The sequence below is a fragment of the Pistacia vera genome, unplaced genomic scaffold (genome assembly GCF_008641045.1).
Source record: "Pistacia vera cultivar Batoury unplaced genomic scaffold, PisVer_v2 Contig1424, whole genome shotgun sequence".
NCBI lineage: Eukaryota > Viridiplantae > Streptophyta > Magnoliopsida > Sapindales > Anacardiaceae > Pistacia > Pistacia vera.
The window spans coordinates 38,451-110,539 of NW_022195494.1; the positions used below are offsets into that span (position 1 = coordinate 38,451).

Genomic DNA, 72,089 nt, shown 5'->3' on the forward strand with positions numbered 1-72,089 from the left:
TACTTAAGGCCAATAAGAAATTTGAATGGACTCTAGAGTGTGAGCAAGCTTTTCAGAGCATAAAAGAGCATCTCGAAAAGCCACATATTCTATGCAAGCCACTTCCTAAGGAAATTTTGTTTCTCTACCTGTCCATTTCTCAGTATGCAGTCAACACAGCTCTCATTCAGGAAGAAGGTAGAATTTAGTGGTCTATGTATTATACTAGCAAATGATTTCATGGATGTTGAGTAAAGGTATCCAAAGATTGAGCGATTAGCCTTTGCCTTTCTAATCACCTCTAGGAAGCTGCAACCTTATACCCATGCCCGTACCATCCATGTCCTAACCAATTATCCACTCAGATAGGTCCTTCAGAAACTAGAGGCCTCGGGTAGATTGCTTAAATGAGCTCTGGAATTAATTCAGTTCAATCTACATTACAGACCAAAAGCAGTAATCAAAAGGCAAGTTGTGGCTAACTTTATATCAAAGTTCTCTTATCAACTAGATCGGGAACCTGACTAGCTAGCCAATGAAGTCGTCCAAGAAATTGTTTGAAATCTGTAGACATGGAGCCTCTATGTTGATGTGTCTTCTAACAGAAGAAGAGCCGGGGCTAGACTTCTACTCATCAGCCCCAAGGTACTCACATTTATGGAGCCCTTAGATTTGGATTCAAAGCCACAAATAATGAGGCCGAGTGTGAAGCGTTATTTTCTAGTCTACGACTAGCAAGAGAGATAGGGTTAGAGATGATCGACATCAATAGCGACTCCCAACTGGTAATCAACCAGATATTAGGAGAATATCAAGCAAAAGAAGAGAATATGATCAGTTACTTGAAGAAAGTCAATGCTGCACTCGAGCCTTTCGAGCACTATACGATCAAACAAATCCCAAGAGATAACAACTCTATTGCAGATGCTTTGGCGAAGATAGCTTTTTCGCTGGACTTCAATGTGTCGGATAACATCTCAGTCAAATACATCGAAGTTCCCAACATCAACTCACCCGACCAAACAATGGCTATAACTGAATCTATGTCTTGGATGACTCTAATAATTCAGTATCTCAAAGAAGGGGTTCTTCCTAACAGCAAGACTGAGACAAGATTCCTACAGACTAGAGCTGCTCGTTACACCCTAATTGGAGATTAGTTGTAGAAATGAGGATTCAACACTTCACTTCTCCGATGTGTGATAGATGAAGATGTAGACTACATCATGAGAGAGATACATACAGTGATATGTGGTAATCACACTGTCGCACGATCTCTCACCAATAAAATTATCCGTCAGGGATATTATTGGCCCTTACTTCACGAAGACACCTACAACTTTTTGAAGAAGTGTGACAAATGCTAGAGATTCGTGAACATCCTGTGAGCTCCTTCCCACTAATTAACAACGATGATCAGTCCTTGGGCATTCGCTATATGGGGAATTAATCTCATTAGTCCCATGCCAACCAGTAAGGGTGGCGTCAAATATGTTGTGGTCGCAGTGGATTATTTCACTAAATGGGTCGAGATAGAACCTTTAGCCGTGATCGCCACAAAGAAGGTCAATGACTTTGTCTTCAAGAATATAGTGTGCCGCTACGAAATTCTTCATACACTTATCTTGGATAATAGGAAACAGTTCGACAATGAGGAGTTTAAACAATTTTGCGAAGAATTGAGGATTTATAAGAAATTCACCTCAGTAGCAAGACCGCAAGCTAATAGATAAGTTGAAGCCGTCAATAAAAGCATTAAGCATACTTTGAAGGCCAAGCTTAGCACAGCAAAAGGAAATTTGGCTGACGATCTCCTAGAGGTTCTATGGGTATATAGAACAACTCTGAGAACTTCCACTTCAAAAACACCATTCTGTAAGGCAATGGTCCTAGTTGAATTAGGGACTAGTTCCCTTTGGGGAGAATTTACAATGAGACAGACAATGAAGCACTTATGCGTGCAAGTCTAGACTTAGCTGAAGAACACTACAACAAAGCTCGGTTAAGGATAACTTCTTATCAACAATAAGTTAAAAGGTTCTTCAACTCTAAAGTCAAGAGAAGAGACTTCTAGGTTGGTGACTTGGTCCTCAAAGAAGTCTTTCTCAGTACAAGAGAACCAAGCGTAGGGGTATTGGGGTTTAATTGCAAAGGTTCTTATCGAGTCGCTAAGGTGATACGACCTGAGACGCATCATCTCAAAAGACTTAATGGTTCTGAAGTATCATGAGCTTGGAATGTTGAACACTTGTGACCTTATTATCAATAAATTCTGAGATCTTGACAATTTTTATGATCTCTTCTACTTGTAAATTTCATCAATAAATTATTCTAATTCTCCCTAAGAATTACTTGTGTCATAATCTTACGTTTTTTATAATCTTGTTATTTACAATGTTTTACAAGTTATGCGATCAGAAAAATTGTACTCATTTAGTGAAGTGCTTAAATAATAAAAGTGACATCACAAATGGCAAAAAGTCTTGTATATATATTCAAAATGTATGTACATGGATGATCCACGACTACATCAAAAGTCAAAGAGAAAAAGAGATTCTTCGAGAACGAGCAGAAGGGAGGACGATCACTTCTCTTGAACTTCAGGATCCCTAACTTTAGTTACAATGACCTCAGGGTCAACAACTTGGTCTTTGGGATTTTCTATTTCTTGGTGATCCCCTTCTTGGATAGTCTCTAGGCCTTCTTATTCTTCAGTCGACTGCATCGATGCGAGAGCTATCTTATATTTTTCAAGAAGGCCAGAAAGATCCATGTTTGGGTTGTTCACTCGCAAGCTATGAATAACTTGTAGCGACCACTGCCCAACCTTCTTTTCCACTTCAACATTAAGTTGTCGCATCTGCTCGGTCAGTGAAATGACGTGCCCACAAGACACCTCGAGCTTTGTATCTTTTGCTCTCATTTTCTTCTTTGTGTTCACCCATAGAGTAGCTCGAGATTCCTTCATCTCTTTCTCATGGCTTAAGCTTTCTCTCTCTTTCTTGAAGCTCATGCTCTCGCGAGCTAAGATCTTTAGTGAGCCTCGCCACTATTGTCTAAAGCTCTCTGACCTGGTCGTCCTTTTTTTGAAGCTCTTGCTTCTAGAACTCTATTGCTCATAGAGTATAGTTTTTTTCAGCCAGAAGCATGCTTGCCTGAAGTTGTGCTTCACTTGCGGCTTTGTTGGAATTTGTAACGGCTTGCCCTAATTTGATGATCTTCTCTTTCATTTCATGGAGTATTTCTCCGAAATTGATCTTCATCTTGTTATGCGCAATATTCAGGGCGAGGACGAACTACAAAGAAGATGAATGAGAGTTAGTTTTTTTTTTTTTTTTTTTTTTTTTTTTTTATGAAAACTAAGAAACCCGATCAGTATTCAAAGAGATCGTAGAGAGAGATTTGCTTTACCTGGTTCTACAGTTGGAGCGCAGTGACCAGAAGGTTGAAAGGCCTAGATGCCATATACCTTTCGAAGGTCGACTCTAGTTGGCACTCAAGCCTGGTAAAAATCACCAGCCTCAAGTGATTGAGAAGCTTTTCGAAGAGGTCTAAGACGGACTTGTCCCAACCTCTTATATCGGGAATTTCCTTAGTCTACTCTTGGCCAGCTTCTCCTTCTTTCCCTTGAGTGGCCTCGCCTTCTTTCCTTTTGCTTGCCTCTGACACATCCTTCCCAGGGGCCTTCAAAGTAGGAGCGATTTGGGTAGGCTGCAGCCTGGCGGGAAGCACTCCAAAGTCGTCTAATTTATATTCAAACCCTTGTATTGTTGTCGTCTTCTTTTTCTTCGTGCCCATGGTGTTTTTTCTTCATTGGAGTGCCGTCATAGGCTGGGGAGCTTCTTCACGTCGCTCCGTAACTGGGCGCTTTTCAACACTAGTTTGGGTCCTCGTTATAGGGACATTGGTTGGAGTTGCTCCAATTTTAGATTCTTGGAACAGCCTGCGGAACTTGATTCCAGAAGATTGTTTTGTTCTCTTCGACTGTAGGGCATTCAAAAATGGTCAGCGAACAGAGTCTAATATATAAAAGACTTGGGTTTTTGGTTAAAAGAAAAAACTTATGAGTTGAACCGTCCAAATATGCGTCTGGGGGGAGAATCCGCACTTTCGGAGATTCTCTGTTATCATGAGTAACTTTGCGTCACAACCTCTATCCAAAAGTTGACCAAAACTTGAATGCGGTTGCGATCTATCAATAGCTACAATCTATTCATTTTGTTTTCTGCATAAAAAAAGAGTTCATTAGTCTATATTTTGAAAAAGGAACAAGTAAAAAGGGGAAAGGACTTGAAAATGATGGGAAAAAACCTACTCGGTTCATGAAATTTACAGACCCTGTTGTACTTAAAGAAAAATATTTGGTTTCGTATGGTCCTACATTACTTGGATAACCAAATATTTCTCCCTCGATCATTGATTGGTTGGAGAGGTAATACGAATCTTTATCTTTGCTCTTCTTAAAAACATATGCGCATGCGAGCTCCAACGTCTTTGGCTCTTCGAGGTCGTGCTTGCAGAACGACATATACATAGCAATTGTTATCATATATGCGTTCGGTGTCAGCTAGAATGGTGCTACCTAGAAGTGGTTGAGAATCGACCTGATGTAAGGGTGGAAGGGAATTCTCACTCCATATTTGAAAATTGCTTCGGAGATTGTAGCCATTCCCTCGGAAGGATCTTTAGCCATGTATTGGCGCTTTTAGAATACCTTTACCAAAATCTTGTATTGGTCCAATGCCTTCTATATTTCCTCCAGCGTGGCAATTGACCTTATCAACTTCCCAAGTCCTATAGAAGTACCCGGTTGGTGTGAGCTTTCACCGCCGGCTTTTCTCATTTCAAGGATCTTCATTGGCTCTAATGTCTGTAAAGGTACGACATTCCAGGGGGACTCAAACCTGGAAAAATCTACTTCATACGATGACTCAGAAGAAGTAGAGGAAAGCTCTACGGTTTTTGCCATGGCCGTTTGGTTTCTACCCCTAAAAACTCTTAATAATGGTCCTCTAGGACTTTTACCTTAAGTTTTTAAACCTTTAAGTGTTTTTCTCAAACGCTACCCAGAAGTGCCCTTTCCTAACCTACCAGATACCTATAACCACCATGACTATAAAAAATTGTAGAAATGTAAAAACGAGTAAATGAAAGAAACTTATTTACCTCATAGTCATCGGAAATGGGTGCCCGGACGTAGTGTTGGGTTCTCATGAATTGGTGAAGGGAGAAAGAGTTTTTTAGAGCAAGAAAATGGTGTTTTCTCTCTGAAAAAATTTGAGTTCTCTAAAAAATTAGGGCAAAGTTAGGGTTTTGTGTGAAGAAGGTGACGCTACAACTTCTTTATAAGCAAATTTTGGGCGGGAGTTCATTCTTGTCTGTAGATCGCGACCACGTGTCATCAATCTGGGAAGAGCAACTTCCACGCCAAACAGAAACCAATCGACGTTAACTTGTATCAGGAACGTCAACCGCCAACATAATTATCTCTTCCGCAATTAATGCACCATCATCTGCATTTAATGTGCCAAAAGAGAATGTCATATTAGTATGACTTGAATTTAATGTTCACGATTGACACTTAATGCGCACAGTGACACATCTGTTAGATAAAGATTAGTTTATTGACTGAGCCAACTATCAAATGCGACAAATAACATTTGAAGAGGTTATTCAAAAGAGACATTTATTCAACATGTCAAACACGAACACCAAACAAGATGATTAAAAATTTTCAGCCATGGGAAAATTAAGCTTTTCAAGTCATGAGTGACAATTAGAGTTCAAAACGTCCTCTAATGTCTCAAGGCAAGGTCAAGCTCAAGTCGATAGATCTTAGTGAATGATCACATGTAACGGACCGCCTGGCTCTGACACCCTGACTGGTCCGGCCACGGAGTTCACACAGCTCCCTACGTGGCAGGTACTGTCCCCCGCCCCTTCCTTAAGGGATTTCTTCGCCTCCCCCATGGCTCGAACCCATGCCCAAGGGGCTATAGGCAAATGAGAAGCACCATGATACCATCATGCTAGCTTTTTTATGTAACGGCCCCACACAGGTGGCCGGCCATGATCACACAGCATGGTAGGATATCTCTCCCCCATTTAAGGAGATTTCTTTCGCCTCCCTCACCACTCGAACCCAAGACCAATGGGCTATAGTCAATTTGGGCCTGATGGTACTCACCATCAGGCCCAAATTGACTATAGCCCATTGGTCTTGGGTTCGAGTGGTGAGGGAGGCGAAAGAAATCTCCTTAAAAGGGGGGGGGGGGGGGGGGGAGAGAGATATCCTGCCATGCTGTGTGATCATGGCCGGCCACCTGTGTGGGGCCGTTATATCACATCAGGTCGCATGCCTTACTCTCAAGTCATAGTTTACGACCTACAGCCATATCGCAAGTCAAGCCAAAATTTCAGAAGTTAGATTAAGCACCCAACTTCAGGTCACCTGCAATGATGTGATTGCTTCTCAACTCTTAGCTCGAGCGAGCATCTCGAAGTCAAGTCAAGTCGCAGCATAAGCATGAACTTCTCAAGATCCAATTCCTTGAATCTCAAGAACTAGGGAGCTTCTTTTATGCCTAAAAAATCAAGGTTGACATAACCTGATGTTAGTAAGCACCAATCAAAGTTCAGGAAGGCTTTGCGTCGTCAGAATCTAGCACGTTGCCCAAGACAAGAAGAATCTAGTTGTCAACAACCTAGCCGACTCAAGTTTTGTTTATGAATGAATTTGGTTCGCATACTTGTCCAAGCCCCATTTAATTTAAGGATATTTCCTAAGTTATCAACCAATGAGGTGCTAGAAAGGATTTGCACGACACCTACCCACTTGCAAATATGTAATCATTACCTTGAGCTCAGCGAGTATAAATAGGCAGCTCCCGCTCACAAAATTGAGATCAAACACTCAGAATTTAACATAGAAAATAGCAAAGACACCCTATGGGAAAGAGACCGACTTAATGTTCTCTTAGAATACCAAGCACTTGTAACTCAGATCGCAGTTCGCGATCTCTTTTAAACTTAGCTTATCTCCGAGAATACTCATATAAAAGAAAACAGTGAATGTAGGAATCTCTTTAAGCATCTGAACCACTGTAAAATTCTCATCATCTCATTTACTCAAAGTCTTTGTATGCTACTATGATAACAGTACCCCCATAGTCATTTCACGTGTAATTTCTAGGATGTCTCTTAGCACTTTACACATGCGAAGTTGTTGGTGTCAAGATTAAGCATCAACAATATACACATGCGAAGTTGTTGGTGTCAAGATTAAGCATCAACAATATATATATATATATATTTTTTTTTTTTTAATTTATCCTTCTTGAAAAGAAAATTCTGGTTTCTCCCATGTGTTTAACAACAACCAGATTATCCCTCTTTTCGAGGCCGATAATGAATCCTTTGCCAATGGAACCTCTACAGTAAGATGGATCAAAAAGAAATATATAGATGATATTTTCCATAACAAGAGACGAGGCGACACCTAAACTAAGTATATGATGGAATTCATATTTATTTCTAAGGTAGCTTCCTTATACAAATGTATGTTGCAGCAAAATCCTTAAGTTCGCAATAATCCCTTAACTGTATGTAGTACAATCAGCTTTGGGAATCAAACCTTTGACTTAAATGTCATTAATGAAATCTTTTACTTCAAAAAATTTTCCTTTGTTAAGAACCCAATAATCAAGCTATTATAAATCATCTCGCCTGGACTAACTCCTTGGTCCATCATTTCACCATATAATGTCATTGCCTTATGAAGATCTCGATGCTATGCATAATAGTGAATGAGTGCATTGAACACAGGTAGATTAAGAGGCAAATTAGTTTGTAACATTTCTCTAAAGAGTTTCTCTAATACTACAGTTGCCTCTTTGGGGTTCCCCTAATTAGATAGGATGATAAGTATTTAGAGTTATTGTTATGAAAACTCACAACAACCAGAGATATCCATCGACCATGGCGAGACTGGGTAGGATGTGTATGTGATTATAAATAACTAGCTAGGAACGGATTGGTGAATCCATAATGCAAGAACATAAGAGACTTTTAAAGTAGTTCAGTGGGTTATAACCAAGCTTACGTCCATTGCTACATTATTGCTTATTTTTGTTATGTACACAAAGTGATTACGTGGGGGGAAAAACATGTAATAACAAGCTAAGACTCTCTCTTAGTGATTTCCTATGCTTGTATGAATAATAATTGGTCGATCCCCCAAAGTGGAGATGGTGCCCTTCCTTTTATACACATAGTCTGACTTAATGAAATTAAATTGAGATTTTGAAAAGCATGGGAAATATGTTACATTTGAGAAAAGATGTTTTCATAGATTATATCAACATGTAATGTTTAATTTGTAAATTAATTTTAGAAAAATTTGCATATAGAAATGTGTTTCACTGATGTCAATGTCAAGCAATCATATAATATATATGTTCAATAACCTAAACTTTTGACTTAAATGAGAACTCTAATTGTTAGTCATAGATTTCGAACAATGACATGGTTTAATAGTTTATATGTAAATCAATCACATATAACATATAGCTCGTTCAATAAAATACATGAGGAGTAATTATTGTCTGCATTCAATAAATGGTCTTAAATGTAATTATATATATATATATATATATATATATATATATATGTGTGTGTGTGTGTGTGTGTGTGGTATGAGAAAATGAGTGAGATGCAAGATGCAACTCAGGCTGGGGAAAGTGCAAGAAGTGAAGCTGAAATTTGTGAGGAAGTGCTTGGTAAAGCTTCTGGCTTCAACCAGAATTTTGCTTTTTGTGTGACTCAGCAGCATGATATAGTAGAAGCAACTGAGTTAAGGTGCATAGTTGAACAACAACAAAATAGTATTAAAGATTTAAAGGAGTAGCTCACACAATTTGATCAACAGAAGGAGAAAATCAAAATGTTTGAAGAACAATAAGCTCGTATGTTGGAGATCCAGACTCACATGACTATAGTAGCTGCACACGTGCAACCTGCTACTGCTCCAACTCAACTGCCATCTCCATCTCCAACTGATGAGGAATCTTCCTCATCTGTTACAACTGCTTCTAGAACCTTAATTGGTAACGTTTGAGATGCTAACATTGAGGGTTAGTTTTTTGTTGTATATCCATCTCCAACTGATGAGGAATCTTCCTCATCTGTTACAACTACTTCTAGAACCTTAATTGGTAACGTTTGAGATGCTAACATTGAGGGTTAGTTTTTTGTTGTATATCCATCTCCAACTGATGAGGAATCTTCCTCATCTGTTACAACTGCTTCTAGAACCTTAATTGGTAACGTTTGAGATGCTAACATTGAGGGTTAGTTTTTTGTTGTATATCCATCTCCAACTGATGAGGAATCTTCCTCATCTGTTACAACTACTTCTAGAACCTTAATTGGTAACGTTTGAGATGCTAACATTGAGGGTTAGTTTTTTGTTGTATAGGCAATAGATATTTTGACATGGGGGTAGGCTAATCTTTTTGGACTTTTTGGGATTGCTTGCACATATCCTTAGATGGTGTATATGAGGTGGGCATTTTGTTTGTTGGAGTTATGCATTAGATAGATAGGTACTGATAAAAATGTGGGGTGCATGCTTTCTTTTTTGGTTATGCACACATGATAGTGCATTTTGGAGTTTTATTGCTCATCATGTATAAAACTTCATGTATGCACTATATATATATATATGAAATGAAGATATTTTATGTTATTGATCCATATTTTATTATTATGTCACTCTTATTTTGTTGAGGTTGAATGTATGGATATTAAAAATTAGATCCATTAAAAATGTTTCCAAATAGTCAATTTTAGATAGTGAATGTTGACTATCTGCATCTAAATTACATGCATTATCTCCCATAACCCGGATCTAAGTCAGTCTCGCCCGTGCTTAAGTTTGAACACTCATACTTAGCTCTGATGAGCTTGTTTGTGAAGTCGTCTCTTATGGGAGCGACATGTGGGACAATACTGACCGCTAGATCTTGGTATAGTTTGTAGACAGTTGGCACAAATATGGCCGTCAGAAAATCATGCTAAACAAGAGTCACATTAACACATAAATAAGTCAATAATTAAGTTGCTATGAGTTGGAATAGAGAAAACATATACCTGTTTAATTCCCATATTCCAAGATTTTTAATGCAACATATGGAGTAATTGTTTAATACAAATCCAAATACTTGTTTTCCTTACCTGAAACTCAAACGTTGATAACGGGATACTAACTGAAGTCAGTTGTTCAAAAGAATTGTATTTCCTTCTCCTCTTCGCCATAACTGAATATTGTTACCTGTATATTTCATTTTGTGTGATGAATCCGTAAAATAGAAAGATTATCATCTAAATTTGTTCCCATTGGTGCATTTTACACCTCTCAGTTTCTCCTATATATAACACTTTCCTTCTCTCATGTCATCAATATGAAAATACATTTGACTGGTAGTTTATTTTTCTGGTCTATTAGTTACAACCAATTGATCTACGACTACTTACAGGTTAAGTTTCTTCACCAACTATTTTTTATGTCATCCATCATGTATATATGTCAACTTTAAAGTTTAAACCTGTCTACAAAAACTACAAGGGATCACAATTAAGAAGCTGTAACATGTGGCATATTGTAGTGTTGATACTGCACTTGTCATCAACTTGGGTTGATGGAGTTCAACAAGTTCCTTGTTACTTCATTTTTGGAGATTCTTTATTCGACATTGGGAATAATAATGACCTTCAAACCGAGGCTAAGGCTAATTTTCCTCCATATGGGATCGACTTTCCAGGAGGGGCTACGGGAAGATTTACGAATGGTCGAAACATGGCAGATATTTTAGGTTCTCTTCTAATGAATTTCTCCACATATAATTACTGTAGTTTCACTTTGAGAAATTAGTATCAAAATGATTAATTGAAGTGTTGTTCTTGCAGCTGAACTTCTAGGATTTGACGGTTATATACCATCTTTTGCAAGTACCGAAAAAGGTCAACAAGACATTTTCAAAGGTCTAAATTATGCATCTGGAGGATCTGGAATTCTTAATGAAACTTCCAAAAACCACCTTGTAATACAAACACTCACTGCCCTTTTCCATTTGAAGTACTTTTAAATTATTTTCTTTCAATAAATTTTTACACATATTTTATGCATTGCAGGGAGAAGTGATTAGCTTGGACCAGCAGTTACAGAATCACGGGAAAATTGTCTCAGAAATTATGAGAATAAAAGGAGACAAAAAATCAGCAAAAGATCATCTAGGACAATGCATATATACAATTGGAACGGGCAGTAACGATTACATTAACAATTACTTCTTGCCTGTCTTTTATCGTACAAAGAACCAATATACATCAGAGCGATATGCCACCGTTCTTATTCAACAATTTTCACAACCATTAAAGGTGTGTTCGTCGTCATTTCTTTAATGTTAATTCTGTGATTTTGATATTGCTTATTCTAAAACAATTTCAAAACTAAAATACTCAGTTTATAAATGTGCTAGGACTTATACAACTATGGAGCGAGGAAGATAGCAATATTCGGATTAGGTTTACTTGGTTGTACTCCAGCAATTCTTGCAATGGATGGCACAGATGAAATCATATGCGTAGACTCCATGAACTTGGCAGTCAAGCAATTTAATAATAAACTCATACGCCTAGTGGATAAACTCAACAACAATCTTCCGGGTGCTAAGTTTAGCCATGTCAACGTCTCTGGGATTTCTTCTACCCCTATACCTGGTACTATATATGAACATAATTTTATGATTTTTTCTTTATTATTTTCTTTTCTGGTATCCGCCCTTGGGCTCCATGATTGTATGTTTTTATATCTTATTAGTGTTGATTATTTCAGGAGTTACGGTGATGAAGACTCCATGCTGTGAAGTAGGAAATTTGACAGTGAATAACGAGGCGTTAACATGCACTCAATTTGGTAATTCATGTCCTGATAGAGCTAAGTACACATTTTGGGATGGAGTGCATCCAACCCAAATTACCCAAGTCTTTATCGGAAAAAGAGCATACAAAGCTCAGTTTTCTCTTGATACTTGCCCATTTGATATTCATCACCCGGCTCAACTTTAATATATAAAATGACTAAAGTTTGAACCACTCAATTTTATTTATTTATTTATTTTTATCTTATGTAACAGTGTATTATTTATTTTATGAAAAATATCTCTTATATTATTTCAATTTTCTAATTCTTATATATATATATATATAATTGTCAAAATTACTGTCAATGAAAAAATACAAATACTTTCAATGCAAATTCTTGTTTTTCAAAACGCGTATCTTATTTTTAAAAGTGGATTAAAGACAATACATATACCATTAATTTGAATTCATTATAATCTTGTTGAGAAGAGAAGCAAATTTAATTTCAATTTAAGAATTTAAAATATAAAAGAAGAAGGGTGTTAGAAAAAAGAGCACAAAACGATATATATAGAATAAATTCTAACTAAATTTTTGAGAAATTACATAACTAAGAGGTATTCTTTTAAAAAAAATAAATCAAACAATCTTGAATTATAATAAATTTTAAATTTGGATTTAAACTATAATAACTATTAACAAAACTGTATTACCTAACTTTCCCGCTTCTTTCATTTTGTCCTTCTTCCGCAACATTTCAGTAATGGATTTTTGTCATTAAGGATTATATAATCGTGCTATAATTTTTTACTTCTAATAAAACCGTAATCTCTAAACCCAATTGCCCCAACAACAATAAATAAAGTATGTATCCGACACCTGGAGGCCCGCCGTCGCCTAACTTGGGGACTGGCTACGCCATGTTCGGCCCTGTTGGCCACACAACCACTACACTCCGTCACACTTAGCCGCACAACCACCACACTCGACCACGCTCTGCCACTGCACTATCTGCCACCTAACAACCAATCAGGTAACCTTTAACTCCATTCGCGGCTGCCTAGACAGCAGGCGTGGTGGCCCTATTTTTGGGTTCAGATTTTTTTTTTCCTTCTCTTGGAATCTATTTATTTTCATTTTTATGTTTTTTTTCAGGAGATGAGTTCTTATAAGGATATTACTGGAAGCTTTCATATTTATGGAGTTTTGATATTTTTCTTCCTCTTTTGCTGTCACTGGAACTATCCACTGATGTTTCTGCATGCAAGCTATTGTGACTGAATTTTGAATATGTGATATGGATGTGTTAATGCTTGAACTCTTTCATTTAAATTTTCATTTTACTTTGCTACTAATTTAAAATAGTGTTCTTGAGTCTTGACTAAGGTGGATATAACAGAGACATGGAAGACAATTTTTCCCCCCAGACCAAACACTTTTGCATAAATTTGGATTACTCTAATAATTCTGTAAGTCATCAATACTCCTTTTTGGAATCTTGACATAGAATTACTTTAAAATTAAATTGAAGTCAAGGCTTGATCGAAGTAATGCCACACATATTTGATAAAAGGCATCCAAGTTGTTAAAACTTCTCTTAGAAAGACTCGGCGAAATTTCTCTTACTATGACTCAGTCAAACCATGGAAACCTGGATGTATCAATCTGATCTATAAAAATGAGGATGTTATAACAAGCTTAGATGCTGAATTCTTACCTCCTAATTTGTTTGTGAATAGATACTATATGATCAATTAATCATGGCATTGCAATACGTATTCCGAAAAATTTCCTTTCCATTGCTGGGCATGGTTTCAGTTTATGCAAATCTATTACTGCCCAATTGTCCAAATCAGTCTGGCAATGTCACAATCTCTTATCCTTTTGGAATTGGATCTGGTTGCTATCAAGAGGAGTGGTTTTCTATAATAATACAATAGAATCTCTCTATAATGATACTCTATAACTTCTATGTAATCATAAAAAATTATGGTCTCAACTTAGATCGATTATAAATAAGAATAAATTTCACATTATAATAATTTATAATTTTTCTAAGTCTCATCTTAAGAAACTTGCCTCTATATAGTAATAATTATATGTATATTGCAAAAAATATATGCTATGTTACATTTAAAGTTTAAGATGAAATAAAATATTTATCTAAAGTTGTTTAAAATAATGATTTATGCTTTAAAGCAGTTACCATGTCTTTTATCTTGCAAGTATGAAATAAGTTGCAATTATAGAAACATTCTTGTTGAAACCAAAATATTTCTAATTCTCAAGCATGTTTAAAGCTTCTTGGCATAAAATTTTTGGTATTTTTATACTATCATCTCAAGATTATCTTCTTCATCTTCTTGTCTAATTCAAATAATAATCTTTTCTTCAATTAAAATATACACGACTTGTTGCTCATTTAGATGATAGAGGAAGACATTAATATTTATTTGATTAGTGTAGTGAAGTTGTCGAATCTGATCACTCAATTTTACTATAACTCTTTGATATCCAGTTCCGTACTATATCCTAATACTATTGAAACAATGAATTGAAATTTTAATACTACTAAAATATGAATTATAAAATAAGAAATTAAAACAATAATTCTAGTAAATATAGAGCTGGGCATTTGGGACCGGGCCCAAGAGCTCAGCCCTAAAACCCGGTCCTAGGACCGAGAGGACCGGTCCTTTTGGGACCAGGCCTAAGGAGGAGGGCCCGGGCCCTCCATTGGGCCCTACTCCAAGGCTCGGGCCTGGGCCCAATTTTTTTGTATTAAATTTATCATTTTAATCCCCTGTAAAATTACATTAAACCCCTTATTAATTTTAAATAAGTATAAATTACAAGGGCTAAATGAAATTTTACAAAATTTATTAAAAAAAAAAAGTATTTTAACTTTTTATAACCATTGGCTGCTGCCAACGGTTATAATTATATTATTAATTATAAGATTCCCCCCCCNTGCCAACTGGAGAGAATTATGAGAAGGAAAATACAAACCAAGACCAGGAGCTTGCTTGATATATCTAACGATTTTCAAGGCAACAACCATATGAGAGTTCTTAGGAGACTGCATGAATTGGCTGAGAAGATTTACTGAGTAACTAATGTCTGGCCGAGTTTGACAAAGATAAACAAGCTTACCCACAAGCCTTTGATAAGAAGTAGTAGGATCAGATAAGAGAGTATCATTTGAGAGATTAAACAACCTGTCATACTGTGCAAAAGTGAATTTCATATTTTGATCTAGAGGAACAAGGGCAGGCTTGGATCCAGATAACCCTGAAGATGCAATCAACTCAAGTGCATATTTTCTTTGACAAAGAGTGATACCTCTATGTGATCGAGCCACCTCAAACCCCAAGAAATATTTTAAAGACCCTAGGTCTTTGATTTTGAAATGTGTATGCAGTAGAGACTTAGTATTAGAGATAAGTGACATATCATTACCAGTGATAACGATATCATCAACATAGACAAGCAAAATAACAAGCTTGGAATGATCTCTCTTAATAAACAGAGAATGATTTGAGTGAGATTGACTAAAACCACCAGAAAGCAAGGCTGAAGTAAGCTTGTAATTCCAAGCCCGAGAGGCTTGCTTTAAACCATAAAGTGATTTATGAAGTTTGCAAACCAAATGTTGCTTACCTGTTTGAGAAAACCCTTGTGGAAATTTCATGTAAATTTCCTCTTGTAAATCTCCTTGCAAGAAAGCATTATCCACATCCATTTGAAATAAAGGCAAGTCATACATTGAAGCTAAAGTTAGAACAATCCAAACAGTAACCATTTTAACCACAGGAGAAAAAGTTTCATCATAATCCACCCCTGCTTGTTGAGTGTATCCCTTGGCCACTAGCTTGGCTTTATACCTTTCTAAAGTGCCATCAGATTTGTATGTGAGTTTATACACCCATTTACACCCTATAGGGGTCTTGCTAGGAGGTAAAGGAACTAAAGACCAAGTAACATTATGCTCTAAGGCTTGAATCTCCTTTTGCATGGCATCTACCCAATTAGGATCTTTTGAGGCTTGATTGAAAGTGGAAGGTTCAGTGAGTGAGGAAAACTAAGATAAGTAAGCTTGATAGGTAGGTGCAAGATGGGAATAGGATAAAAAGGTATTAATAGGATACTTGACATGAGTAACTAAATTTGTTTTGGATAGTGTGGGACAAATAAAATCTATCATCCAGATATGAGGTTTTGATATCCTAGTAGATTTTCTAATGGAAGGGTTTATATGTGATGATTATGTGGAAGAAAATTGAGGAACAACCTGTGATGATTGTGAGGAATTAGGTTGAGTGGATTCTGGAAGGGAAGAATCAAGGAAAGGGATAATAGAGGTTGGTTCTGTTGTCTGAACTGATGAAACATCTCTAGATAATGTAGACTGATCTATGATAGATGAGGAATGTGAAACAAAGTCTAATTCCAAGAATGGTTCTGATAAAAACATAGGTTGTGATGATTTTGACAAAGCAAATGGAAAAACTGTTTCATAAAAGACCACATCTCAATTAACTTGAACAGAATGTGTTTTTAAATCATACAACTAATAACCTTTCTGTGTAGGTGAGTAGCCTAAGAAAACACATGGAGTGGACCTTGGAGAGAACTTGTCCTCAGGAGATAAGGCAGTAGCATAAGCAAGGGAGCCAAAAACTTTCAAGTGATCAAGGTTAGGTTTTTTACGGAAAAAAATTTCATATGGTGATTGCCCTTGAAGAACTTTAGTAGGTAACATATTTATAATGTAGATTGTTGTCTTTACACAATACCCCCAAAAATTATGTGGAACATGTGAATGAAATTTCAAGGCTCTGGCTACTTCCAATATATATATGTGCTTCCTCTCAACAATACCATTTTGTTGAGGGGAATATGCACAAGTACTTTGGTGGTCTATACCTTTGTCATGCAACAATTCAAAACAATTTTTATTAAAGAATTCTAATCCATTATCAGTCCGGATATAGTTAGAAGTCTTGTCAAATTGATTTTGTACCATGGACAAAAAACATTTAAATGTTTGAAAAACATCAGATTTGAATTGCATGAGGAAAAGCCAAGTTATCCTAGAATGATCATCCACAATGGTTAGAAATATCTTGCATTTCCATGAGTGGGTATCTTATATGGACCCCAAACATCCATATGCAATAGATCAAAGGTACTAGCAGTAGTAGATTGACTCAAGGGAAATGGAATCCTAGTTTGTTTAGCTAGTGGACATATAGAACAGTGGGGTGTATGTGTCAAATTAGCATGTATCAATTTTAAGATGTGATATGGAACATGCCCTAACCTATAATGCCAAATTTCTGGATTATTATTCAAAGAAGATACAGATGATGACAAAGAGATACAATCTTTATTAGTTTGTAAACCAAAAGATACATTTTGCATACAATAGGAAGTTTTGTGGGCATTGTCACTTATTGTTTATAAATTGGTTACATTGGTATTTAGCTTTGAAAGAGGCATGAAATAGTATAGCCCTTGCTTATGTTTACCAATCCCCTTCAACTTGCCACTTCAAAGGTCCTGAATCAAACAAAAATCAGGATAAAATGTAATTGAACAATTGTTTAAAGTAGTTAACTTGGACACTGAAAGCAAGTTGTACTTAAAATCTGGTAAATGAAGCACATTATCTAAAGAAATCCCTTCATCCAAACTGACGGAACCAATATGTTGTATGTTAGTTTTGGTACCATTTGGAAGTCCTACCAATGTGTTATGGGATGTGCCTATATCAATAGGAGATTCTAGGCCTAAATAGTCATATGTCATATGGTATGTCGCTCTTGAATCTATAATCCAATTACTGGCAGTATGACATGAATACAGAGAAACAAGATTACCTGCAAGGTTGGCTACTGGAGCTGATACATTCTCTTTCCCAAGCAGTTGCAAGAGCTGATTATATTGCTCAATTGTAAGAATGGTTCCAAGATTTGTGCCAGACTTAGAATCACTGGTCAGTTGTGAAGATTGCACCTGATTGGCCTTAGCTTTTGCTCCATTTTTTTCCTTTTGTGAACTGATAATCTGCAGGGTAGCCATGTATCTTGTAACAGGTATCCTTTCTATGTCCTGGAAGATGACAGTGCTCACACTCAAAATATGGCTTCTTTCCTTTGTACTTCGGATTCTGGTTTTGTGATTTTTTATTATTCTGTGCATAAAGTGCAATTAAAACTGTTAAAGTAGATGCCCTAGAGCCAATCAATTATTGTATATTCACTCTTTGTAATAATATTCATTAATCAATAAAAGGCATTTTGTTCTATATTGCGTAAATCATTATTATTACAATATGTATTGATATATGTTCTTAGAATGGTAGAACCGTGACGAGGGTATCAAGTGTTTCAAATCTTGATAGTGAGAACCCTATGAGCACATATGGTGGCTATTCTAGAAACGTCCGTAGCCTCAGTATTATTCTGAAGTAAGGGCACAGATAATACGGTAAGGCTATCATAGTGTTGAACGACCCTGTCGAAAGGTAGTGACTGATCTCACTTGGCAAGGTTGTTTGGTGACAACCTGGTGCAATACATGGGTGCTTGTTGTAGGCGGATATACCACAGCAAGTTCACTGGACTGACCCACCAGAGGATTCCATATGGATGGTAACCCCAGTGTCTATGGAACAAATCCTCTAACGAATGGTGGTACATGTGATCCTTAGACTTGAGATCACCGGAGCGCCTTGTGCACCAATTGGTGCAGTTTGACACTAGCCTAACGGAGTTCTATTCAGAGTTGTCAATACGGTGGTGATTGGCTGCATCAAGGAGTGTATCAAGACTATGATAGATTGACAGAGGATTCATCAATCTTGGGTACGGGAGAAGTTATCTCACGGCGCAATTCAGTATGTGGCAATGACACTAAAACTGTGGCCACAGTGAGATTGAGTTGTTGCTCTATCCGGATTATAATACAGGTCATTGGTCCAGAAACTGAATACATAATATCGAGAGTAACCGGAGGTTGACACTATTTATATGCCTCCGTCTCATCGAGATACAGTATGATAAAAGGATCGAATTGTACGGTAACCATATCGTTGACAGGTAGCTACTTTACTGAATCTGAATCTATCGGGTGGCGGCCATGATGCCTTGTTAGGGGCCAATCTTGGTTTGTGTATTAGTGAGACTATTAATTGGTGTTAATCGCGATACTATACACTGCCGATATGATGAGAAGCCTATGGGTCACACACATAGAAGATAATTTAAGAGCCAGAAAGAAAGAAGGGCGTTTTCGTCTTTTTAGGTGAAAGGGTATTTTGGTAATTTCACAGTGCAATTAAATTTGCTGAGGTCGTAGCCTTTTTTTAATTTATTAGAAAAATTAAATAAGTGAAATTACGTTTAAATATGTGTTCGCATATATTTAATTAAATCATCATTATTGTTAAATGTTAATATATAGATTAAATATATATTAATTGATTTTAATTGAAGATAATGATTAAATAAAATAAATATCTAATTGGGAGTGTTTGGTAGCATGGGGTGTTTGGGTTGGAGCCCAAGCCTATTCCCTATGGGAATAGGACAATTGAAATTTGACTATAAAAGAAAAGGTTTTAGTTGGAAAATGAGATAGACTTTTCATTCATTCATTCATTCATTCAAAAGGAGAATACACAGCCCCAAAACACTCTCACTCTCACGCCACTTTTGCTTTTGCAAAGAATCAAAGTTCTTCTTTGATTTTTCTTCTTGTTTCTTAAGGCTAAGGAGGATCTAGCAAATCCCTCCGTAGTTCCTTGCGATTATCTTCGTGTGGACTACGTCGGTTCGATCCTACACATGGGTCGGTAGAAAAAACGTTCAAGGACAAAGTTGGAGGAGCCTCCAAACATGCGTAAGATTATTGAACCTTGAATCTGATTTTTTGCAGATTTAATTTATATATTGTATAAACTGTGATATTATACACGGATCTTGGTTCTAAGGAACGATTCATGTCATTTATGCTCTTTGTTTTCCGCTGCGTAAGTGGGTCGTTCACTAACAGAAACCTTTGAATTGGTGTTGATTCCAACAAGTATCTTCTTACTTTCATCCTGATTCACAATTGAGTATGTCTGTTTCACCGACGGCAGTGGTGACATTAATAGTATTTGGCTACGCACCATTGAGTAGGAATCATTAAGTCCCATCAAGAATTGCAATAATTTTTGTTGGTTTAAATGTTCATGACAAGACTTTGCTATAGCACTATCAGGAGGTGGCAAGCTTACTAAAGCATTCAATTCATCCCATAGAGATTTTAGTTTGTTAAAATACACTACCACAGAGTTTGTACCTTGGACAAGATTCACAACTTCTCTGTGAATTCCAAAAATTCTTGTACCATTCACCTTGTGATATTGCTCCTGAAGATCTTCCCAGACTTGAGACGCATTTGTAGAGTAAACAATTCCACTTAAAATATCTTTGGATACTGTGTTGAAAATCCAGGCCAATACCAAAGAATTGCACCTTTCCCATTGTGCATGTAAAAGAGTATCAAATGTCGATTTCTTGCAAGTTCCATCCATAAACCCTAACTTCTTTTTAGCACGCAATGATACTGTCATAGCTCTACTCCAAATTCCATAATTTTCAGTCCCAATAAGTTGTTCTGAGACTAAGACCGAACCTGGAGTATCTGATGGATGTATATAAAAAGGCGAACTTGGATCTCCATTGACACTTGCCATTATTGCTTTCAATTTCTGAAATCTCTTCTTTCACTACTCCAAAAAGAAACGAAGGATTGATTTAGAGTCGAAGGATTGATTTGGAGTACTTAGATCAAATCAAGTTGCAGAAGCATCGCTCTGATACAATGAAATGAAATGAAGAAATGAGAGTTTTCATGAAGAAAGAATTTTCTCTCATGTATTGCTCTGTTTTTCGTTACAAACTATATACAAGTTTAACTACAACTTTTGCTAGTAACCAACATTTACTAATCATAGTTACTGAATTTATTAACTATAGTTACACAGCTAGATGCAACCAACACTCAAGAAACTCTAAGTTTCTAATTAAACAATAATCACAACAATCAATTATGAAAAATAACAAGAGCATAAAAGAAAGTAAAGAACACACAAATTTATAGTGATTCAGTAATCAATGTGATTATCTACTTCCACTCTTCAAGGCAGTAAGAAATATGCACTATAACATAAAACCTTACAGAGTTTTGTAGCTCCCTATTTACAAGAAGAATCCCAGGATAAACCCCTTTGCAAATCACCTAAAGACCCCATGTGCCTCACCTCTTATACATACAAAATACAATGAATTAACAGACAATTTATACACAAGAAAAAGAATAAAATTGTAACAACCGCTCTCACCATCACCGTTTGATTTCATCTTGCGATCTTCAAAGCTCCACCTCAATCTCCTTTGCAACAACATTTCTCTATTTGTAACCAAGAGAGAATAATCGAGAAGGAAAGAAAATGTCGACCTGAAGCAGATTAGGTTGACTAACAAAAGTTCCAATTAGAGAATTCCAATAATGCCCCTCTCTTCTTTAAATTGCGTTTGACCAACAGTGGACTCCATATAAGAAGAGAGGTGTAAAAAACTGATGCCACATGATCACAGTATCGTATAAAATTATTATAATTTCAATTTATATTATTATGTTGAAAATTTTAAAGTATATCACCTGTGAATTTCGCCCTCACCCCCTCCACTTGAATTTCTAGCTCCGCCACTGGATTTACTGCATTGGGTTGTGGTGTTCAGGCCACAATTAGTGAAACTAATGAACTTTTTGGAGGCTGCATATCTATTTGCAACGACAAGACAATCAACTAGACTTTATGGTGCTGATTGTTATAGAATCAACTGTTGCCAGACCATAATTCCTCATGGACTAATTAGGAACTTCACTTTGAGTGTCAGTGCGATGAGAAAGATAGTAGCTATAAGGCCTGAACATTTGCCTTCTTGGTAGATAAGGATTGGAAAATGTTTGTAAATGAGAAATGGGGGATTTTTGGCCCCAATGCCATTGGCTCAAATATCAATGTCAGACTAAGACATGGGGAATTTTTTATTCTTGCTCCTACACCAAAGGCTTCAAGGGGAAACCATATCTTCCACAAGGATGCACAGGTAAATGCTACTAAAAAATTAATAATATTCTTTGGAATTAAGGATTGAAAGTATAATTACAGCCAGAATGATTAACTTACGTTTTTGTTTAACTTGTCGTTGTTTATAGACGTTGATGAATGTGCGGATCTGGGCTTGAATGATTGTGTCAAAAATTGCATCAATATAAAAGGAAACTACACATGTTCTTGCCCTTTAGGATACAATGGTGATGGCCGTAAAGGTGGAATTAATTGGTTGTGTTGAAGACAAACCGTAGATGACTCCAGCCATAGTAGGTAAAGCCCTGTATTTTAATTCAACATTCTGAGTAATAAAGTAAGGTATTGATCTTTATAATTTAAAAATATAATTTGTAGGTACTAGTGCAGGCTTAGGACTTTTGCTTATAGTTCTTGGAGCTTTATGCTCTTACAAAGTTCTGCAAAGAAGATAAATAATTCAACTGAAAGAGAAATTCTTTAAACGAAATGGTGGTTTGTTACTTTGTTGTAGAAGCAAAAACTGGTTTCAAATAGTGAAAGTAGTATGGACAAAACTAAACTTTTCACTTCAACAGAATTAGAAATTTCTACTGACAGATCGATCGGGGAGGGCAAGACACAGTGTATAAAAGAATGTTATCAGATGGTAGAATTGTTGCGGCCAAAATGTCCAAAGTAATTGATGAAGCATAACTTGAGCAATTTATAAATGAGGTGCTTATCCTTTCAGAAATTGAGCATAAAAATGTTGTTAAGTTTTTAGGTGGTTGTTTATATTTTAACAGATGTTCCTCCACTCGTTTTTGTGGTCATTCCAAATGGAACTTTTTCCCATGTCCATGATCAAATAGTGGAATTTCCTATGTCTTTTACCCAGTCTTTTGGAATGTTGACTTAGAACTATTAAAAAATTATCCACTCCTATAAGCGATGAAGAAGTTGAAATTTCTCTTACTTAGACTCAAAGTAATTCCATGGAAATTTTTATCTGTATATCCTTGCAAGGTCTTTGAAATTTCTCTTGCAATGACTCGGTCATACCGTGACAACCTGGCTATTTCAATCTCTATAAATTGACGATTTGTTATTGTTGGCTGATATGCTGAATTCCTACCTGATCCTTTCTTGTTCAGTAGTTACTATAAGATCAATCATGGCATTGCAATACATAATATTCCAACAATTTTCCTTGTTCTTGTTGGGCACAGTTTCAGTTTATGCAAATTTTGGTTATCCAGCACTGCCCAATTGTCCAAATCAATGCGGCAATGTCACAATCTCTTACCCTTTTGGTATTGGATCAGGTTGCTCTAAAGATGAGTCGTTCTCTATTATATGTAGCACTTCATTCAACCCTCCTAAACCTTTATTGACAAATCCTCAGGCTGAGATTTTGGAAATAAATCTCCCAGGAGGTTCCATGCGCGTCAATAGTGAGATTTATTCTTCATGTTCCGGACTTGTGAATATAAGCAAGAACTTGGGAGACAATCCCTATTTATTCTACCCAGAAAATGGTAACAGGTTTACGGCATTGGGTTGTGGTGTCCAGGCCACAATCAGTGAAAATAATGAACTCATTGGAGGTTGCATGTCTATTTGCAACGATGAGAGCCATGCCTCATCCTCTAGTTCAGGTGCTAGTTGTTATGGAATCACCTGTTGCCAGGCTATGATTCCTTATGGACTAAAGAACTTCACTTTGAGTGTCAGTGGGACAAACAAAGATGGTAGTTACGAGACCTGCAAGTATGCCTTCCTGGTTGACCAAGATTGGTTTCTTAACCAAACATTTTCTTACCCTTTTTATTATATGCCTTCGGACCTCTTTCCTGTAGTGCTTGATTGGAAGTTCTCTGCAAATGAGACATGCAAAATTTGTGGCCCCAATGCTATTTGTTCAGTGAATCAAAGCTTTGTTTCTTGCTCATGTGCCAAAGGCTTTGCGGGGAACCCGTATCTTCCACAAGGATGCACAGGTAAATGCTACTAATTAAACTATCTTCACTGCTCAAAATTAATGATTAAAAATATTGTTTAACTTGTCATTATTTTTATAGATGTTGATGAATGTGAGGATGTGGGCCTGAATGATTGTGTCAAAATCTGCGTCAACACCCTAGGGAACTACCAATGTTGTTGTCCTTCAGGTTACAGTGGTGATGGCCGTAGAGGTGGAATTGGTTGCGTTGAAAACAAACAGTGGGTTAGAACAGCTATAATAGGTAAATTCCTGTAGCGTAATTAAACACATTTTGTTTAGTAACGTAAGATACTGACCTTTATAATTTAAATATATAAATATATATCTGCAGGTGCTAGTGCAGGCTTAGGACTTTTGCTTGTAATTCTTGGAGCTTTATGGTCTCACAAAGTACTGCAAAAAAGAAAAAGCATTGAACTCAAAAGAGAAATTCTTCAAACGAAATGGTGGTTTATTGTTGCAGCAAAAATTATCTTCAAATGAAGGTAGTGTCGAGAAAACTAAACTTTTTACTTCAACAGAATTAGAAATTGCTACTAATATGTATAATCAGAATAGAATCATCGGTCAAGGAGGGCAAGGCACAGTGTACAAAGGAATGTTATCTGATGGGAGAAATGTTGCAGTCAAAATGTCCAAAGTAATTGATAAGGCACAACTTGAGCAGTTTATAAATGAGGTCGTTATCCTTTCACAGATTAATCATAGAAATGTTGTTGAGTTGTTAGGTTGTTGCTTAGAGACTGAAGTTCCTCTACTTGTTTATGAGTTCATTCCAAATGGAACTCTTTACCATGCTATCCAATATCAAACAGAGGGATTTCCTTTTTCTTGGGAAATTCGATTGCGCGTAGCCACAGAAGTTGCCAGTGCAATTGCATACTTGCATGCTTCAGCTTCTGTTCTCATCTATCATAGAGATGTCCAGTCTTCTAACATCCTATTAGATGAAAAATTGTCAGCTAAATTGTCAGATTTTGGAACCTCAAAGTCAGTTTCTCTTGATATAACGCACTTAACTACACAAGTGAAAGGTACTTTTGGCTACTTGGATCCTGAATATTTTCGCTCTAACCAAGTCACAAAAAAAAGTGATGTTTATAGTTTTGAAGTGGTTATGGTCAAGCTTATGACAAGGCAGAAGCCAATTTTTTTGACTGAAGAAGAGGAAAATATAAGTTTAGTTGCATATTTCATTTCATCATTGGATCAAAACAACTTAATTGGTATTCTCGATGCTCAGGTAATGAAGGAAGATAGGAAGGAAGAGCTAATGGCAGTTGCTTACATTGCAAAAAGATGTCTATACTTAAATGGGAGGGATAGGCCATCAATGAGAGAAGTTGCAATGGAATTGGAGGGGATTATGATCTCAAAAGGGTATTTATCTACTGACCAAAAACAAGATATAACCAATGCGAAAATGCTGACTGAGATTGGGGAATGTAGTTCAATCTCAACCGGAACATACTCATTGATGTGCAGTGAATCTTCAAAAGATGTCCACTCACTTAAGTTACATACAATCTGACGACTGAGAGATTGGTAGCTGTTTGTAGTACACTTATTATGTAGCAATGTCAACTTAATCTTTATGTTTTCCTTAACAATTTTAAATTTGTTACCAATATCTTGCTACTTCATGTAGTAATTTTTAATTAAATCGTATTCATCAAATGCTGATCATGTAAAGCGTATGAGAATTAAATAAATAATTTGTTGCACCAAATTAATTAAGCTCAAACAGAAGTAAAAAGTTATGTGATAAATAATTGAGTAAGACTTCTTATAAGAGATATTAAAAGCTTATATGTTTCAACCTGTTAATGCACATAATCTGAAACTGCCACTCCCAGGTAATTGTTAAGCTTCATATTAAATACTTGAAAAAAATTTACTCAATATAACCCACTAGTAGGACTTCACTATTTTTATGAACCAACATGGTATCTTATATCATACTATATATATCAAACAATTATAAATATATTAAATAAAATGTTATAAAATAAATATTAAAGTTCCTAGATCCCGGTCACTAATCTTACCATAACTTTATGTATTCATCTTCACAAGTTTGTCTAAAAAGATATAAATTCATTGGTAATATAAAAAGATATAAAGTATTTATTTATATAACAACATAGTTTGTTACCATCCACTAGATAGAAGTGTGTTTATTTATATCACATACAAAAAAACATAATTTTGTTACTATTCTCTGGGTAGAACTCACCCTTAAAACGGACTTATAAGGAGAGTCAATGCCAGCGTCGGCCCTCCCAGGCTATGAGAGCTAGTTCTGATACCAATTGTATGAATGCGTTGGGTAAAACCGGTTTGTATGGAGAGGGAGCCTAAAGATTAATAAACCACCCACTAATCTTATACTTAATAGATGTAGGATCCTAACATAATTCAATTGATAAAATCCTGAGATCTTTTCCTCACTTTTACTTTCAATCCATTTTTCATCCTTAGTGTCATAGATAAAACATACTCGGGAGACTTGTTCTTATCCTGTACATCAACAATAAACCTTTCAATCACAGATGCTACAATTGACTTCATTTGAATGTAAGCCATATCTTTCCCAATACACATTCTTGGCCCGGCATGGAACACCGGGAATCTATAAGCATTCTCTTGCCGAAACATCCCATTTTCAAGCCACCTTTCAGGCAAAAATTCATGGCAATTCTTGCCCCATATGCCCTCCATGCGCCCCATTGCATATGCATGGTATGATATAATCCATCCCTTGCCGACAAATGTACCATCCGGTAATTTATCGTCGTTGCAACATACTTTTGAATCAAGCGGTACCGGTGGATACAATCGCAACGATTCCGATAATGCCGCATGGAGATAATGCATTTCTCTTAACTCATCGAACTCATAAGACTGGCCTATTATTTTTTGGTTTTTTGTCCGAATGGATTCAAGCTCTTTCAATATGTTTTCTTCGACGTCCGGATGAGACGATAATAGCCAAAAGAACCAACTTAGAGCTGACGATGTTGAGTCATGTCCTGCAAGAATAAAATTTATCACCATATCTCGATAAAGCTCAGGTGAGTTCATACAAGGATTATAATTACTTCCAATAAAATGAGATAGTAAATCCTGATCGTTTTCATTTTCCTTTTTTGCTTCCAATCTTGATCTTATAATATCAGTAGAAAATTCATTGACTATTGCAATCGATTTTTTCAGTTCTCTCTCTGATCCTATATTGTAGAACTTCTTCAACCTCCATAGAAATTCAAAAGCATACCTAAATCTCCCACAGCTTCGGTTGCTTGCATCTTCAAACGCACGCATAAACTCGGCACCAACACCGGCTCCATCGCCGCCGAGACAGCCGGGATCGACATTAAACACCACCTTGCAAATGTTATCAAAAGCAAACTTCTCCAAAACACCCTGCAAATCCAGAACTTCTTCTCTTTCCGAAGCTTTTGTCAGCATGGGCACCAACCTCGCACAAGTCTCAAACTTCACATTCTCCACAACAAAACTTCGAAGCGACTTTGTGTTAAACTGATGGCTAGCCGTTTTGCGCTGAACTTTCCAGAGCTCCCCATCGGAGTTAAAGATTCCTCGGCCGAGCAAATCTTCAAGAGGGGCGATGAACACGTCGCCTTTCTGGTAGTTTTCGAAGTTAGTCTTGAGGATGTACTCAACGTTGGAAGGATTTGCAGTGAGGACGCCGTGGACTGTGCCGGGATTGTAAATTACAGCAGTGTTTGTGGGGTAGTTTTTGAGCTTTTGGGTTGTCCATTCAAGGAGGCGGTGGTCGTTTATAATGAAGCCTGGTAAGCATCCGAATAAAGGGTAACGTTTGAAGCCATTAAGGGTTTGTTTTGGTGAAGCGAAGAAGTAGAAAAAAAGAGAGAGGAGGGAGAAGAAAAGGAGGGATTGAAGAGAGAAGAGTTCCATGGATGAAGTGAATACATAATGCACAAATTTAGGTTGACTTATACAGAGACGAAAGAGTAATGCCATAATCTCAAAGTCTGGAAAAATCAAGAATGCCATCCGAATACGGCATCGTCATTGCCAACCATCAATAATTTATGTTATCTTAGTCAAAATTTTCTATCTTGATTGATACTTATTAAATATAATAATAACTATATGTTTTCATCATTGGATCAAAACAACTTAATTGGTATTCTCGATGCTCAAGTAATGAAGGAAGATAGAAAGGAAGAGCTAATGGCAGTTGCTTACATTGCAAAAAGATGTCTACACTAAAATGGGAGGGATAGGCCATCAATGAGAGAAGTTGCAGTGGAATTGGAGGGGATTATGTTCTCAAAAGGGTATTTATCTACTGACCAAAAACAAGATATAAGCGATGCGAAAATGTTGACTGAGATTGGGGAATGTAGTTCAATCTCATTTGGAACATACTCATTGATGTGCATTGAATCTTCAAAAGATGTCCAGTCACTTAAGTTACATACAATCTGACGACTGAGAGATTGGTAGCTGTTTGTAGTACACTTATTATGTAGCAATGTCAACTTAATCTTTATGTTTTCCTTAACAATTTTAAATTTGTTACCAATATCTGGCTACTTCATGTAGCAATTTTTAATTAAATCGTATTCATCAAATGCTGATCATGTAAAGCGTATGAGAATTAAATAAATAATTTGTTGCACCAAATTAATTAAGCTCAAACAGAAGTAAAAAGTTATGTGATAAATAATTGAGTAAGACTTCTTATAAGAGATATTAAAAGCTTATATGTTTCAACCTGTTAATGCACATAATCTGAAACTGCCACTCCCAGGTAATTGTTAAGCTTCATATTAAATACTTGAAAAAAATTTACTCAATATAACCCACTAGTAGGACTTCACTATTTTTATGAACCAACATGGTATCTTATATCATACTATATATATCAAACAATTATAAATATATTAAATAAAATGTTATAAAATAAATATTAAAGTTCCTAGATCCCGGTCACTAATCTTACCATAACTTTATGTATTCATCTTCACAAGTTTGTCTAAAAAGATATAAATTCATTGGTAATATAAAAAGATATAAAGTATTTATTTATATAACAACATAGTTTGTTACCATCCACTAGATAGAAGTGTGTTTATTTATATCACATACAAAAAAACATAATTTTGTTACTATTCTCTGGGTAGAACTCACCCTTAAAACGGACTTATAAGGAGAGTCAATGCCAGCGTCGGCCCTCCCAGGCTATGAGAGCTAGTTCTGATACCAATTGTATGAATGCGTTGGGTAAAACCGGTTTGTATGGAGAGGGAGCCTAAAGATTAATAAACCACCCACTAATCTTATACTTAATAGATGTAGGATCCTAACATAATTCAATTGATAAAATCCTGAGATCTTTTCCTCACTTTTACTTTCAATCCATTTTTCATCCTTAGTGTCATAGATAAAACATACTCGGGAGACTTGTTCTTATCCTGTACATCAACAATAAACCTTTCAATCACAGATGCTACAATTGACTTCATTTGAATGTAAGCCATATCTTTCCCAATACACATTCTTGGCCCGGCATGGAACACCGGGAATCTATAAGCATTCTCTTGCCGAAACATCCCATTTTCAAGCCACCTTTCAGGCAAAAATTCATGGCAATTCTTGCCCCATATGCCCTCCATGCGCCCCATTGCATATGCATGGTATGATATAATCCATCCCTTGCCGACAAATGTACCATCCGGTAATTTATCGTCGTTGCAACATACTTTTGAATCAAGCGGTACCGGTGGATACAATCGCAACGATTCCGATAATGCCGCATGGAGATAATGCATTTCTCTTAACTCATCGAACTCATAAGACTGGCCTATTATTTTTTGGTTTTTTGTCCGAATGGATTCAAGCTCTTTCAATATGTTTTCTTCGACGTCCGGATGAGACGATAATAGCCAAAAGAACCAACTTAGAGCTGACGATGTTGAGTCATGTCCTGCAAGAATAAAATTTATCACCATATCTCGATAAAGCTCAGGTGAGTTCATACAAGGATTATAATTACTTCCAATAAAATGAGATAGTAAATCCTGATCGTTTTCATTTTCCTTTTTTGCTTCCAATCTTGATCTTATAATATCAGTAGAAAATTCATTGACTATTGCAATCGATTTTTTCAGTTCTCTCTCTGATCCTATATTGTAGAACTTCTTCAACCTCCATAGAAATTCAAAAGCATACCTAAATCTCCCACAGCTTCGGTTGCTTGCATCTTCAAACGCACGCATAAACTCGGCACCAACACCGGCTCCATCGCCGCCGAGACAGCCGGGATCGACATTAAACACCACCTTGCAAATGTTATCAAAAGCAAACTTCTCCAAAACACCCTGCAAATCCAGAACTTCTTCTCTTTCCGAAGCTTTTGTCAGCATGGGCACCAACCTCGCACAAGTCTCAAACTTCACATTCTCCACAACAAAACTTCGAAGCGACTTTGTGTTAAACTGATGGCTAGCCGTTTTGCGCTGAACTTTCCAGAGCTCCCCATCGGAGTTAAAGATTCCTCGGCCGAGCAAATCTTCAAGAGGGGCGATGAACACGTCGCCTTTCTGGTAGTTTTCGAAGTTAGTCTTGAGGATGTACTCAACGTTGGAAGGATTTGCAGTGAGGACGCCGTGGACTGTGCCGGGATTGTAAATTACAGCAGTGTTTGTGGGGTAGTTTTTGAGCTTTTGGGTTGTCCATTCAAGGAGGCGGTGGTCGTTTATAATGAAGCCTGGTAAGCATCCGAATAAAGGGTAACGTTTGAAGCCATTAAGGGTTTGTTTTGGTGAAGCGAAGAAGTAGAAAAAAAGAGAGAGGAGGGAGAAGAAAAGGAGGGATTGAAGAGAGAAGAGTTCCATGGATGAAGTGAATACATAATGCACAAATTTAGGTTGACTTATACAGAGACGAAAGAGTAATGCCATAATCTCAAAGTCTGGAAAAATCAAGAATGCCATCCGAATACGGCATCGTCATTACCAACCATCAATAATTTATGTTATCTTAGTCAAAATTTTCTATCTTGATTGATACTTATTAAATATAATAATAACTATATGTCATTCATGACATCATACCAATCATATCACAAACATGTCTTTATGTTACATATTTTTTATTTCTCATCTATTCTCAAGAATGATACCAACGTTAGTCTAGGGATGGCAACCGGGCGGGGCTGGATTTCCCATTCCCTGTCTCCGTTTTTAGGGAATAATTTTGTCCTCGTCTCCATCCCTACTTACTTCAGGGAATCCCCGTCCTATACAGGGTAGGGCGGGGTGGTTCTCAGATTTTCGGATACACTTTTCATCCCTATACGTACCTCATAGTTATATATTATAATAATTCTATGCATATAAGTTGGGATCCTAATTTTTTCCAACTTTATATATATGTTATTATTGTATATTATGATTATTCCGAGTCATTACAACATATGAATATAAAGGAGGGACCCGGAATCCACCCCTCAATGTAGTGTGCCTTTTCTTAAACTAGTTTCAAAGATTAAAAAAAAAAAAACGATATTATTTTAAACCAAATGGATATATTGGGTGCTTTTCATTTTGTTGAAATGTTTATCCGTCTATTATATATATATATATATAAAAGTTAGTAGAAACAGAATTTTGGGGATAAAACTTTGGAATTTAGAAAGAAAATTAATTTATATATACAGTAAAACCTCTCTATAGTCATAATGATGGGACCAAATAATTTTATTACTATGAGTAGATTATAACTTAATGGAGATGTAGTTACAAAAATTATAGTTTTGGTTTCTTATTTTTTAATTCATGTTTTAGTAGTACAGTATTAAGATTTCAATTCATATTTTAGTAGTATTAAGATTTTAATTCAACACTTCAATTGTTTACTTTTGAAATGGATAGAAGATCATGTCTTGGAATCAGCAAAAATAAGTGTCATTGATGGAACTATAAATGCAATTGATGCATGGTCAATTGATGTGAAGCCACAGACAGTTGTTAATGGTTTTAAACATTGCAAAATTAGGACCCCCGATTTCGATGAATTGCAAGTTACAAAAGAAGTGGACGAGAAAAATAAAAAAGTCATTACAAAATTGAGTGATCAGATTCGAAAACTTCACTACACTAATCGAATAGATGTTAATGTCTTCCTCAACCATCCAAATGAGCAACAAATCGTGTATGCTTTAACCCAAGAAGAAATCATTGCTACAATTAGACAAGAAGATAAAGGAAATAATCCCAAGGATGATAGTACGGAAATACAAAAAGTTTCGTATCATGAAGCTCTAAACATATTTGAGAAACTAAAAATATTTTGGCTTCAACAAAAAGGTGTTCATACTAGTAAGTTATTACATATTAACAAGATAAAAGATGCGGTAACAACTCTAAAATATAAATCATTGTCACAAACAACTTTAGATAAATATTTTATTTCATCTTAAACCTTTAATGTAATATAACATATATTTTTTAGTAATATACAGATAATTACTATTATGTAAATGCAACTTTACTCAAGACGGAAATTAGAAAAATTATAACTTATTACAATGTGGAGTTTATTCTTATTTATAACTATCTTAAATTGGGACTAAAATTTTTAATGATCATGTATAGTTTATTCATATATAGAATATCATTATAAAAAGGTTTTACTGTATATATTTGAAGTTCTCTTACAATTTACTTAAAAACCCATGTATTTAGTGAAGTATGATAGTGATTTCATCCAATTGATCATCGGTATTGAAGATGACAATTGATTTGAAGCTTGGAGATTATCAATTTAATTATACAATTAAGTTTGAATGAAACAATGAAATCATCCACATATAATGGAACTAAATAGTTTTGTCCAATTTTCGACCTGTTAAATCAATGCAAAATTCTGTCACTATGTGTTACGCATTATTTTTAATATAAATTGCCGATTCTTAATATAAATTGCCGTCCCTTTGGATCAATTGGTGGTTTGTTTAAATTAAGATAGGTCATTAACTGTCAGATTAACTTTATTACATTACTTTTATTAACTCTAAGCTTATTTATCTGTTTGTTTCAGAGAATTTGCATTAGGGTCAGCTAATACGAGTCAAATTTTATATAAAAAATAATAAAAAATAATTTTAACTATATCTAAATTAATTATTTATTATAGGAATATATTTGTGCGGGAAATTCAGAGTGGATAAATCCCCATTGGCATGCAAATTATATCTCTCGATACAGGCTTCATTATTCAAAGCCAAAGATCACACTTTTTTCTATTTAGTCGAATTTGAGTTTTTCTTCAACTAAATGTTGTGACCGACACAGTATATAAAACCCCATTATATAGTCTGTATAGAGAATTCATTAAAAACTCTTGTAAAGACAAATTGTCAAAGTCGCAGATTCAATAACATAATGGTGAACGTAGGTTTTGCGTCATAAACAATAATAATAATAAATTTTATTCAAAGCCGAAGATTACACTTTTTTCTATTTAGTCGAATTGGAGTTTTTCTTCAACTAAATGTTGTGACCGACACAGTATATAAACCTCATTATATAGTCTGTATAGAGAATTTATTAAAAACTCTTATAAAGACAAATTGTCAAAGTCGCAGATTCAATAAGATAATGGTGAACGTAGGTTTTGCATCATAAACAACCAAACCACTTTAAAAAGTCTTTTTTGTTCTTTAGTATTTTATGTTAATTACTGCACATTCATTATCGTATTATTTCATTAGTGATCCATCAAGATTACGCGCTCATTTTACGGAGTTCTAGTATTGTCAATCACATACCTCTAGTTGGTGCAATTTTCCGCATCAACAATACTATTATTATAATTTTGTAAAATCATATTCATTAATTTTAGAGCAATGTTAGTTTTACAAAGACACATATAAAGGGGGCATACAAAGACAATCCATACCCTTGATTTTCATGATTTCTCTCTCTCTCTCTCTCTCTCTCTCTTTCTCTTTTTCCGTTTTTTTTTCTTCTGGATGATGTCACTTTGTAACCCTCTTTGTATGGGTTTTTGTAAGGATAACATTTTTCTTAATTTTAGTTCTTTAATTTATAAAATACTTTTTAGTTAAAATTATCATGTATCCTTTTTTCTTTTGTTGTACAGTTCTATTCCTACTGGAGGATATTGTCATGACATTAATGTTATTTATACATTTATCCATAATGTTTATGTTTCACATCTATAAAATAATAAAAATAATAATACTACACAGACATCATTCTCATACAACATTATGTGATAAGATGTGATTGGACGAAAGTTTAATTTTAACTTTAAATTAGTCAATCATATCTTGTCACATAATATTGTATAGAAAATATTGTATGAAAATAATGTATATGTAGTATTACTCAAATAATAATTATAATATGGAAGCATGATTTCATAAACACGTCACATCTAGCGCTGTGTAACATTCTCAATGGAGTGCTTCACAATGCTATTTTCCTTCTATGATAATCTCGCGACGAAACTCTAGTACTAGAATAACTAGATTTAACACTGATTACGGCATAAAGACTTAATAGAAAATAAAGAAATAATATTTTATGTGTGACTTTATGTCGCTCAGTTTAATCATACGCAAGATTATATTCAGCGATGTGAAAGATAATTAATCATTGTATTAACTATTGAACTGTTACTAAATAACTATACATAAGTTATCTCATAGAGTAACATTATACCTACAATACATATAACTCATTATAAATTACGAATTATTATATTAGGATTTCGAAGAAGAGTTTGTAAGAAGAGGTAGTCCCTATCAGATTTTCCTCTCATATAACTTCTTTTCATTGGTCAATTGGATTGTGCAGTGATGGGTACAAGCCTTTTCGGCCAACCCAAAGTCCAACACTCGACCTGCTAATTTTCAATAGGAAAATAATACAGTCATCGAAAGTAGTATACCGAATTCATGCACCGAATAACGTGATACAATCCTGACCATTAATTAATTATGAATTAATATTAATCGACAATTATGATTTTATCACGTCATTCGATACATAAATTTGATACACTACTTTCAATGACTATAACATTATTGTTTTCAACATATTGTAACGTCACTCCATTCCAACTTATAGATGTATCAATTAACAAAAATTCTGAACTTATTATCTGGAAGAAAACCATTTTGCCCCCATTGTGTATTTGAAATTAGTTAGGTCCAAACCATTTGGTATTACACAAAAGCTCCCTTATCGTCAGTTTTCACTCTTAAATAATCTTATTGAAGACCATATCTGATTCATGAATTAACTAAAATGTCCCCAGTTTGAGATTTTGGATTTATGATTCAACTTGAGTTGACATTGTCTCATGTAAATAACAATTAATTAATATCTATTGAAAAAAGGGCAACAACATATTCCGTTACCCTTGTAGCGTATTTAATAGACCCAAAGATTAATTGAGTGTGGGGGTCAAAAATCACCCGAGCCCTTATTAAGCTCAAACAAGCATGATCCACTACAACGACCCAAGCTTATGATCCAATTTCGATTGGGTCTGCATCAGAATTCATGACGTAGGTCGATAGACGTGCGACCCAAAACCAGCCTTCCTCTAGAATGGGCGACGCCATTAGCCCACCTAAGGCTAGGCCTTCTAGACCAAGGTAAGTAGGACTCTTCTTGTTTGGTTCTATCCTAATTCGCCTAAGATTTCATATCTTAAGTAAATTAAGACTCCTGTTACTAACAAATCAAGTGAACCAAGATCTTTCATATTCACTAGACCACTTCCCTTAAGGATTCAGAGTCCTATTAGGATACAAAGATTCTACAACTACTAAATAAACAGGGATCACTCCTTTGTTTGGACATTCAATCTCAACACCACCTACCAGCACCCAAGCTCTTACTTCTAAGAGTTATACTACTACGCCGTGGTTCTAGTCTCCGACTTAACCTCTGGTAACCCTTTCTTCCCTTACCCTCACTAAATTGCCTTATTCAGTCTAACTGACTTGAGCATCGAAGTACCTACCACAGACATCACATTGGTGTTCACGTAAGCTCCACGCTTATTTGCTTTATGTGCAGGTACAGTAGATTGTTAGTGGCCTCAACCTCAAAGGATCAAACCCTACTTCCACAATCGGAAAATTTTAGCATCTACATTGAGGTACGCGTAAATTGGCCTAGATACCTCGGTAAAAAAAAAAAAAAAAACATTTCTTGTGGACTAAAATATCATCCTTGTAATGTCACGTAATTATGTAGAAAAAGCTTGAAATAATCATAATCTTTATAAAACATATTTGAATATTGTTGCTGCCCATATTTGAATATTGTTGTTGCCCATTTTTCAATATTTTTCGTTTTTCATATTAATAATAATAATAATTATTATTATTATTATCATCTTGAATATTCATTTATACAATTTATAGTTTTCTTCAAGTTATTATAACAATGTCATCTGTAAAATTATTTGAAAATTTTGCATTTCTCTGTCACGTGGTTTAATTGTTTTTATTGACTTTTAGATTAGTTTATCTTTAATTTTCAAATATTTTGGTGTTCATTTTTGTTTTTGTTTTTTCAGGTATTTTAGGTTTTTTTTCTTTCAAATTTATTAGTTTCTTTTTCATTATAAAAAATTGTAATATGTTATATAATTGAATAATTTAAGTCTAACATGAGGGTTTAGGGGCTTCTAAAGATCAAGTCGGAGTTGGGGTTGATAGGCATGGCAGGTGAGGGAATCTTGTTGACAAAGGATTTAGAATAATTAGTGTACATGAGGGAGTTTATGGATTTAGGTAAAACTTTGGGTATAAAGTAATAATCCCAGCAGAAGGCAAACAATTTCGCCTTGCTTATTCGGTTGACTAGATGGTTGATGGCAAGCCATAAGGTCTTAAAAGCCGGCGTCGGGGCGAAACCCGGCCAAGTGGTTGGGTCTTGGTCAAACAAATGTTAATATGCCAAATCTCAATTAATATATTATTTTCTCTTTCTTCTATTTTTTAAAAACAAAACAAAATATGAAATCATAAAACATTGAATTGCATGTTTAGTTTGTAATTTTGAAAACTACCACTCACACCCGTTGAGGGGAAAACATAGTTAAAATGAATATTTATTACAATAATTACATACTAACTCATAATAATTGCTAAAATCCAAAACAAAATTGGATCGTAGTTTTCACGTACAAATCTATAAATAAAAAAGATGTACTGAATTTTCTTGCACCAAAACATTCACATGGGAAGCATGAAAATTACTAAAAAGCACCATAAACACCTTAACAATCCATTTCCTTCAAATCCAAAATGTGTCCCTTTGATCCAGGGAGGTCTCTTCTTCAATTCCCACTCACTTCCTTCACACCAGATTTTCTCAATTGGTAAGGATTTTCACCTTCTTTGGACTTCCAAAAATGGTGGGTCTCTCTCAATTTTTCATACTTCTCATCTTACAAAACCCATATGGTCCACCATCCCCGGACGACCCTTCGTCTCTGCGGCTCTGGCTGAGACTGAGGTTGAAGAAAGCAGGGGATCTTTTCTTATCAAGGATACACATCTTCATTTGCTTTGTGTCCATCAAACTATTGAAGATATCAGAATCATTGATGATTTTAAGTTTCCTAGTTTGGTTATAAGCGGATGGATTTTCAGTAAGAAGACGAAGAAGAGACCAAGTTCAAGTGGTGCAAGATATTCCATAGTGTTTGATCAGAAAAGCAGTAATCAAGTTGGGTTTCATTTGAAGCTTGGAGAAGCAAATTTTCAGGTTAACACAAGAAGAGAGCGACGAAGAAAGAGAAAGCTGGGACTGGGATGGTGGTGGTTGCTTACAAGGCGAAGGGCAAGAGGGTTTGTAACCATTTCTTCATCAGAGACAGAGGAGGAAATGGGAGAGCCAGTGTCCGGGGAATTCAACAGGGTGTGTTTTATGTATTCAAGTGAAAGAAATGAGAGATTTTATGGGTTTGGAGAACAGTTTTCTCATATGGATTTCAAAGGGAAAAAGGTGCCTATTTTTGTTCAAGAGCAAGGCATCGGAAGAGGTGACCAACCCATTACTTTTGCAGCTAATTTGGTCAGCTACAGGTAACAACATTTATTTATCCGTTTGATACAGAATTTTAAACTGTCTAAATTTATTCCAAAACAGTTTTAGAGTAAAATTAAAAATCATTTTTAAAGTTTTCATTAGTTTTTTATCTGAAAACAAATTTTGAATATTATATCCAATACATTTTCAAATATTAAGATACAAATAAAAAATTTGATTCGTATTTAGATTTGGAAATTATTTTTGGATTGCAAATCAAACAGGCCCTCATTTATTTACTCTTTGTTCCTTCTTCTTGCAGGGCTGGGGGTGATTGGAGTACCACTTATGCTCCATCTCCATTCTATATTACGTCCAAGATGAGGTCTGTTTACCTTGAAGGATATGATTATTCTATTTTTGATCTCACCACTCCAGATACAGTTCGAATACAGGTATGACATTGTTTGATATAAATTGCTTATTATAGCCATAGATATAATTAATACATTTCTGGGCACAATTAAATAAATAATTCCTCCATTAAACCCATCCTGATCATTAAATTGATTGTTAGTTTAACTGAATTTCAAGATTAATGCTGATTTTTAAAGGATGTTAAACTGGATCTTTAGTTTATACAAAAAGTTTTTAAATTGTAACTGGTTAAAATAATTCTTTTGGCTCATTCAGAGTTCAAACTTGCAGTTCCCAACTTTCTTTGTACTGGAGCTTGCAGATACATGGCAATTCACTTCAAGGAAGGATTTTGCATGGAAACTCACCTTCCGAGCTCATTGAATGCTTCACAGAAACTATTGGAAGACCTCCTGAGCTCCCTGAGTGGATCATATCTGGGGCTGTTGCTGGAATGCAGGGTGGTACAGATGCTGTACGTCGTGTCTGGGATGCACTTAGGACTCATGAAGTTCCTGTTTCTGCAATTTGGTTGCAGGTTGTGCATGTCGCTACTCAAAAAACATTTAAAATCCTGATAAGTTTCAAGATACCACTTGCAGATCATCTTTAAATATTCACACCCAGTCAACTTTGAAGCGCATGGGTTTTGATAAGTTTTTAATAATTTTTAGTAGTATAATGGTAACCTTAATGAGTTGAAAATCAGGGTACTTGATTTCTAATATCAACCAGTGATCAGATAAACTTCAAAGTTGAAATCAATCCCATGAATCACATCTGACAGAATAAATACTGTGCATACATCAGTATTATTCCAGGCCTCAGATTTCACTGTGTAAAAATTGTTGTTCAGGATTGGGTGGGTCAGCGGGAGACATTAATTGGATCACAACTATGGTGGAACTGGGAAGTGGATACAAAACGATATCAGGGATGGCCAGAACTTATCAAAGATCTTAGTGCTCAGCGTATCAAAGTTATGACTTACTGCAATCCTTGTTTGGCTCCGGTATGTATTTTTCTAATTTAACAGTGGAAAGAACTACATTGACTCTTTCATAACAATATATTTGATGTGATTGGGAATTTTCAGCTCTTTTTGAACCTTTAACTTCCTTTCATAGGTTGATGAAAAACCAAATAAGAAGAGAAACCTTTTTGATGAGGCCAAAAAATTGGGCATCTTGGTGAAAGATAAGCATGGAGAACCATACATGGTTCCAAATACAGCTTTTGATGTGGGAATGTTGGATTTGACACATCCAAATACTGCAAGTTGGTTCAAGCAGATTTTGCAAGAAATGGTGGATGATGGAGTCAGAGGGTGGATGGCTGATTTTGGTGAAGGCCTGCCTATGGATGCCACGCTTTATTCAGGTTTTAAAACAATTTCTTTTTTAATGATCTTTGAGGGTCACGAGAAGCTGTTCTGATGCCAATAAATGATAAATGACTGGACTTAACTAATAGTTCAAGTAAATGACAGACACTATATTAGAAACATGCAACAATAAGATAAGAGTTTATTTATTTATTTTTAGCAAATCTAATTATGCGAATGAGTTACATGCTTTCATCATAAGACTTCTAGGTGAAATTGGCTCGAATACCATATTAAAATTCCGAGAACCCAAAGTGTAAGCTTAAAGGACATTCCTCAACTATAAAATTAAAATTTGATACTCAGTTAACTGAAAACTGAAAAAAGACAAAATGACTTGTTGTAAGAATGACTTCTTCAACAAATGATAGTCCAAGCTTCAAAATTTAGGCCCTCTTTTTATTAAAAATAAAAAAATAAAAAAATAAAAAGGCACATGCCATTACAAACTTTATCCGCTATTGGGAAAGAGGATTAGGTTAGGTGGTTGTTATTTGTTAATGTTTATTCCCTGAGCTGTAAAGATGGTCGGTAGTACTATAGTGTCTTAAATTTACATGCTCTTTTTGCTAGGATTAAAGGAAAATTAAAGAGAAAGGATTGATGAGGGATAGGGAAAATATAAGGGATGGGAAATGTTTCTCTCCATTTCTTCATGCATTCAGGAACAGGAAGCAAGAACTGAAAAATAAAGGTGTAAAATCATAAAATGATGTTTCTTCAAGTCGGAGTTAAGAATGCCTACTCTCGGGAGTATTGGTTATGGTGAGTTGGAGGGGAAGATCACTAGCTCATGTCACCTTTTTCCATTTCTCTACTTCCTTCCAAAGAAGAAATCCAGATTTCTTACCTCCCTCTTTTTCCTACCTCTCTTTGATCCTTCAACTACACCCTCCAACCAATCACAAAATCCGGAACTTAGTTTTTAAAACTTATATACTTCAGAGCACTTAACCACATGTACTTTTTGTTTTTCAATCACCACTAGTGTAGGCACATTTACTCTTGGTTTTGTAGAAAGTAAGGGTTTCCTTTAGGAAAAATATTTAGTAATTTTTGCCCCAAACATTTTTATGACCATCTGCTTCCCTTCAAACAACCTTCCCTTCTCTTTCCCCCAAACACCAAATAAAATTTTGGAGAAACTGATATGACAATAAGGGCATTATACTCCTACTTGGTTTAATTTTCAGTAATTGTTATTATGATTATTTTCTTTTTCCAGTTCTTGAACATGATTATTTATGTGAAATGTAGATATATTAATTAGTTTGAAGTTATTGTATTAGGTGAAGATCCTATTTCAGCTCATAACAGATACCCAGAACTTTGGGCCAAAATTAACAGAGAATTTGTGGAAGAATGGAAAGGTAACTGTGTGGGAAAAGAAAAAGAAGACCCAGAAGAGGGTTTGGTCTTCTTTATGAGGGCTGGTTTCAGAGATAGTCCGAAATGGGGGATGCTATTTTGGGAAGGAGACCAAATGGTAAGTTGGCAAGCTAATGATGGGATAAAGAGTGCTGTAATTGGCCTATTAAGCAGTGGACTCTCAGGATATGCATTTAACCACAGTGATATTGGAGGATACTGTGCAGTAAACTTACCTCTAATTAAATATAGAAGAAGTGAAGAGCTGCTGTTGCGATGGATGGAGCTAAATGCTTTCACAACTGTTTTCCGAACCCACGAGGTAGTGAAATTCATATACCTGAATCAACCGTTTCATTCATTTATAAGTTAAAAATAAATGAATAAACAAACTAATACATTTCTTTCAATCGTATGACAGTAGAAATATTTCAACTGTCATCACGAGCTAAGCTACATTTCTTCTTCAAGTCATCAATTCCTTATTGTAATCTGTCCTCCACAAACAGGGAAATAAACCATCCTGCAATACCCAGTTCTACTCAAACCAACAAACATTGTCACATTTTGCGCGCTTTGCTAAAGTGTACAAAGCTTGGAAGTTCTACAGAATCCAACTAGTAAAGGTGAAACTAGTAAAGATATATGAAATGTCCGAAATATGTTTAGTGTATAAAATTATTGCTTTCAACAGAAAATCTAACAAAACAAAACCTCTATCTCTCAGGAAGCAGCTAAAAAAGGCCTGCCTGTTTGCCGTCATCTATTTCTCCATTACCCAGATGATGAGAGGGTGCACAGCTTGAGTTACCATCAGTTTTTAGTGGGTACAGAGATCCTAGTGGTGCCCACGCTTGACAAAGGAAAGAAGAAAGTGAGAGCATATTTTCCAGTTGGAGAAAGTTGGTCTTGGCAACACATTTGGACAGGAAAAATATTTACAAGGCAAGGTTCTGATGCTTGGGTAGAAGCTCCTATTGGCTATCCTGCTGTCTTTGTTAAGGCTGGTTCCTTAGTAGGAGAAACTTTTTTGAATAACCTCAGAAATTATGAAATTCTTTGAGAAGGCCGTTCTCATACACTTATGATTGTCCATGCAATGACTTATAATTTTTCAGATATGTTCTTTGGTCACCACATTGATTTATGTAAACAATAATATTAATCTTCCCAAATTTCATATCCCAAGTAATGTGTCATCACATGTGACATTGAAATATAAAAAAAGTGATAATGCATTGAATGATATGACAATGCTCATATGGTGACACATCACTTAAGATGTGAAATTTAGGGTAAGACTTTGGAATGCAATAATGTTAACACCGGTGTAAAAACAAATATTTGTACAAACTAATTTGGTTGAAAATAAGTGGATGACTAAATACAAAAAGTCAAACTTATCACATTAATTCTTTCATTCATTTTTTGTCGTATTAGTTTGTATACAAATCTTCATAAGATTTGTTTGTACATCTAGTATTATTTTTTAGAATGACTAGTATTATCAGTGTTTTAATAACCAACTTGTGGAGAAACCTGGCAAAGTGGTCGGGTCTTGGGTTGACTGGTTTAAACAGTTTGATCAGTGGGCCAAATCAGTGTCCAAAAGTTTGAAATATAACAAAAATACCCTTGAGTCCTTACAGGTTTAAAATCTTGAAAAAACACCCCAAACACCACCACCAATAGGGGTGGACGAGTTCGGGTACCTGCCCAAATCCCATGGAACCGTAATTGAAACTGGAACTGGAATCAGAGCCACTGATTCCGGTTCCAGGTACCCAAAAAAATTACAATACACCCTTACTATTCACAAAAATGTCGAATATACCCAGTAAAAGTTACAAATGCACCCCCAAATATATCCCTTTCTCCCTAGCCTTCTTCCATGGGTCACATATCTCAGTGGCATATCTTCCCCACGGCCTCTTTTGAACTCTGTAATGTCCTTCACGTGAAGACGCCATTGAGAAAAATTGAAACAAAGAGAAAGTAACTCGGTTTTGAGAATTGAGTGTGTTTATGTGTGCCTCTTGAGTATTAGAGAACAACAAAAGCAAAAAGAGAGACAGGGGGAGTTGAAGAAGGAAGGGTGTCTTGTGTTGGGCGCTGTGTGATGTACTGGAAATCAACCTTTTTACTAACATATCATCAATTTTGTATCAGTAAGAGGCCACACGATGTAGATCCAACGACTGAGTAAAGCGATGTCTCATTGTAGCTTAAAGGTGTTGATACATTGTAAATCTTCTTGTGAATTGAATATGATATATGCCACTTTGATAAGAGATCCAACATGCAATTCACGAGGCGAGAGCATGGGTAGTAGTTAGAACCAAAACCTACCCAGAACTAGCTTACCTACCTAGAACTAGCTTTCACAGGGTCGATTTATGTAGGAACCGGAACCAAACCCGAAACCTTGAATGGGAACCGAGGTTGGGTACCCGAGATGGAACCTGTCTTAGAACCCAGATTGGAATAGAATATCAGTAAAGAATGGTGGGTCTAATATAATTTTGCATATCAAAAATTCGAAATAGAATGAAGATACACGTGGGTGACGTGGCGAAGTATATATATATATTATAATGTTAAAGCTTTGAGGACATATGATTAAGACTTAAGAGAATCAAAATAGATTAGATTCATTAATTATTTGATTAATTAAGTGTATAATTGGAATTAGGATCTAATTAAAGGTGTTTTAATGTTATTAAAAGAATTATTTTTGAATAAAATAATATATTTGATTGAATAATATTTATTTCAATTATCAAGTTCTAAGCATATCTATAATAAATTAGTAATTATATATGATAAATTGATGAATATTAGTACATTACTTAATTAAATGATTAGATATTTAATTTATTAAAATACAAAAATCAGAACCAACTACTAATCATGTATGAAACTTTTTTCGAAAAAATTTAATTATTAGTAATTATATTTTATTTCTCTATTAAGAAATTAGTAAAATGTAGTAGCATCTAGAATTCTAGTTGGGGTGGTGCATCCGTTTACTAAAATTCAATTCCCAAAATTAATTCGACAACAATACTTTGATGTACAATTTAAGTTTGGGAACAATTGTTGGCTAGTTGTAGCAGATGTGAATTTTTAAGACTAATTGTAGGGTGTATGTGTGAATTATGTGAAATGTCAAGGGTGTATTTGTAAATTTATAGGGTGTATTGGTCATTTTTAAATTAATAGAGGGTAATTAAAATTTTATAGGGTACCCGGGTAAAGAACTAGAACCTGCATTTCAGGTTCCGGTTCCAAGAACCTAAGAACCGAAATCGACCAATTCTAGTTCCGATTCCTTTTACTGGGAATTTATGGTTTAATGCATTATTTATGATGATATTCCTTGTATGTTCCGTTATCTTCCAGAATCACGGGTTTGTGTGTTTATAGGAATTCAGGTGCAAAATTGATGATTCGTACATGCGCTGATGTTCAGACAATCGGGATAGGCGTTGATGTTCAGACAATCGGGACTTATTAGAGTGTGAATGAATCAAGACAACAAGAAGAAAAAGTGGAACTTTAAGGTTGTGCATGCCGCGGCGCAAATCGGCGAAATCATAGTTGTGCTACGGCATGAGTTTATTACGTCATGGCATAAATCGACGCTATCCTTGTTGTGTTGCAGTGTAGATTTATGGCACCGCGACACATATTAATAAAATCTAGATCATGCCTAGGCGTGATTCATCCTACATCGCGACGTAGTTGGGTTTTTGTTGAAGCACAAATCGCTAGGATTTGTGCTGCGGTGCCAATAGAGGAAAATGTGAAAATTACGCATTTCCAACCTAATTTGACTTTCAATATTTACCAAATTGCCATTATTTGTAAAAACTATATAAGGGCAATTAAATTCGTATTTTATTGAATTCATTCACATTATAAACTTTGTAAACCTTTGGGTTAACTTGGAGAAGGGGTTTTTGAGAGGCAAGGGATTAAATCTTTATTATTTGTTGTGGATTTATGATCAAAATAATTATGAGTAAGATTAAGGTTTGTTCTCTTGTAATTATGAGTAGCTAAATCCCTATCTAGTGTATCCAATGTAACCTAATTTGAATACTCTATGTTTTTAATCTAAATCACTTGTTTAATCAATTCATTGCAATCTTAGTTTCATTCATTATTGTTTAATCAATTCATTACAATCTTAGTTTCATTCATTATTGTTTAATCAGTTCATTACAATCTTAGTTTCATTCATTATTGTTTAATCAATCTTTGATCGTTATTGTTGCTCGATCGTCTTTAATAGTTTATTCATTGATTGTATGAGTCAAGGTTAGACTATATACCCTAGCTAATCTTGAATTAATAGCTCTCGATCTTTGATCGTATTATTGCTTGATCGTCTTTAATAGTTGATTTATTGATTGTATGAGTCAAGGTTAGACTATACGCCCTAGCTAATCTTGAATAGCTCTTGTGGATGAATGGTTTGTGTTTGTACATANTTTCTAGCCAACCCTGTTTTGAATTGTCTCTAGTCACCCTTTTGAGCCTTTTAATTATATTGCCTTATTTTCTTGTGTAACCAACAATGTCCAACCCCTTCAGCCTAAACACTTTATTATACCCTTTAGGAGAACTTCGTACCATATGCGTATCATATAAAGCAACGAAGGTGTGTGAATAAGTGATTGATCGGTAAATCATAAGTTTGGGGGTTGTGAAGAGGCAGCAAAAAGGAAAGCAACCCCAAGTGAATTATCAATTTTTGTAAATACTTTGAGTTAAAAAAAAAAAAAAAGAGAGAGAAAAAAAATCATTTCAATTTAGAATCAAAAATAAGAAATTTATAAGTTTGGGGGTTGTGAAAGGTGTGCCATTGTTTGGAGGTTGAGCAATAGATGAGGATCATGACTTGAAGTAGCTCTTTGTGGTTGTATGAGGAAAATTTGAGTTCTCTTACTTTTTTTTTTCCTGTCATTTCTTTGGAGCCTACTACCCAAGCCTAACGTTACAAACTTACAAAGAGTTTTTGATCCTTAGCAATGTCGAGTCTACATTACTGGACACTAATTCAAAAATTAGGCTTATGGAGTTTGTTAGTTATCTAAGAGATTTTGCTTGTTTGCATAATATAATCCGAGAAGTGAATGATCGATTGAATTAGGGATTACATACTTGAGGAGCTAATAGAGGAATAAAGTTAATTTGCAAACTTGACTTTTTGGAATATTGATTAGTTTTCCTTGAATAATGTTGCCAACAATTTTTGAGACCTGCATTGTGATTCAATCTGGGTATGTATCTTTCTTTTTGTTTTGATTTTTATTCCTTTTTGCTCGAGGATGAGCAAATCTTAAGTTTGGGGGTATTTGATAATCCTATTTTTCATAGTAATTTTGTATTGAATTTCAATAGGATTTAGGATATTTCTCATACAATTTGGGAAATAATTGCTACTTAATTCTATTAATTTTTCTTTGTAGGCCTAAACAATGATTTTGAGCATAAATGATGGTTTTGAGTGTAAATTGCGTAACTTGAGCTTGACAGCTCAGAATGACCTAAATTTAGAATCTATGGAAATATAAGAAGCATAACTAAACCTTTCATGTTTTTGGTTTTCCTAATTCTGACTGGAAGATAGTGAAAACATGGCTCGAAGTTGTGAATAGCACGTTGCAAACTGAAGAAAATGTCTTTGGACGTGCTTCAGTATTGGGCCATAACTTGAGCTGTAGACCTCAGATTGGGCTGATTCATAAACAAGTCGAAACATAATTGAAAATTATTATGCCTACCACTTTTCCAGATTCAGAGGTTATCATGCTCAATTTTGGCCTGAAATATCGTCGCCGCGGCAAAGGAAAAGTTTTGCTACGGCGAAATTGCATTTGATGTGAAAAAATAAAATGACGTATTTTGGCTTGCTAGGGCTTCATCCTTAAGTGAGAGGGGTATAAATTGATATGAAAGGGAAGGGAAAAAAGTCTTGGTTTGTCATTTGGGAGGCAGCTCTTGGAAGGAAAAGATTATTGAAGATTTGGGCTTTAAATTAGAGAAGATTTCTCCATCTTTTGCTCGTTTTTCAATGATGAACCTTGATTCAACTTGTTTTTTTTTTTGTTTTTGTTTTTTTTTTTTGAGTATGAACTTAGCTATTTAGCCAGGGCTTGAAGTAACCTTGATATAATGATTCAAATTTATATGAATTGATTTACTTTGAGTTTGACTAAGTGTTTATCTCTTTGCTTAATGACTTTTGGATGCTTGATCACCATTCAAATGTATGTTGTTCACAATGAGACCGAGAAGTGATTTATGATATGTGCCTCTTGGGATAAATACCATAGAGTGAGCGAAAACTAGAGATAGATAAACGTGATCTATGAAATCTAGATAGAATTCCACAAAGCTTAAGAGACCTTGAACTATTAAACTTCAATTTTTGGGTTCGGAAGGTTAATAGGAATAGGTGGGGTGGGATAACGTGGGCTGGTTAACGAATTGAGTCGCTCGCAAGTCAACTCAGCTCGGCTTGAGTCTAGTTCGTTAACGGCTCGATTCGTATGGTTTTGAGCTGGCTCAGCTCGGTTTGTGAGAGAGAATGAGCCGAGCCTAGCTCGAATAAGTGGGGACTTTTTTGGGGTTTACTAAAGTATAGGGGATTACATTGAAATTTTCAAAACAAAAAATTTTCAAAAATGATAAAGACCCCCTGATTTTAAAATCCCTAAAATCATTGACATTAACTATTTGCCGTAAAATCAAACCAAACCCAAAAATTGTCAACACATTTTCCAGCCGTCTCCGACGTACCTCGTCGTCGTCATCAATACCATCTGCTTTGCCGGAGTGTTGTCGCAAACTCGCCACAGTTAAACCCATCCACCCTTTCAACTCTCGCCATCAAACAATGAAAGCCATCTGCTTGTTTTCCTTTTCTGTCTTTGCCATAAAACCTAGCCACTCCACCATCGATCGTTATCTTGTCGTAGTAAGTTTGATTGTTTTGAATCTTGTTGAGTTGTTGTTACTTGTGTATGATTGATTTTTGTGAAACCATTAGCTTCTCATGATTTTTGTGAACTCTCTACTGTAATAAGTGGTTTTTTTGGACGAAACTAATTTTGTCCTTATTGTGTTATTGTCGTTGACTAGCGTGGTGTCACTGTGAACCCCATATAGTTCTTCAAGGTATTGGGTATGTGTAGGGCAGTCTGCACTCTACAGTAGGTTTGTTTGTTTGTTTAAACCTTTAAAGAAATTGATTGTGAAACCCATAAGCAATTTGTGTTATTTGTAGGGTGTATGAGTCGTTAAGGAGGGTGTATGACTGTGACATGTTACATTAAATTGCAGTAGGGCAGTATTTAAGGAGGGTGTATGAGTGTGACGTAGGAAGATTAAAACCCATCTAAATTTTGTCTATTAAAAGCTTAAAATTCATAGGAAGATTTGTGATAAATGCTCCCTAGCTTGTTTGGTGTTGGCATATAATTATGCAAGACAAAAAAGGGGCACTATTTTGCTGCACTATAAAACCACATTTAACGTCATGATTGTGCTTCTTTTGGGTAATTGGGTCCTTGTGATATTTTATTTTGCTTGGGTGTAGTATATCATTCTTATTAATTTTCTTTGCATTGCATTTTGTTGATGTTTCTCTTATGTCGTGTTCTGATTGTTGAAAGTTTAACTGACTGTTAACATGTCTTAGGTCTCATAGGGTTTTACATTAAATTGTAATTTTTTTTCATTTATTCGTTTATAAATGGAGAGTAATTCCTCAAGCACCCCTTCAATGCAAGATACAATTACTATTACACAAGGCGGTAAGCGTAACTTGAATGCGACCACAACAAATACGGAGCAAAGTATTAGTAGCCCGGATAAAGGTGATGAGAATGAGAATCAAATTCAGAAGAAAATAAGAGCTAAGAAATCAGTGGTATGGACAGAGTTTAAGGCAGTGGTACTCCCTAATGGTACCAAAAAGGCAAAGTGTATCTATTGCAAAGTAAAGTCGTGTATTAATACCATCGGAAGCACCACCTAGTTTAATAGACATTTAAAATGGTGTTTAAGGAGAAAAGCAACCATGAGGCAACAACATTTAGTTTTTTGAGTGCTAGTAATGATGTTGCAACTACTGTTTTTCCAGCTCTAAGTGGGAAGTTCGACATGATGAAGATGAGGGAACTTATCACCCATTGGGTACTCATGCATGAACATCCATTTACGATTGTGGAGAAAGAGGGCTTGAACAACATGATGAAGTATGGAATTCCTGAATGGACTTCGGTTTCTTGCCATACTTGTAAAAAAGATTATATGAAGGTATATGAAAGTGAGAAGGTCAAATTGAAGACTTTGTTGAAGAGTATGACAAAGATCAGTTTGACTACAGACTTATGGAATTCAGGGAATCAGAAGATGGTATGGGGTTGACTGGGCATTGGATAGATAATACTTGGAGGCTGAATAGACGTATCCTTAACTTTGTTTGTCTACCTCCTCCCAGACTGGTATTGAAAATAAGGTATATTGATAAGAGTGTAATTTACATATTTTTATTCCTTATATATTATGTTTTTTGTTATGTTTTATGCCTATTTGAGTTGATTAGAGTTTATTTTGTGAGTTTGGCATATTTGGATAGACTTTAGGAAATAAGTGATAAAAGATTAGGAAATTCCAGATTTTTGTTATTCTGACCAGTGCTGCGTTTTTCAGGTTTTTCATGGAGTTAGATTTCTCGAATGCAAAAATGTTCTTCAGAAAAAGTAAAGTTAATGAATCAAAATTTCCAGGAAGGTATTATGGGCGAGAATCCGAGTTCGTTCGTGTCTTCATTAGTTGTTGCAAAACCGGACCTGGAATCCTAGTCGCAGAAGGATTTCTTGGCTGAGTATTGAATCTTCGAACGGGCCTAACTAGAGTGTCAGATATCGAAAGCGGGTGATTCAAAAGTCCAAATTCATCTAGACATCCTGGAATACAATTTTTATGAAGTAACCGATCCCAGAAAAGATCTTTTACATTGTGAGAATCCTGGTGCAAGCTGGAGATGAATTATGTTTTCCATGTCTGATAAGATTTTGACAAATCTGGAAGTCTATCTTCTAGGAAACGTCTAGGAAAGAAATTCCGTGATTCTTGGGGCAGAATTAGGGAAAACACATGTTATTTATTGATGAGTTGTTAGGTTAAAAAGGAGAGGAGAAGAGAACAGCAGTAGTTTTTAGTTTTTTCGGTTTTCTTTTACTTTCTACGTCAAGATGTGAGGCTGATCTTTCTTTTTCAGTTCAAGGGGATTTTGAAGCCTAAATTCATGTCATTGGTGTAACCTAACTTCAGTAACATTATTCTTAATCTCGTTTTTATTGGAATTGTTTATGTTATTCTGTTTTAATTATTTATAATTTTCAGTTTGGGTGATTTAGTAATGGCCTGCTGAATTGTTTAATCGGAATTTTATCTGTTAGAATTAGGAATTGTGATCCGTAATTGTCCTTTTTCTATTCAATCAGTAACACATGATGATAGATGATTATGGACAAGTTTTCATTCTGTCATCTTGAATAACATAACCTAAGTTAAATAATCAGAGCTTGTGTGATTGTTGCTTAGATTGATATGTTTTCCTAATTCTTAAGGCTGCCATTGAATTAAACTTAGAGAGCTTATTCTAGGTTGTTCGAGGGTTAGGATCCACTTGAAGAGCTTATTTCATTAGTGACGATTAAGGGAGAATTTGGGTAACAGAGCTTGTTGTTTCCTAGGGTCAATAGTTCCATAATAACGAGATAGAATAGTATTACGGTTAGTTCATATTCAATGCATGTTTAGGTGGATCTTGAACCGAGAACTGATTGCTTTTAATCTGATATTTTCTACCATTGTTTGTTTTACTTTAGTTTGCCTTGATTACAAACCCCTTTCATTACTCTGTTGTGTTGTCTTGTTCACTGTTTAGGGTTTTATTATGTTGTTTTCACTGTGGCTATTGGCATAGAATATAGGATTTAATCGAATCATTCCCTGTGGGATCGACCCTTGCTCACCTATATACAATTTAGTAGTTAGGTTAGTAAGGTTAATTAATTTGGTGCATTCGGCACGCTACCATATATACTATTTCTGTGGATAATGCTTTAAGTAATGATGTTGCGATTAAAGTTTTGAAAGAAAATTTTGAAGTTTTGGGAAAACTCCTTTGTGGACGTAAATTGTTTCATGTAAGATGTTGTGCACACATCTTGAACTTGATTGTTCAAGATGGACTTTATCAAATTAGACACATCATTGAGGACATCCACTAGAGCGTGTTGTATATCAACAATTCAGAAAGTAGGCTTAAGGTATTTTCTGAGATTGTTCAATAATTTAAATTGCCATATTGGAAACTTATTCTCCATTGTAAAACAAGGTGGAATTCTATGTATGAAATGTTGGAAATGACAATTAAGTTCAAAAAAATTTTTCCAAGATTGAAAGAGAGGGATACAAGTTATCATTGTAATATGAGTGACAAGGATTGAGAGAAAGTGGAGAAAGTCTGCGACATTTTAAAAGTATTCAATGGTTCAACCAAACTCATTTTAGGGAGTGATTATCCAACGTCTAATTTAATCCTGAAGGAGGTGTGTCAAGTAAAATGTATGTTGGATAGTAAGAGTGAATCTGAAGATGAGTTTATTAGAATAATGGTTAAGAAAATGAAGGAGAAGTTCAATAAATATTGGGGGAATGTAATGTGTTGATATCTATGGCTGTTGTATTGGATCCTCGGTTGAAAAAAAGGGTTATTCAATAGGCATTCCCTAAGATGTATTCTGAGCTAGAAGCACGGGCAAATAGTATGACAGTCTGGGATGCATTGTCAAGCTAATCAAGTTATGACTATCGCTTGCGCTTCTACATTAGGAGAGGATGGACATGGAGCCATTGGTGAGGTGGCAATGGTTGAGGGAGTATACAGTCCACAAGTGTGTGGGGGATCATGACGCACTTGATGCCTTACAATAGTGGAAGGCAAATTCAACCAAGTACCCTATATTGTCTACGATGGCTCGTGAGATAATCCCAATCACTATAGTTGCTTCAGAGTCTGCATTCAATGCTAGGAGTGGGGTTATTGATAGCTACAAAGCTTCTTTCTCTCTCGCTACAGTGGAGATGTTATTATGTGGATGTGACTGGTGTTGCACTTGTAATGGGGTGAAGAAAGGGTGCAAAGTAAGTTCCATTGATTATATTTTTTATTTAATTCAATATTTAAAATTACTTTATTCTAACATACAGTTTATTTTTATCTCTTTTTCATTTCAGAAAGAGGAGGATCACTTAGAGATTTAACTTCCTATCCTGTCAGGTGATAGGAGTCAGAAGATTGGTTGATTCACCTGTGCGTCATTTGCTGTGGCAGTAGGATTGTGCAAGTCTGTATTTATTGCTTTTGTGTTTGGGTTTGCATTTTCATCTTTACGGTTTATATACAATGACAATTATACTTAATGTTTTTCACTTTAATTTGTTAGCAGGAGGAGTGGGGCTAGAAAGGACGTATAATCAATTATTTTTTGAGGATTTGACATTTGATACATTTTATTTTGCTGTTATATATATATTGATGTTTGGGGATGTCATTTGATGTATAGTTATGCTAACCCCCTTTTTATTTTAATGAAAACTTAATTAAGTGAAGTGAACTAAACAAAAAAATTTAGTTCAGTTCACTTAATTTGTCATACATACAATATGGTAAATGGTTAATAGCAGTAGCATTTTCTTTTGATGTTTATTTTTAAGTAGGTGTAGTTGTTAGGTAACGTTTCAAGACAGGAGTAAACAAACAAATTGGAATTTGCCCTTTATTTAAAAAAAAAAAAATTGCTTTTTTTTTGAGCTGGCTCGCGAGTCGGCTCAAACTGGGCTCGTGAGCCAGGCTTGAAATCCTCTCAATCTCTAACGAGCTGAGCCAAGCCAGGAAATCTATGACTTGGCTTAGCTCAGGCTCGTCTCGACTCGTTTTTCCCTCTCCTTTCATGAGCTGAGCTCGTTTAGCCAAAAACTCGACTTGGCTTTGCTCATGAACAACCCTAGGTATAACCTGAGAAGGAGTACCAAACAACTTTGAGAATTTGATTTTCAATCAAGGAATTAGAACTTGGATAATAGATTCTATGAATTGGGTTTGCATATCTAGGTGAAATCAGCACCCTAACATTTTTTAGTACTATTTGATTTGTTTGGATTTTGGGTTTTGTATTAATTTCATTTTTATCATTCATTAATTGTTAATTTGTATTTAGTTGTTAAATTTCCATCAATCTAATTTATTGTTGCTTCAATTAGGACTTAAACTAGAGAAATTGGTACTTAGTAACACTATCCTCATGAACGATCCTATACTTATCACTTTATTACTTTTGGCGAATAATGCACTTGCTAAATATACATATGGAATCACCCAACAAGTTTTTGTAATGTCTAAATTTGGAAAAGTGGTAAACATAAGAATTGTAGTCCTTTCAATTATCTTTCTACTCGTTCAAGAATCAGCTTAATCTGAGGTCTATAGCTCATGTTATGGCCCAATATTGGAGCACGTCCAAGGATGTTTTCTTCAGTTCACAACATCAAGCCAAGTTTTTGTTGGTATTTTAATCAATCAAAAGAATAACGCAACGGAAAATAAAAATTTACCGATTAAACACTATTAAGACCCGAAACACAAATATGAGTATTGTAATACCCAAGATGTCAAATGTATGTTCCCAACTCAAAATAGTCCTTTAGATGTTAATTTTATGTTAAAAAGCATAAAATCTAACAAAGGGCAAAATAGTCAATTCATTTGGAATGGTATGAATCAATTATCCATTAAAGGGTATTAGGGGCAAAATAGTCATTTTGCCTATGGATAAGCATTGCAAAAGTCAAGGATGAGTAGGCTTAGTTGCATTTAATGACATTAATTAAGTAATAGTTATGTTTAGTGCCAAATGACCAAAATGCCCTTATATGAAGAATTAAGGACTTATGAGTTATACAATTAAAATAATTGGGCCAATAGTATAATTTTGAAAAATTAATGAAATATTTTCTTATAAATGAGAGGAAATTCGTTCAACCCAAAAGAGATAACATTTCTTCAACCTTTCTTCCATTTTTCTCTCAAATCTTCCATGAAACAAGCTTTCTCTCTCTAAGTTTTAAAGGAGTTTTGTATAATTTTTCAACGATAACAGGATAGGAGCCTTAGATCTTCAAATTGAAGAGTTTAAGGTAAGGATTAAAAACCCTAGTTTTGATGTGATTTGTAGATTTGAGATAGATGTTGAGGTATTATGTTATATATGTAGGATTAAGGTGTAAAAGAAGATAAAGGCAAAAGATTTGGTGAAGGAATTCTTTAAAAGGGTAAAGAAGAACCTCCCATGAGTTTAGGGATTATGCTAGGGTTTGTAGATTTTAATGAAATCTTAAATAAAGGCTTTCGGGCATAGAATTAGTTGATGGCAAGTGTAGTTGAACTCATTAATGTTATTTATTGCCTTGATTTCATTATATATGAAGTTATTTCCATTTATGTTTTATGAGTTGTTATGTTTAATTGAAGAAAATGAAGTATTGATGTTGATTGTGGCAAAACTTGTAGTATTAGAGGCTACATGGTGTTGAATGGTTGCTATTAGAAGTGTAGATGTGTTATTTGCATTAACTTACAATGTTATAGCAATGATGGATGATCATGGGAATGAGGTTTTACATTTCATTTAAGATGTTAAAGACCATTAAAGGGAGGTTTATTTGATTCATAAATTGACCTATTGGTTAATTGTCAATAGGGATTGATGTGGCATAGTTTAATATGAAAAATTCGGATTTGGTAAGTTTAGGAGTTATATTAAACATGCTTCAGTATTTCGACCATAACTTGAGTTATAAAAATTGAAATAAGATGATTCTTAAAGAATTAGAAAGTTAAGACATAGCCCTATAACTTTTATGGTTAGGCCAAGAGCCAATTCATTTGAGAAATAGGTGGAAAATGGCCTGAAGAATAAAATTCTGGTTGTTAAAGTTTAAGATTTAAGATAATTAATTCTTATGATTATGAATTGATTATTAATGTATTGTTGTAATTAAGTCGTGTATTAATGTTTACCCATTAGTTAGATGATCTTTGAAAGATATACATGGTCATGGCTGCAAATGCATGATTAATGTTATGAAATGGCATGAAGATGCAATGTAATATATGTTTTAAGATGATGAATGTGAGCAAGAGGTAATGTAAATGGATATTGAAATCCATAGATGATCAAAAGTATTAGGCTCACTAAGCCATTGATTTACATGCCATAAGATGTTAGAGATGCATATAGACAAGATTAATAATGTAATAACTGCTGTATACTAATAAAATACATGTACAATAATAAAAGTAAATGGGCCCAAAACTTTTCTTGTATATGTATATACATTCTTTGTACAAAAAGAGTATCATTTACAAAATGCCATTCAAACAAGGGGACAGTGTGGCTATTGCTCCTCGGTGCCGAAGCCCAAACGACTGCAATGTCACCTAGATCTGCAACCACAAAGGAAAAATAACAGGGTGAGCACAAAATAATGCTCGTAGTAAGTAGTCTTCTACTTGTCTATCCCGTAACTATTTCTCTTAATTCTTTCCTTACACTATTTCGTTCTGTTCTCTTTCACACAGCTCTTTTTATTAACCTCTACAATATGTCCTGGCCTCCTTACCGGAGGCACGGCGGGTGGAGTTCACACAGCACCAATCCACTCTTTGTGACCTTCAGGTGGAGATCACAAAGCATCACCTGTTTCTATAACTATGGGTGGAGATCACAAAGCGTCAACTCGTTTCTCATACCTATCGGGTGGATATCACAAAGCACCTACGTTTTAGTGCTCTTTCATTCACTTCCTCTAGCACTAGCACTTCTCATTCTCTCTACTCTTAGAGTAGTTCATTCACAAAGTTTTCTACTCTTTATTAGTCACTCCTCAATGCACAATTAATGTATATGGTGGTGGTCATTTCCCCTAATGCACTTATGAGATGCCAACATGCAATATTGCAGAATTTAGGTTACTACTCATACTCAAACCTCTCTTAGGCATTTCATCAAACAACTCAAGCATATAAAGACTTTACTATAACAATAGCTCTATTCCTTTCCTAACCATCCCAAATGGGAGAATACTCCTCACATAGCGTATAAATACTGCCAAGGAATAACACTTCTAAAAAGATTTACTCAAAACCTTCCAAACCTCATCTCAACTACATTTCTCATCACATATCAACACTTCTCTTAAATGAGTGTATTCAATCACAACATGGATAATTAATCTCAATTCATAGCATATAACATGCACATAACAGCATACATAATTGCTATTAAATCTCTACTCAAGAAAGTTCTCAAATCTCAACTTGGGTGGGGATTTTACTTACCTTGTAATGGAGAACTCCACTAGTATTTTCTTTTCCTTTGCTGTGACTTTTCTCTACCCTTTAACAATAAAACCATACAATTAATATACAAATATACACAAAACCTCACATCCAAAGCAAGAATCCTTACCTTAGGATGCCTTAGCTTGATTTTCTACCCCAATCACTCCAAAAAGCCCTCTAAAAATCCTTGAACTAATGAAAGAGGAGTTGAGAGGAAGTAGGAAAGGAGAATGGCAGTGGAGAAGAAGATGAAAGGTTTGCAATGATTTAATACTTTAACCAACTTATGGGCAAGCATTCCCATATTGCCCTTATCTTTCCTTGGGAATTCCATCTATATCTTTTAATTCATCACAATCACACCCCCATACCACATATTTTCCATGAAATTCCTTACATTACTTTCCCCACTTTTCCCACTAATTAGGGGTAGAATGGTCAAATTGCCCTTAGGGAAGAAAATATCTAAACTTCCATAAATTTTTCAGCCGACCCGTCGCTGCGGTGAAGACAATTCTGTCATTGCGGCGAAAAACTCCAGCAGCTCACCGCGGGCTAAAACACCTCTTCGCTGCGGCGAAGCCTGTAACCCAAAATCGCCAATTCTTCATAATTCAGGGCAAACACTTAACCAAACCAATATCTCCATTCAACTAAGGGCCAACCAAACAATACTAATAATAAACCGAATCAATAAGAGCAAAATAAGAAACATTAGCTACATACCTCAAGTGGGGCGTTACAAATAACGTGTAAGCATGCCTCTCGATGGTGTGAGCTCTAGATGAATTTGATGTAATGACTCTCTCCTTAGCAGTATACTCGTAAAATAAACAGTAAAACTCACTATTATATAACAGCAAAATAAGAAACATTAGCACATACCTCAAGTGGGGCGTTACAAAAAGGTAAGCATGCCTCTCGATGGTATGAGGCTCTAGTGAATTTGATGTAATGACTCTCTCTCTAGCTAGTATACTCAGAAAATGAACAGTAAAACTCACTATATATATATATATATATATACGAAAATATACATGTAGATGAGTTAAAATAATGGGCCCAATTTTTATATATATAGATATTATATATATATAAAATATACATAGTGTAAATAAATTTCTCAAGAAGCACGACAGTGTTGCTGGAACCTTCCGCATCTTGACGTTCCAAGCAACCGATATCATCTATTACCTGCAAAAACATTGAAAACAACAAGGTGAGCACTAATTGTCAGGAAGTAAACCCGCTATGCTACCTTTCTATCTCGTTGCTCATATTCTGAATTCTTTCCTTACATCACATCTCTTTCTTCTATTCTTTTTTGTTCTTTTCTCTCTGTTCTTTCTCTATTCTTTTTCTGTTCTATCTCTTGTTCTTTCACTATTCTTTTTCTGTTCTTTTTCTTTGTTTTCTCTATTCTTTTTTTGTTTTTATCTCCTATTCTTGTTTCTCACTTACACTGTAAGCACAATTGAGAAACTAATCTGAATAATATGAGTGCCATGATGCATGTGCATAAATGCATAAAGAATGCAATTTCTTTTCTGTTTATGTTTTCTTTATTTCTTTCTATTCTGCTTCTTTCTGTGTTCATTATTTCTTTCTTTTGTTATGTTCTGTTCTTTGTTGTTCTATTATTTCTTTCTTTTTCTGTTCTTTCTTCGTGTGCTATTCTATCTTTTTGTGTTCTATCTTTTTCTATCTTTTTGTGTTCTATTTTTCTTTCTTTTTGTGTCTACTTCTTATTTCTTTCTTCTTATTATGTTCTTCTTTCTTCTTCTTTTCTGTTCTTTCTTTTTCTATTTGTTCTTTCTTTTGTGTTCTATTCTTTCTTTTCTGTTCTTTCGTTCTATGCCGATCAGACTCGGTTAAGGCATGGATTCGAAACCTTGGCCATGTGAGTGGGTACAGTCCTCATCTACATGCACTTCTATCGGACTGTACATCTCTTCTTTCGATTTTGGGGCCACTCAATAAAGGTGGCGTGCATGTAGGTAAATTCTATTGGTACAGTTCTCATCCACATACACTTCTAACGAACTGGACACTTACTTCTTCTGTTCTGAGGCCGCTCACTAAAGGCGGCATGTATGTGGGACTATCTTCTTTGTCACTCACGGGTTCCCCAGCACAACAACACTTCTCTTGTCTTATTTTTTTTACCATTAATTCTTTTCTTTACTATTCTCGTCCATGTGTGTGTGCATGGAACTATGCTCATTCTTTGCTATTCTTTCTAAATGAAAATGTGAGAATGTGAGAATGCATTATGGCATATAAAAAATATCATTAGAGAACTAGTATTTTCTACCAACAACATTCCCATACTTGAAATTAATCATAGAGTATTAGACTACAAAATATTTTGAGGTAGTCATTCTGCACAGGTCATATTAGAAGGCATATTGCGAGTTATACACATTGGATTGCTACGATTTAGTCTCATTTTAAAGCTTAGAGATAGGGCTACAACCTTTATGTTTAGGTCTCAACCCAGTTCAATCGGTAAGTTGCCCAAAAATCACTCAGAAGGTCACGGTTGTGACAGGGCAACCATGGTAAATGTTTTCTCTTAGGATTTTCACAAACAAATTGCATGCATACTCAAACTCTATTTGGCTACACTTTACTTCTCAAGCCACCATATTTGGAGCAAAACTCCATTAAATCAACACTAAACTTGGCCAGGAAACTACACTCCATAAAGTCTACTCAAACTCTTTCTAAATTCAACCAAACTTCCATCAATCACCATATAGGCAAAGTTTACATTCTCATGGCTGAATTTAATATCATCAAGTATCAATCTCATCAAAACCTCTCAAAGACATAAGCACATACATACATGTACAAATCTCTACAAACTTACTCAAATCAAACTTAGGGTTGGATTTAGTTTCCTTGATCTTGGGTAGTTCTACACTAGAAACTCTCTCTTTGGTAGATCTCCTCTTCTTCTTAAACCCTAAGCATATAACTATAAGAATTAAAACTTTAAAAATTAATCTCACATCATATTGCAAGAACTCTTACCTTTGGATGCTTGGATTGAATATCTTACCAAAATCCTCCCAAAAAATCCTCTCAGTTGCCTTAGAAATTTGATGAAGAAAATGAGGAGAACTTGGAGAGTGAAAGTGGTGGGTGAGGGAGTAGAGAATGATAGAGTTTTCAAGAATGAACTCAATATCTCATTTATTACTTCTATTTTCCCATTTTGCCTTGCACTTTCTATGAAATTCCACCTGTCCCTTAGTCAATTACAATAATGCCCTCATTTTTATTAACTTCTCCATGAAATTCTATCTCTTTTCACTCCCCACTTTTCAACTAATTATGAGTGAAAAGACCATTTAGCCCTAAGAGAATTTTAAGGCATTTTCTTCACACTTGTTCAAGATACCTTTAACAAAATTCAACTAAGGGTATTAGGAATACGTAAAGCTACGTACCTTGATGTGGGCGTTACATTTGAGGCTAGATGAGTGGAGTGAATATATGCTTTAGATGCTAAACAAGCACGTAAGCATATCCTCGTATACCAGTTGAGGAAAGATAAATATATGTCTTAGATGCTAAATAATGCGTAAGCATGCCTCTCGATGATATGAGCTCTAGATGAATTTGAGGCTAGATGAGAGGAGATGAATATGTGCTTTAGATGCTAAAAACGATAAGCATATCCTCGTATACCGGTTGAGGAAAGATGAATATATGCTTTAGATATTAATAACATGTAAGCACGCCTCTTGATGATATGAGCTCTAGATGAATTTGAGGCTAGATAATATGAAGTGCTTAAGATGCTAAGAAAAGTCCGATCGGCTAGACATTAAATGGTTCATATGTATTTACTTGCATTACATGAGTTATGATATTATTTACATCATGAGATGATTTATACTCATGTTAGATGATATTTAGTTGCTATATCATGACATGTGATGTGTGTGTACTATGTTTACATACTTATTTGTATGTGTACACATTGGCTTGTTGGCTTTCCTAGTGGACTGAGATCCCATCTAGCCCATTTCAAACCTTTGCTTTAGTGAACAAGCCAAAATGGATTGAAACAAGCCAATCACACAATTCAATGGCCTAGCCATCGTCCTCAAGTGTGATTCTCAGTGTTAGTAGAGTGGACACTACATGTCGTCACGTGCACACAACAAGTGTACTTCTCCACTATGCCTATGACGTGCTTATCAACCTTCACTTTGGCAAACAAGCAAAACACATCATTTTAAGTCGACCCATCACCATTAAGGAAAAATCCAATGAGCTTTAACCTCCCACTGGTAGAAGTGTACACTCCGCTTTGCCGAACAAGGTTCCAATGAACGGTGGTTTGATTAAAGTCATGATGATGGTAGGCGTGTGTGACTTAATATACTTTATTTGGGGGTTTATTTTACTTTTGCCAGTTTTATCCTTATTAGCATGTTATAGTCATAACATACACCCTTAGCATGCATTCTATGCATTTAAGGAAACGTGTCGGTGCATGGTCTAACTAAAACCAATTTTCTCATGCCTAGAGGAATCGGTGGGTCACCTAGGGATCTTATCATAAATATCTTGAGTCTTCAAGTATGATCGCTTCGTCCTTGCTCTGTCTTCAAGTACATTACAAAATACATCACACTAAATTTATAGGGAAATTAATTCTACACTAATTTTACATCAATAAATTTAGAAACCTAGAGTTACATTCAACGGGACTGAGATGAGAAAAGAATGTGCATCGAGAAGATAAGAGAAAGAAAGGGCACGCAGGCCCTATTTAAAAATTACAATCATACAAACCTAGAAATACTTTAAAACATTCACCATAGGTCCAAGGCTCATGTACAGGGCACTATGCAATTTTTCAAACAAGAATTATTGCATACATTCAAAACAATCAATTTTGAATTGGGTGGGTTGATTAATAAAAATTACCCTCTTGAATTTGCAGAATTACGCATCGATCTAGCATAAAATTGCTACAATAGCATTCACGTCGCGGCATAGTTTTATTATGCCGTGGTGCGCATCAGGAAAGGAATATGCGTCACGGTGAAGTTTTATTTTTCCATGGCACAAAACCAGTAACTCACTCTCTGACGATGCATTCACACTATGGTGTATTTTTCTTATGCCACGGCACGATCATGCAATTTTATGATTTGGCATGCTACATCATCGTATTCATACTGCGGCGTAGTTTTATTACACCGCGGCCCAAACGTGCATTACACGATTCTACAACGATTTTACGCTGTGGCAAAGTTTTATTTTGTCGCAACTCAAATCGTGCGATTGCGCGATCACATTGCGTAATCATGCCACGACCCAAATGCGCATTTTAAGTCGCTCAACATTTCCCACAATCACGTCGTGGCAAAGTTTTATTTAGCTACGGCACACTTACTGTAATACTTTCTTTCTAGCTAGTATACTCGTAAAATAATTATTAAAACTCATTAAAAATATATATATATAAATACACATATAAACGAGTAATAAAGTATGGGCCCATATTTAATTTTTCTTTATATACAAATATTTACAAAATATACTAAAAAATAGCAACTTGATAGTGTAGCCCAACCCTTCCACTGCGTGACGTTCCAAGCGACCGCAACTCACCTATTACCTGCAAAACATTAAAAACAACGGAGTGAGCACTAATGGCTTAGTAAGTAAACCCACTATGCTACCCTTCTCTCTCCGTTGCTTAAATTCTGAAGTTTCTTTCCTTACATCACATTTCCTGATTATTCTCTATCCTTTCTCTATTCTTTCTCTATTCTTTCTCTGTTTTTCTCTCAATTTTCTAATTTCTCTCTACTCATGATAAGGAGCATGATATTATGCATATTCATGATGCAAATGCACAAATGCATAAATTATGCATTTTCTTTTCTATTTTTGCTTATTCTATTTTCTATTTTTTGTTTTTTGTTTCTTTATTTCTTTCTTTCTTTTCTAGTCTTTCTTTTCTTCCCTTCTATTCTTCCTTTTCTTTCTTTCTATTCTTTCTTTGTTTTCTATTCTTTCTTTCTATTCTTTCTTCCTTTCTTTCTTTTCTTTCTTTCTATTCTTTCTTCCTTTCTTTCTATTCTTTCTTTCTTTTCTATTCTTTCTTTCTTTACTATTCTTTCTTTTCTTGCCAATCGGACTCGGTTGAGGCATGGAATTGGAGCCTTGGCCGTGTGAGTGAATTCTTTAATTCTGGGTACAGTCCTCATCCACACGCACTTCTAACGAACTGTATAATTCTTCTTTCTGAATTTTGAGGCCGCTCACTAAAAACGGCGTGCATGTGGGACTATGTCACTCATGGGCTCCCCATCGCAACAATCTTTTTTATCTTTTTACACTTCTTTAAGTAAAAATTCAGATTTGAATATCTTTAATATTCTCATTTCTTTATATTTTCTCTTTAATATATTTTAGTGTTTTTTCATGCTCTTATGAATATGTATGCATGTAGATGGTTTCATGCTTATAATTCTTTCTAATTTCACATGTTTAAATGCAAACATATCATTCTCTACCATCTACAAACTCATCCCAAAGTAACACATAATCATACTCATACTTGCACTTCTCTTTGACATTTCATCAAACAATTCATGTGCACAAATTAACACTAATTTGACTACACTTCTAACTCTATTTTAGGCCACCAAAAATTTGGAATAAACTCCTCCATAATTAACACCAAATCTTCCCAAAATACACACTTCAAAATTTTCACTTCAATTCTTCCAAATCTCATCCAAACATTCATCAAGTATCAGATACACCAACACAACTTCTCATGGATAGGTTCTAATCATTATTCAGCACCAAATCCATCAACAATTCTACTTATAACACATATATATGCATAAGGAAAATTCTCTACACAACATAACTTAAATCATACTTAGGGTAGGATTTACTTACCTTTGATATGAGCAAATTCAACCCTTTAAGAATCTTCTTTGATCAAACTCTCTTCCTCTTAAATCCTATGAGCATAAACCATCAAAATCAACATTTTAAAAATTAAAAATCACTTCTTAGTGCAAGGATCTTACCTATAGATGCTTGAGATTGAAAATCCACTCAAAGATACCCAAGATTTATGAATTTCTTTTGAAAAAGAAGTGAAGAATTTGAGAGGATTTGGAGGAGAAGTAGCATGAAAATGGGTTGAAGAGTGGCTAGGGTTTCACTCTTCAATCCTTGATATAACATAAAATTATATATTAGTTTCCCATTTTGCCCTTACACTTTCTTTAAAATTCCATCTATGTCCCTTATTCAATTACCATAATGCCCTCATTTTATTGCATTCTCCATGAAATTCTATCTCTTTTCACTCCCCATAATTTCAACTAATTTTGAGTGAAAATACCATTTTACCCTTAATACAAGTTTAAGGCATTTTCTTCACATTTTCCTTAAAATAACCTTAGCACAAATCAACTAAAGGTATAAGAGCATAAATTAAATCACGTACCTCCATGTGGGTGTTACACTTACGTATTCCAGGCTTACGAAACGCTATGCCACAGTGCAAAAGAATTGTGCTGCTGTGCAAGCGCAAATCGTAGTTTCTAGAATATTTTTCATGTGCACGTATTACGAAAATGATCCAATGCAAATTCCTTAACAAATCCAATCAACATATTAATCAATTTAAGCAATTTTAACAGATTGAAAAACTTAGACATGCATTTTCAAGCAATCAATCTAGTTAATCAATCAAAACACAGTTAAAATATATACAATCAAGGCCCTAGGCTTTAATACCACTGTTAGTAAATTGATGAGCAGAAGTAGCGGAAAAATAAAAATTTTGCCTATTGATTACTCTAATTTCGCCAAGATCAGGGTATATATATATATATATATATATATTGAAACAATAAAGATCTATGCAAGGATTAGATTATACCAGCATTTGGAGGCTAAAGTCAGTGTCTCTGAATGTGATTCACTACTGATTCAAGAATGGAATCGAACTCACATCGTCCACACGAAGACAGTATGTCAGAGACCAAGAATTGATTTTGCTAGAATCAGTTATTGGCTTTAAGGATGGTATTTGGATGATAGAGTGAAGAGAAGATGGATTTTTTCTCAAAGTTTCACAGCCATGGCTAGAATGAGAGAATTCTCCCAAAACCTAAATTTTGCTTTCTTTATATAATAAAGCAAAATTTTCATTCATGCCACCCCCAAAGTTTAGCAACAACCCAAACTTATGTGGAATCGCATAGTAGTCCTTATTTAATTATTTAGTAAAATATTAATATTAATATTAACTCTAATAATTAAATTTGCTAAATTAGTCCAATAATAAAATTGGACACATGCTACAACCTCAGTAAATTTAATTACACAACAAAATTACCAATATGCCCATTTGTCTAAATGACAAATATGCCCTTCCAAAATTTACCTTCCGTAAATTGTCTCTTAAGTGTGTGACCAATAGGCTTCTTTTCGTATCAGTAGTGAATAGTATCATGATTGACACCAATCAATCGTCTCACTACACACAAACCAAGATTAGCCCCTAGCAAGGCCTCATGGCCACCCAATTGATTTGGATACAGAAAAATAGCTACCTATCAATGATATGGTTACCGTGTAATCAAATCATTTCATCATCTGTTATCTCATCGAGATTGAGGCACAGAAATAGTGTCAACCTCAGTTATCCTTGATACCTTTGTATTCAGTTACTAGACTAATGACTGGAATAATAAATTGGATTGGGCAACAACTCAATCCCACTGTGGCCACAGCTTTAGTGTCATTGCCATTCACTGAATTGCGCCGTAAGATAACTTCTCCCATACCCAAGAGTGATGAATTCTCTATCGATCCACCATAGTCTTGATACAGTCCTCGATGTAGTCAATCACTACCGTATTGAGAGCTCTAAATAGAACTATGTTAGGCTAGTGTCAAACTACACCAATTGGTGCACAAGGCGCTCCGATGATCTCAAGTCTAAGGATCACATGCACCATACTTTGTTAGAGGATTTATTCCATAGACACTAGGGTTACCATCTATATGGAATCCTCTGGTGGGTCAATCTAATGAACTTGCCTATAGTAAGCACCCATGTGTTGCACCAAGCTATCGGCAAACAACCTTGACAAGTGAGATCAATCACTGTCTTTCGACAGGTCGTTCAACACTATGATAGCCTTATCATATTACCTGTGTCCTTGGTCGGCATAATATTGGGGCTACAGACATTTCTAGAATGGCCACCATATGTGATCATAAGGTTCTCACTATTAGGATTTGAAACACTTGATCGCCTTGTATGGTTCTACCATCCTAAGGACATATATCAATACATATCAATATGATTTACATGATATAGAATAAAATGCTTTTTATTGATTAATGAACATTATTACAAAGAGTCAAATCTACAATATATGATTGGCTTTAGAGCACCTACTCGAACACTTGTGCTTTCGTCCATTCCATAGTTCATATGGAGTCTTATCCATTGATTTGGATGACACACGGTTCAGTGTATAAATCGCAGTCTCCAGTGCATAACCCTAGAATGTTGCGTGTAGATTGGCCAAACTCATCATCGAATGAACCATATCAAGTAAAGTTTGATTCCTCCTTTCCGATATGCCATTGTACTATGGTGCATACGGAGGTGTGAGTTGTGATACTATCCCACATTCCTTAAGGTATCCGCCAAACTCCAAGCTCAAGTATTCACCTCCTCAGTCCGACCGAAGGGCTTTAGTACTCTTTCCGAGCTTGTTCTGTACTTCACTCCTGAACTCTTTGAACTTGTCAAACAATTCAAATTTACCTCTCATCAAATAGACAAAACCATATCTACTGAAATCATCAGTAAATGTGATGAAGTAAGAATACCTTCTTCTTGCCTAAATTGTTATAGGACCACTTACATCACTATGGATGATCTGTAACAGTTCTATAGATCTTTCACTGTTCCTAGTGAAAGGCGAATTGGTCATCTTGCCTAAGAGGCATGACTCGCATACCTTATATGATTGAAAATCAAATGGGTCCAAGACTCCGTCCCTATGGAGTTTTTCTATGCGAGTTTGATTGACAGGATCTAGCCTACAGTGCTAGAGGAATGTTTAGTTAAGATTGCCATTCTTGGCTTTCTTAGTTTCAAGATTGAATATCCCTTTATCCATATCTAGAACATATAAACCATTATGTAACCTGGCATTTCCATAATGAATACCATTCAAACTAAAAGACAACAATCCATTAGATATATCAAAATGATATACAAAACTGTCCAAAGCGAACACCGAAATAATATTCTTACAAATGGAAGGTAGATAATAACAATTCATAAGTTCTAAAATAAGGCCCGAAGGCAAAGATAACTGATAAACACCTATAGATAAAGCAGCAACTCTGGTCCTGTTCCCAACGCATATGACTACCTCCCTTCAACTGAGCGATATACTTTTTCGCAGTCGCTGCACATTAATACAAATGTGAGATGCACATCCTGCATCAATGATACAAGATGTGCTAGGAGGTAAGTTTGTCTCAATCATGAACATACCTTTAGAAGAAGATGCATCAACAAGCTTTTTCTCTTTTGCTAGAAAGGTCTTGCAGTGTCTCTTCCAATGGCCAGGCCCACCACTATAGAAGAAAACTACTTTCCTTTCCATACTGACACTTCCCACTGGGGACTCGAGTTTGAGCTTGGATTTAGCTTCAACCTTATCCTTGCCTTTACCCTTCCTTTCACCAGTGCTAGCATCGACTAGAAACACTAGTTTGGACCTTATAATGTCCTTGCTGCGTAGTCTCAGATAAAAGTTCAAGGAGATTCCTCTTATTCATGTTCATATTAGGTATGAACTAAGAATATGAATCAGGTAAGGACTTCAAGACTAAGTCACTATCCAAACCATAACCCAAAGTCTCAACACTCCCACTGTACATAATTACGTGAGGGCCAACTTCGACACTCTTGTCCATCGTGTTGTCCCCAGGTGATGTCAACACTAGACTCTTTAGGAAAGAGTCTAGTGTTGGTATATAATTTCCTTTCAGACTCTAGTACAACCCTGTTTGAAAAATTACGACCATCCAGCTTGTTTCCTTTTTCAATGATCGATCGTAACATTAAAGCAAAGTTTTCAACATGTGAAAAATAAAGTGAGTTCATATCATGTTATAAATTTAATTAATCAAAGTCTTTCAATTAATTAAACGCTCCCACTATTTTTCTTAAGTTTTAATAGTCCCCACTATTAGACTCAGGAAAGCCCATTGGCTTTCCTAATAGGCCAAGATTGCCTCAATTCCATTTTTAACCTTCGTTGATCGAAAAGCCAAAAACGGGTTGATATAGGTAGGCCACATACTCAATTTATACTAGCTAATGGTGCTGACCACTAATCCTCAAATATAAATTGTGCAAACAAACCAATTACAAAATCCAATGGCGCTGACCATTGACCACGAGTGCAACTCTTGGATCTGTAGAGCAGATACTAGATATCTCATGTGAATTATAAAATTGCACTTTCTCTACGTTTGTCTCTAGTACATCTTTGACCTTTGTTCATTGAAAAGTCAAAACTACTAGTTAAGTCTAACCCGACATCATTAAATAAAAACTCCAATGCAACTTAGCTTCCCATTGATAAAAGCATACCCTTCGTTGATAAAAAATGTAACAACAATCTATGGTTTGACTAAGCCCATGATGTTGGAATGCTTTAATATACTTAATATCATTTATGAGGGATTTCTACTATTTTGGTCTCATTAGTTTTACTATCTTGATTAATCATGTTATCTCCATAACATTCAACCTTTGCATGCCAAATAAAGCAATAAAGATAAACATGTTGGTTAATTGCCTTAATTGAACCAAATCTCCCGAGCCTTGGGAAATTTGTATGTCAACCTAGGTAATTAAATTACAAGAGGACATTCAATTTAAAAACCCGCCTTCTTCAATCCAATGTTTCTTCTCCTCAATCATACTCTAATTAAAATAAATTTAAGTTTATATCAATAAAGAGAAACCTTGATTTACATTTGAGAGGGGTAAGATGAGAGAGAGAATTACAAGAGATTAAAAGAAAGGCAAGGCATGCAAGCCTTATTTAAATTGAATATGCATTCCTCAAATTCAACTAGGCCTATACGCAAATGCAACCAACACCATGCAATTTCATTTCAAGAATATGCATATAACAGTCAATCAAAAACAGCAATTTTTTACCATTTGGTAAATTACAAAGTGCCCCTTGATGCTTTACCTTGTTCATTTGAACCCAACAAGTTGTAAACTTTTTAGTTTAGTCCCTTATTTTTGGGCCTCTCCAAATTGGGCCTCCAAAATGATTATAACATGCATCACAATATATAAAACTTTCTGGACCAACATCTATGCCCAACAACGCCTAAAACAGCCCAAAATGAAGCCCTACTCTACCAACACATAAGCTGCCTGAAATAGAAATTTTATTTGCATTGACACATATGGACAGCAGCGTTAAAGACTTGCTAAATGTGCATCAACATGTTAAAAATTTACTGATGCAAACCTTGAGTCAATTGACTCACTATTGAATCTGTTATGACCTATTTACAAACATGTTGTGAATTAATGTGCACCAGCATTGACTGATTGTAAATAGATTGAAACCCACTGCTACATTAGTAAAAAAACTAATGTAAGCCCACTGTAACGATCCTTACACATTTAGGAACACATGAGATTTGGATTCTCTTAAAAATGAGCACCGTAGTGAAAATGACAGTGATTTCCCTAGAGGAAAATCAAAGGCTGCTAGAACAGGATATTTAAGCGTAAAAACGCTCAACATGTCAAACACTTGAGTGAAAACTCAAGGCGAAGAACAAGGCTACATAGGTAAACACATAACCATCAAGTCTGGGTTGTTTGCAGTAGCGAACAACCCAGGGCAACCACCGTACATAGCGGCATTACAATGAACATGATGAGAGTCCTGCATTTTGCAATCAGGGCTGTTGGGGATATTGGTTTTGTGCCTTAGCACTCAACCTCAAAACACCTTAAAGGGTATTGACCAAGGTTGTTTGGGGAAACACACACCCATCCCCAACATCAGGTGACTACCATGTGCAAGGCACACAACAACTATGCACTGGCACGCGCATGGTTGGCAAGAGCAGCGTGCACTTGCGCGCTACTGCTGCTCTTGTCATGGCACTGCCTTGAACCTTCATCCAAGCGGCCAACACCACTACACATAGTAGTGCTTAAGGTTTCACAAATGCTTCTCTGATTTGACCAAAATCAGATCAAACACAACAAATTTCAATGATCTCCCAAACACAACAATCCAAGTATTATTCCAATTAATCAAAATCAATCAAAACAAAACCCTAAACATGCAATCTTCAAATCACATATTCCCAGTTGTAAATTAAACACTGTAAGCTCATATAGGAGGCTTTGATACCACTATTAGGATTTCATCAAAGGTAAAGGTAGTAGAAAACAAAAATTTACTAATTAAAACCCTATAAACCCCGAAATTCATATATGAGTATAACAATGTTTAGACACTTTGAATCAACCAAGACCAATGAAATATTTAGAATCTTACCAACGTTTGGAAGCTCTGTTGAATGTTGGAAATACTGATTTATTAAGTGATTTGAAGGTGAAACTGTAAGGAATTTAAGGTTTATTGCATGATTTATGATGTGATTTCTTACATGTTTTGTTATCGTCCAGAATCAAGGGTGTTGTGTGTGTTTTTAGGTATTCAAGTACAAAAGAATAGATTATTCATGTCTGTGCTGATGTTTGGACATCTTGGACCTGTATGAGTGCGGATAAATCAAGGCGAGAGGAAAAATAGTGAAATTTCAACTTTGCACCGCAGTACACTTTTCTTAGTAGTGGCATGGTACGGTTTTTTTCGAACAAGAAATCACCTAGAAACGCACTAGGGTGCAATTCAACTACGTTGGGGCTCAATTAAACCGTGCCGCAACACCACTAAATCGCACCAGGCTGCAAATCACGCAGAATATAAAAATGTCTCATTTCAAACCCTAATTTTGGCAACCAATATTTACAAGTGTGCCATTTTGTCTAAAAACTATATAAAGGCAACTTTAGTCCATTTTTCAGGAATTTTTAGGTTTGATATACACATTTTGGAGAGAATTCATTTGGGGCTTCTTGGAAAGGTGGAGCTTGGAGAGGAGAGAAGGTTATTTTCCTCTCCTCCTCCTTTGTTCTTCATGATTATGGTTTCAGGTGTAATCAATTCTTTTCCTTTATGTTGTATTTTTTTGTCTAGGGATTTGATGTAATCTAATTGAAGGCTTGTGTTTTATTGTTAATCTATTTGTTTGATGCATTTTATTATGTTCTAGAATCATTCATTGCTTTTAATTCAATCTTTAGTTGATATTAGGTCTGATCAACCTTGGTGTTAGTTAATTGATTGTATGAGACAAGATTGTGTGTGGAATGATTGATTTGTAGCCTTGCCTGGGTATAGATTGGTTATTGTCTTTAAGATCGTCTTGGGCTTAATAGGTTTTCATTACTAGACTAGCCTATACGCCACTAGCTAGTTTAGTTGATGGAAACACTAGGTTAATCCAAATGGCCACGGTAATACCTTAGAAACGAGAGACGTCGTGCCTATCTTGATTAGTTTTGTGAATGGATGATTTGTGTCTATGCGAATTGGTTCTTTAGTTGTTTAGACTAGGCTATACGCCACTAGCTAGTTTGAATGATGACAGTACTAGGTTGAACCTGATGATGTATAAACCCTAGAATGGAGTGGAGAGAATAATAGTTTGATGATAACATGTAGCCTAATAATTATGATGGAGTTAGAGCCCTAGGATTCTTTGTAGATAGTTAGATTTAGATTTACTTTAATGTTGTTTTTATGCTTTCTTTATTTCAATTCTTGTTGCTTTCATCAAGGCATAGTTTCTATGATCACAAGAGCATCTCCAGTCTCTATGAGATTAACCCTCACTTGTGCACTATGCTACAATTGCAACCCGTGCACTTGCTAAGGATTTAACTTTGTATGTCTATCAGGCTCCAGTTCTTTTTCAATTTGGATGAAAATGCTCACAATCCAAGTATAGGATTGAACTAACGACATCCACACAAAGGCAAGATTCAACACAAATGATTTACTAGATGATTTGTATGATTTGTGTAGTCTAAAGAAGATGGGTGAGTGAAATTTCTTAAACGGCCAAGAGAGGAAATAATGAGGGAGTTATTTGATTTTAGGGAA

The 72,089-nt window shown here is 35.3% G+C and overlaps 5 protein-coding genes across 6 annotated transcripts; 3 read left to right on the forward strand and 2 right to left on the reverse strand.

Annotated features, from left to right (window-relative positions):
- Positions 1 to 8,965: 8,965 nt before the first annotated feature.
- LOC116123488 (GDSL esterase/lipase At1g29670-like) lies at positions 8,966 to 12,105 on the forward strand. Its single transcript, XM_031409254.1, has 6 exons — positions 8,966 to 9,083; positions 10,644 to 10,850; positions 10,945 to 11,078; positions 11,170 to 11,415; positions 11,517 to 11,757; positions 11,873 to 12,105. Exons 1-6 carry the CDS (start codon positions 8,966 to 8,968, stop codon positions 12,103 to 12,105), a joined length of 1,179 nt encoding a protein of 392 aa, XP_031265114.1.
- Positions 12,106 to 23,204: 11,099 nt separating this feature from the next.
- On the forward strand, positions 23,205 to 25,566 carry LOC116123489 (wall-associated receptor kinase-like 8). The gene is given in 4 exon segments (XM_031409255.1): positions 23,205 to 24,030; positions 24,112 to 24,276; positions 24,367 to 24,416; positions 24,418 to 25,566. Coding segments are annotated over 4 exon segments (2,190 nt in total).
- Positions 25,567 to 26,214: 648 nt separating this feature from the next.
- Positions 26,215 to 28,014, reverse strand: LOC116123490 (cytochrome P450 94A2-like). Its single transcript, XM_031409256.1, has one exon. It carries the CDS (start codon positions 27,975 to 27,977, stop codon positions 26,454 to 26,456), a length of 1,524 nt encoding a protein of 507 aa, XP_031265116.1. The 5' UTR covers positions 27,978 to 28,014; the 3' UTR covers positions 26,215 to 26,453.
- A 1,148-nt stretch (positions 28,015 to 29,162) lies between these two features.
- On the reverse strand, positions 29,163 to 30,961 carry LOC116123491 (cytochrome P450 94A2-like). Its single transcript, XM_031409257.1, has one exon. The coding sequence runs from the start codon at positions 30,923 to 30,925 to the stop codon at positions 29,402 to 29,404; it is 1,524 nt and encodes a 507-aa protein (XP_031265117.1). The 5' UTR covers positions 30,926 to 30,961; the 3' UTR covers positions 29,163 to 29,401.
- Positions 30,962 to 37,285: 6,324 nt separating this feature from the next.
- Positions 37,286 to 42,403, forward strand: LOC116123496 (sulfoquinovosidase-like). Of its 2 annotated transcripts, none has more exons than XM_031409260.1 (8): positions 37,286 to 38,169; positions 38,436 to 38,568; positions 38,853 to 39,068; positions 39,387 to 39,542; positions 39,658 to 39,910; positions 41,192 to 41,604; positions 41,792 to 41,908; positions 42,010 to 42,403. In XM_031409260.1, exons 1-8 carry the CDS (start codon positions 37,319 to 37,321, stop codon positions 42,343 to 42,345), a joined length of 2,475 nt encoding a protein of 824 aa, XP_031265120.1. In that variant the 5' UTR covers positions 37,286 to 37,318; the 3' UTR covers positions 42,346 to 42,403. The 2 variants fall into 2 exon arrangements, with proteins under 2 accessions (XP_031265120.1, XP_031265121.1); XM_031409261.1 differs by having other exon boundaries at positions 37,287 to 38,169; positions 41,204 to 41,604.
- The last annotated feature ends 29,686 nt before the right edge of the window (positions 42,404 to 72,089 follow it).

Bases quoted from the DNA above. Each gene is read 5' to 3' on its own strand.
- LOC116123488 (XM_031409254.1), top strand. From the start codon at position 8,966: ATGACTATAGTAGCTGCACACGTGCAACCTGCTACTGCTCCAACTCAA. The intron at 11,416-11,516 runs GTGTGTTCGTCG...TAAATGTGCTAG, and splicing joins AATTTTCACAACCATTAAAG to GACTTATACAACTATGGAGC. The intron at 11,758-11,872 runs GTACTATATATG...TGATTATTTCAG, and splicing joins TTCTTCTACCCCTATACCTG to GAGTTACGGTGATGAAGACT.
- LOC116123490 (XM_031409256.1), bottom strand. From the start codon at position 27,977: ATGGAACTCTTCTCTCTTCAATCCCTCCTTTTCTTCTCCCTCCTCTCT.
- LOC116123491 (XM_031409257.1), bottom strand. From the start codon at position 30,925: ATGGAACTCTTCTCTCTTCAATCCCTCCTTTTCTTCTCCCTCCTCTCT.
- LOC116123496 (XM_031409260.1), top strand. From the start codon at position 37,319: ATGGGAAGCATGAAAATTACTAAAAAGCACCATAAACACCTTAACAAT. The intron at 38,170-38,435 runs GTAACAACATTT...TTCTTCTTGCAG, and splicing joins GCTAATTTGGTCAGCTACAG to GGCTGGGGGTGATTGGAGTA. The intron at 39,911-41,191 runs GTTTTAAAACAA...ATTAGTTTGAAG, and splicing joins GGATGCCACGCTTTATTCAG to TTATTGTATTAGGTGAAGAT.